General features: G+C 45.0%; 2 protein-coding genes across 5 annotated transcripts; both read right to left on the bottom strand.

Annotated features, from left to right (window-relative positions):
- Positions 1-9,190: 9,190 nt before the first annotated feature.
- Positions 9,191-28,468, bottom strand: RLIM (ring finger protein, LIM domain interacting). Of its 4 annotated transcripts, XM_041118899.1 has the most exons (5): positions 28,287-28,468; positions 25,793-25,870; positions 17,422-17,610; positions 16,477-16,560; positions 9,191-15,631 (listed from the first exon to the last, which is right to left on the bottom strand). In XM_041118899.1, exons 3-5 carry the CDS (start codon positions 17,588-17,590, stop codon positions 14,097-14,099), a joined length of 1,788 nt encoding a protein of 595 aa, XP_040974833.1. In that variant the 5' UTR covers positions 17,591-17,610; positions 25,793-25,870; positions 28,287-28,468; the 3' UTR covers positions 9,191-14,096. The 4 variants fall into 4 exon arrangements, with proteins under 4 accessions (XP_040974833.1, XP_029852299.1, XP_029852300.1 ...); XM_029996439.2 differs by lacking the exon at positions 25,793-25,870; XM_029996440.2 differs by lacking the exons at positions 25,793-25,870; positions 28,287-28,468 and adding an exon at positions 20,309-21,177.
- A 5,870-nt stretch (positions 28,469-34,338) lies between these two features.
- On the bottom strand, positions 34,339-38,616 carry LOC115333897 (uracil phosphoribosyltransferase homolog). Its single transcript, XM_029997470.1, is given in 4 exon segments — positions 34,339-34,790; positions 35,587-35,748; positions 36,517-36,671; positions 38,597-38,616. Coding segments are annotated over 4 exon segments (573 nt in total). The 3' UTR covers positions 34,339-34,554.
- Positions 38,617-53,934: the final 15,318 nt, after the last annotated feature.

The following is a 53,934-nucleotide window of genomic DNA, read 5'->3' as shown; positions in this document are numbered from 1 at the left end:
CGCGACAGCCAAGCTGGAAGGGCTCGGAGGGGCGATTGTGTTTTCAGCCTTTTGGGGCTGCCCCGGTGATGGGAAGGCTGGCAGGGCAGCGGCTGCGGGAGCTACCCGGGAAGTGCCATGATTCATGGCTTAGAGCTTTTTCGAGTTGTGAAACAAAGCTGGAACCATCTGCGGGAGTTGCTGCATTACAGCGTGCCCTGCCCTGAGGTCCTGTGGCCAGGGAAATACGCGTTTCTAAGTCGCACAGCTTAAATTTAACAAATTCTGGCCAGTCGTTGTCTGGGGTTGAGGTTTCCTAACATTTCCCTGCTGTGGGAGCTGTGGGAAGGCCACATCCTAATTGCCATCAAAGCTTGAGGGCTTTTGCAGGTCTGCTGCGGTACCGTGGGGTTTGGAGACCCCCAGTTTCAAGACGTTTTGGCTCTGCCTCCCACCATCGTGGTGCTTTGGGGCTGCCAGTTTGGCTACGCCAGCAGTCGAGGAGCTTCGTAACCCTCCGGGCTGCGCTGCCTGGTCCGGAGAATCCGGGAGAGGGAGGTGTCCTGCAGCTGGGCAAGGACATTCCTGCCCTTCCGTGCAGGACTGTGCCGCAGGAGCATTTTGCACGGCGATAGAGGGTCTCTTTTGGCGTCGGTACGTTGGTGCTAAGAGCGATTTGCTCTGAGCAGTCTGATTTGGTGCTGAGGATCTCGTCTATGCTTGCTCAGATCACTCCGGTTTAGCATCTCAGGAGGCTTAGGGTGAATTTTAACCCTGGCTGACATCTGCGTCTATATGTGGCTACACAGTCCTCAGAGTAACAACCTGCGTAAAGGTGAACTTGGACCAAATCCTCTGGACGCAGAGGAGGACAGATCCAGCTGAGAGCCTTGCCGTCCCTCCATCCTTCACTGCAAACTGTTACCCGGCTTTCACGTGCCTCTGTACTCAACAGTTTTGTTTGGGGGTTACCTTGGTTATTTTAGCTTCGATAATTTTCATGCTGGCGGAGTTTGCTTCTCCTTATCCAGCTGGAAGCAGAAAACTAGAACTACTTTGAAAGGCCTGGCTCCTTTGCCATGGGAAGCCGAGCTTGTTTAAGTCTCAGCCGCCCTCATAACCTTTGGGGAGAATGATGTGATTGACAAGCGCTCCTTAAATACTCCAACATCCTCTACGTAACACCGGTGGGGATGGAGCTGGCACCGTAGAGGGGCTCCATCGGCAAGCAACGAACCGAAAAAAAGCTATTTAGCTTCTTTTCGAGAGCCCTCGGAAGGAAAGCAGACACGGGGATGGATGGAGCTGCCAAGTGGGCTTTGCGGCTGAGCCCCAGGGACGGCTGCAGGGGTGACCCTCCCCATGGCCGGGGGGGGTGAGCATCGCTCCGGCAGCTTTATCAGCTTGGCACGGCGGCTCCGCGGACTTTAGTCTCGGTGACAGCGAGGTTATCGCCGGGCTTTGGCGGGCTCATCCTGCACAACAAGCCCTTTCAGGCGCTGTTTTGTTGTCTTAGTTTTGCGAATGTTGCAATGCCCTTCGTGCTCCCACCAAGGACGGAGGCGGCGAGTGCCCCCGCGTCTCCTCTTCCCACCGCGACCGTGTCACCGCGGCGGCAAAACGCCGGCACCGCCGATGGCAGGCGTGGGGCGAGGGTCCCCACTCCTGACAGAGGCAACGCAGCAGAGGAAAGACACAGTCCCTCCTGTTTTCTGCAAAACATGGCTTTGGAAGGAGGTTTTGGACCTCCAAAGTTTCTCCTCTTTTTTGTAACATACTTCCCAACGCTCACCCTACATCCACTTCTGACCGGCAAGGCAAGCGTAGCTCTTAACTGTAGCATTAGAGGCCAGATTTAGTGTCTATTTTACTAAGGAATGAAGCTTTTTTTTTTTTTGTACATTTTTAATCATGGCGTGTAAGACGAGTTGTTTACTGGAGCAGGTTTTTGCGTGGTGTCGACGCTCTGCTTCTGGTTGGTGATGGCCAGATTGCCTGAATGCAGTTGGGTTTTGGCTGCCGAGTGCATTCAATCAAAACATTTTGGGAAAGAACACGACTTCTCAAGGCCTGAACTTTCCCAGCATATCCTGTTTCAGCCATTTGAACCCATTAAAGCCGGAGACAGGACTTTTTGGGGGAGGCTGAGGTCAATTAGGAAATTACCCTGCTCTCCCTCCCCTGCCCTGAAATCCAGCAGGATGAAGCCAAATATTTGCTTTCAGATGGATGGATTTTGGAGCCAACTCCACGTAAGAGCACTGGGGCAGAGGCTAAAATTTTGGCCATTTTGGGTAATTCATGAGACAGCTTGTTTTTAAAGCAGGACCTCCAAGCCTGCTGCCATCACCCCCCGGTTAGTGGATCCCGATGCCGTGCCTTTCTCCAGCCCTGCTGCTGTCTGGAGCCGTTGCAGTCGGCGTTCCATGACTGTTGAAAAAAATCCTGCCCAGGCTTTTTGGGGGTGGGATGCATTGCTTTGCTCTGCAATGTGCTGGTAACGCTCGCCCTCGTGGTGTCTGTACCCACTAAAAGACTCAGTAAAAGGCTGCAAGCACCGTCGGTAGCTTTGCAATCCCATTTTTTTTTCCACTGTGCTCCCAGCACTGGCTCAGCAGGAGCCGTGCACGGCTCCGAACCAGGTCCTGTGAGGTGCCCGGGGCTGCTGGGCAAACCAGCAGCGCCAGTGGCCTGAAAGCAGCCACTCAATTCGATGCCGAAGTCCGACCTGAAGTCTAAAATTATTCTTTTTTTTTGACATCTGCTCCTTGTAAGCGGTTTATATTCCCTTAAAATTTTGTATCTGGAAGTAAAGTATTTGAATGTGTGTCTTAAAAGTATGACTATCCTTTCAAAATGTGAATTTCTGATTGTTGGTCTACAAAAAAAAAAAAAAAAAACAAACCTACTCCATATTAGCACATTTTTGTAATTAATGTTTTATGAATGTTGTTTAAAAAAATTGTGTAGAATAAAACCAGTTTAAAAAGAAAAAGGGTCCATGCCTGTGTCTTGCCAGGTTTCCTCTCCCCCGGCCGGTCGCGGGCATTGGTCCCCCAGCAGCTTTCCCGGCTGCTGCCGACTCTCCGCCCGGCACCTGCCCGGGTTATCAAAAGAAAAGGGGCTGGAGAGGTGGCAGTTTAACATGGGAATTATTTTTGTCAAGTCTTTCATATACCTGGAAGAAAAGCTGTGCTGAGGTCTTGGTACCTAATGGGGGAGAAGAGGGTCCTGATGCGATGCAGAAGGGTGGAAGCTGGAGGTGGTGTCGGTGGGTAGAGGATGGTCCTTGCCCCACCCGAGGCATCGAAAACTAAAAATAATAAAGAAAGAAATCCCTGAGAGCATCTTGGTGCCCACACTGGTGTCAGTGCTCAGGGTGAGCCCCCAGTGACCCAAATGGGTTTCCTCTGGGCACAGCTTTGGGTCTGGCTTCCATCAACCAGCATCTTCAGGGAGTTCTCGCACAGGGAAAGCATCAGCACCTTTTAAAAATTATTATTAGTAGTAGTATTTCTTCCTTTTGGCAGTGGCTTGGGGGCACGGTGAGGCCTCCCGGATATTAGCGCTGGTCATGGGAGAGCTAATCTTTTTTGTCAATAAGAGCAGTTATGGGAAGGTTGAGGGAGGGAAAGACCAAAGATGATTATTCACAAGTGAGGTTACAGTGGCTGTGAGACACTGAAAGCAAGGCTTTTATCAAGGGCTTTATATTAACGACTTGTTTATGCTAGGTGCTTTAATTGACATTAGATGAAAGCTGACATATGCGTTAGTTTTATATAGCTCAGGCTTTTTTTTTTTTTTTTTTAATGCGCATCTCAACCCTTTTTCAAGTCGGGGATATTTACTGCAAATAGCATTTTTAAAAAAAACCCACCAGGAGGTAAGTGATGGTAAATAGAGCTTCAAAGGGAATGAGACTACAGCAATGAGCTCTTCCGGAGGACTTCGTGTCGTGCATGCAGGGACAGAGCAAGGAGACGAAACGCTGCACCCCATTCGCTGTGTGAACACACGGAGCTGCACGGCGCTTCATTTACAGGTAGCAAAAACCCCAATGCTAGCCTAAAATTACGATGATCTTCTTGGGATGGCTGCAGATCGGGGGGGGGGGGGGGGGCTGGGGTGTTTGATAAAAGTGGGCTGCACGCTCATGGGTACACGCAGAGAGGCAACGGTGGGGGGGAGAGCCCCTGCCCGGCTGCTCCCAGCCCACCCCCAGGAGCATCGGCTCATCACAGCACATCTCCACAAGCTCCATATAAATAAATATATACGTGTATATCTATCTGTCTATCTCTGTAGGTGTGTTTGTGCACGTGCCCGCTGGGAATCCCCGCTGAGCCCCGCTGCTGGCTGAGCCCAGGGCACGGAGCAGCAGCCGCCTCCCCTGCTCTGCCAGGCTGCCGAATCTGGCCCTAAGACATGGAAAGTTGAAAAAGCGGGAGAAAAAGTATTTTGGATCAGAGCAGAACCCTGAGTTTTTCAACAGAAAGGCTGCAAACTAGAAAAGACCAAACAACAGAAAAGCCTGTTTTCATTACTATAACGCAGTAGGTGTTAAGTATTTATTTATTCATATATTAAAATTGAAATATCATGGATTGAAACAAGCTGATTATATATAATAGTTTATGTTTGTACTTACAAAATGCAAAATTTACACGTTTTCTATATTAAATATGAACCACATGTCAATGTTTTAATATTAGTTTAATAGTTATAAATTACATGTTTTAGAGATATATATATGCTAATGGCATATATGAGATCTATAGTTACATTTAGTGTATTTTTTTAAATTTATGCATGTATACACACACACATATATGTATATATGTGTGCAGTGTGTACACGCTGCCGTTGGGTGAGGCTGACCACCTGCAAGTGGTTACTGGGCCTTGGGAGGCCGCAGGCGCGTGCTGTGCCCAGCCACTCCTCCGCTCCTCTCCCCGTGGGCTCCGCGCTGGGCTTGTTTTCTTTCATTGTCTTCTTCTCCATCTGTTTTCTTTTTGCAGGACTTAAATATTATAATCCTTAAACAAAAAAAAAAAAAAAAACCCAACCCCTAAAAAACCCCATCTGCAAGTGCCTTTGAAGGACTTGAAGGATGCACCGATGAGTGGCAGGAGCTTTTTTTTTTTTTTTTTTAATCATCTCTGCCTCTAAATGCAAATCTTTCCTAGAGCTGTTGCTTTGCTGTCGTTATTTAAAGCAATAATTTGGAAAAGATCCCTTCCCAAGGTGTTCAGCCGCACCCACGCTCGGCTCCCGCTGTTGCTCCGGCAGCTGCAGGAGGGCATCGAGCCGGGGTGTCGTGGGACCCTCCGTCCCCGGAGCGGGGTGCCCAGCACCCGTGCCCGGGTACCGGGATGCGTCGCCCACGGGGAGAGGAGAACACGCAGAGTGCGGCTGGGATGGGGGTCAGCTCAGGATGCGCTCGCTTTCCTTCGGGTTGGGTTGTAGGGGCTTTTTTGTTAAATGCAATACGGGAAACCGCTTAATACTGGCAGCAGGGCAAAGCAAAGGAGAAAAAAAAAATATATATGCTTGCACCTAAAGCATACACAGCACAGGGGAGGGGGGGGGGAAAGAAGGAGGAGAGGGAAAAAAGAGAGCAAGAAGGTGTGTGTGGCTGGGAGGGAGGGGAGAGACGAGGTTCCCCGTGGTCCCGGTGGCGGGGAACGCAGCACCCCGCGGCGGGAGGGAGCCCGAGCCCACCCCACCGGTGCGGGAACAGAGAAAAACGTTGGGCTGCAAGAGGTGCTGATTGCTTTTGGACCCGTTCACTTGTGCATGCTTTATCCTGGCCGAGGCTTCGGGGTATGCTTTTTTTTAATCTCTTTTTTTTTTTTTTTTTTTTTTAATTTTTGGCACAAGAGCTGCACTAAACAAGTCTCTCCCAATCACCTGCAGCCCTGCTCGATCCCGCATTGGAAACACAAGGAGCGTTCGGGGGCTTTTTCGGCAGGGTTGTGTAAACAGCCCCTCCTGCGGCTGCGGGGTGGGGTGCGAGCGGGGCCCCGTGTGTGTCCCCCCCCCCCGCCCTCGCGGGCTCCAGCTATTGTTCTGGCATGCACCTCTTCCGCCCAGGATCGGGATTTTACGGTTATAAATTTGTTGCCGTCTCATCTGGAGCGTTGTTCAGGCTGGACCGGCCCCAGCGTACGTGGCCAACACCACATCACCCCCAGCAGTGCCTGCCGCCCTCCCGCTCAGCCCCCCAGGACCCCCGTCCCCAGGTTTCTTCTTCTGGACCTGCTCTGCGTCCTCACAACCAGACCCTGAGGATCCCCGCGGTTTTGCTCCCACCCGTATTCTTCTTCCACCTGTGTTGATGTTTTTACCAGTCCCACTCAGACGAGCACAGTTCAAAAGCCTTTTCTTTTTTTACCCTTCCTTGCTTTCCCTTCCCCTCCTCTGTCCTTCATCCCTTTCCCTCATTTCCCGCCCCTCGCCTTTCCCTCCTGGCCACGCCACGCGTGCAGGGAAGATGGACGAGCAGCACTGCGCGGACGCCAGCCGACAGCAATCAGCCTTCAGGGGCATTTCCCAGGCTCCCCCCTCTCCCCCAAGTATTTCAGTTTATTTAGATCCATTTTTACAAATTAAAGACAGATCATCCCAAAGGTGCCAGCAGCAAAGACCGAGTAATTTCCAAGTTTATTTAGGATTTATTTAATTTAGAAGTCAGCAGTACCTACAGAGATTAAACTCTTTCCTCCACTGCTTATTTTCCTGCCTTTCACCTGCCTGGAGCTGCCTTCCCCTCGGCCGGCAGCGAGCGGTGCTCAGGGCAGGCATGCAGCAGTCCCACCTCCGTTCATATCTTGGCATAGGTCCCTGCTCTGGGGTCAGGAGATGAACCCTCTGGCTCCTGAAATAGCTTCGTTTTAAGTGCTTTCACACCCATAACACCCTCCAGTACCAGCAAAACCACCCGCCAGCCTGCAGGCAAGGTCTGGCTTTGCAGACACAGGGCAAAACGTGGGGTTTCGGTCTGGGGTGGAAAGACTGGAGTGCGTATTACAGCCAAGAAACCAAGCCAGGCACTTTGTGCTTCATGGCATTTCGTACAGGACCCATGACCATGAGCAAAGCTGCTGCTCCAGAGCAAAAAACCACTGGCCTCAAACTTTCAGCCTGGAGAAATCACATTCTGCAAATCCACCCTGAGAAATCAAACCAGTGCAAAACTAATCATCTCTGCTGGCAACGAGGAGCCCGGCCGGCTCCTCTCCTAATGCTGCGCAAGGCATCGCTGTGCCGGCTGCCGGAGCCGTGGGGAACCCGCCGCAGCCCCTGTCCAGACTCCCGGGATGCTATCGCGAGGATGCTGCTTCGTAAGCTTTTTCCTTGAAAACCCAGGACCCTGCTGGCGCAGGGTGCCAAAACTCAAGAAACCCTCAGCAAATATGGGATGACTCCTATTTCATGAAGTCATTGTTGAGGGGACTTGACGCCTGGATTTTCACATGCTTGGCTTAACAGGGGATTTATTCAGAGGAACAGTTGGAGCATGCAGCATCAGCATCTCATTAGCGTCCGAGACAATGCCCCTCCAGTTTAAGACTAAAAAGTGGGTTTAGTTTTCCCTATATAACTTTATTGTAAGGGTTTAGGGAGCCACAACAGAGCTGAGTTTAGATTCATTATATTAAAAGCCCCGAAACAGGTTCAATCAAACTTGAAACAGCTGGGAAGGGCAAGCGAGCAGCAGCCAGCCTTTGCTTTTCTCCCCACTTCTGTATTTCCAAACTCTCAGGAGCGGTCAGAAGAGCCCTTTTGGAGGTGAGAAGCCCCCGAATGCATGGTTATTCCTGCACCCCCGTCGCTCTGGGATGGCCAGGTTTGCCAAACACAACCTTTCTCCTCCCACCCAGCAACAGGACCAGCAAAGCGGCCAAACACATTCCCCTGTGAAGGTCTGGATCTGCCACGGGAATAGACCCTGAAGGGAGGAGTAGGACAATGTAAAAGGTTACAGGGTTTAAGCACCAAGAGGGAGGAACAAGGTTATATAAAGTATTACAGGCCAGAACAAAGACCTTGAAAATATTAACGAAAACAAACATAGGGATGAAGTCAGCCACGCACGTGCTCCAAGGCCAGTTTGGACGATTTAAGCAATTTGGGGGTTGATTGACAGTTTTTAAGGAACAAATACAGGGCTACCCAAACCGAATGACTTCCTACAAGGAGATGCGGGGCTGGAGTCAGCAACCTGGCAAAGAGCTCCTGGTACAGAAAGCGTGGGAACCACTTCACCAATGAAGTCACTGAAATAAAAGTTCACGCCTATGTTAAAGACTCAATTTCAGGTTGAACTGTACGCTTGCAGAGCAAGACAGACCATGGAGTTCAAGACGAAGCATGTGAGAATGGGGAAAAAAACCCCACCCTTATCCAAGAGCTCTCCCCACGGAGAGTGAAGCTGGAGCAGAATCTCAACTCGGCGCACCCCCGGAGAAGCCCACGACTTTCCTCCTAACCCAACAAGAGCATCACTCACAGCGCTGTCAAGCATCAGCCCAGCCGCGATACTGCCGCCCACTGCCGTGGCACCCAAAACACTGGGTGCTGCGTGTTTTCGAGCTATACGTCACCGTCCTACCCCTTCTTTTGTTTCGACGTCAGCACACCCCTCTCGGGGAGCGGCTCCCGCTTCCTACTCGAGGAACGGAGTTGAGGTGAGGGGAAGCACTGATAATAAAGATAGCTTCCCACGCCCTAAAAAATTTCCTTCCCACTCAAGTATTTGCACGTACATCAGCTACTAATTTTAGGACGAAGCTTTTAGCCATATGTGAGAGCTTCTCACGAAAGCCGCTGAACACTGCAAAGCATATTTCTAGGGAGACTCAGCCCCGACCACTGGACCCTGGTACTGATGGGCACCCGTAAAAGTCACAGCTGCTACCTGAAAGACAACTTGCAGACACTGCTTTGGTACCCCACATTATGCACTGACAGATTTACAGAAGTCTGGGATGTAGTGAGATTTATTGCTTCAGTTTTATGTACTAAGGAGCAATAAATTCTTCCGAGAAGTTAACGCTATACCATTCCGGCTTTTTCCTTTCTGCCCAGCCTCAAGGGAAAAGGCGTACGGAGGAAATAAACTCCTACCACATCCACCATCATTTACTCCAGCGCATTCCCACTGTGCGAAGAATAAACCCAAGGAGTGATGATCAAGCACAAAATGAACACTTCATGCATTTTATTGAGTCTATTTAAATTTGCATTATGACATCTTACATAGGGAACAAACTCCTCCTAAATGTTAGCTATCAAATCTGGTCAAACTGTTGTCCAATGACCTCAGAGTACCATTTTGTATTAAACAAGTCCAGTATAAACAGATGTAAAGCACTGTACAAGAAAAAAAAAAAAAAAAAAAAAAAAAAGAAAACTGTTACATTCTCAGTTGAATTCAGGGCTTCCCAACCAACAGCCTTACTAGCAGATAGTGAAATTCAGGAAGGAGTCTCAGGTATTTTAGCTTAAGGGAACAAAACCAAATAAAACAATCAAAGCAAATTCAATGGTATGTTTCCCCCTAAGAAGAAAAAAAAAAAAAAAAAGAGAGAGATACCTCATATGAAAGAGGTTGGGAAGCCCTGGTATAACAGATGCAAACTTCTTTTTTAACACAGCACAATTGGGTAAGTTACCATTGATTCTGTCTCTTCACCCTTCTTCCTCCCTCCCTAGTAGGATAAACAAACAAAAAGCCTAGTGTACGTAAGGGTTGGAAATATTTCTGCATGTTATAAATTCCCTTAACGTGGCTCCAAGCCAACCCTCATCCAAAGCACCTCCTCCTGGAAGACGGCAGAGGAGCAGGGAGACATTTCCGTAACGACCGTGTACCTCATCAGCTCCACACTTGCTTACATACCCTTACTCAAGCAATGCGAGCCCCCGCGGTAGGAGCAAGGATGACCAGTGAGAAAACCGAGACGTCAGACAGTTACATGAACGTATATGTTAATGAAAAGCAACCCAAACTAAAAATAAGGCTGCGGCTAAGCCGACAGGATGAAGCTTTGTATTGCAGTGTGACAGTGAAGATCACACTGGGAGATTCAGAAAACCCCGCATCGCACTGCTGAAAGTCAGAGACCGATGGCCAGCCTCAACTGCGCTTCTTTTCTCACCTTCATATTAGACACTCATTATTACGAGACTACTGGGAATCTCCTCTTTGTGTAGGCAACCATTTCAAGATAAACATCGACTGCAGATATACCAGGGAAAGTGTCCTTTGGACTCTCTACATTTGCATAATCCAGACAAGTGACAGGAAACTGGAATGACAGTCATTATATGGTCCATTGTGCCAACTTCGGTGGGAAATCCATTCGTTTGTAAGTTGACACAATGGACAATTAGGGCTCCTTCAAAACTGGTACGGTATCATGTCAGTGCAGCTGCTGTGCCTGCACACCAATACCTCTTACAAAATGTCTTTAAACTTTTAATGAGTAATTTCTATGCATGCAGTACCTACACTAATCAAATAATTTTTAAAATGAGTCAATTAACTGCCTACAAGTTCTTTGCAAAAACCCATCTTGTTTGAAGAAATAAAAAAGTGCACGTGAAAGTGAAATCTAACAAACCCCAGGAATAACTCTTCACAGTCTTTTAATGGATAAAGCCCCCAATTAAAAAAAAAGAAAGTAAGCACCCACAACTCTGTATAGGTTCACAATCTGAGTTCAACTATCAAACACACTCTTAAACAAAAAAATACTGTGCGTTCTTCTAAGTTTTGGCCTTGTGACTGCTTTAATTGCTGTGTATGGAGGTCCTGTGGGTACAGGTCTGTCCTGCCAGAAAGGAATTAAGCTCACACACCAGGTTAAGATATTCACAGCAGGAGCCTGGATGGTTTGCAGTTTGAAAAAACCACCACGATAACTACTGAGGCAGGCGATAACAAGGAACCTCCTTCAAAAATAAAATAAAGCAAGAGCCTTCAATGCAAAAGAACGCACGCTGCTCCAAGCAAGGAGACAGACTTCTCCTGGCTCTGAAGGAAGGTGGAGAGAGGCTCCCACACGGTGGCACTGTGAACCAGGCAGCTGATGCAACAAGGCTGTCTCGGCCTCTTCAGACTCAGCATTTCTGCACTATCAGGCCTTGGAAAAGGACAAAACTAGCCATTTTAACCCTTCATATGGCTACAATCATGAGTTAAGTGTAATACCAAGTGTAATACATCCTGCAATACCAAAAAAGCATAAACTGAGGGAAGCAATAAGTACAAATGCTCAATACCAAAATGATTCATAAACTGTAAATTAGGCTAACTGTGAACCTTCTTAAATTAAGAGTGTCTTTCATATTTTGTTAGCAACTGAAGTGTTAATATTGGCTTTTCCTAACCCCAATCTAACTACAAAAGAATAGAAATTGAATTACCACAGCGGCTGACAGATGACTCAGCTACATAAAGAGGTCTTTGCTGTATCAGCAATTTAATTTCTGCCAACTCCTCCAGATGTCAGACAACAACCCCCCAGCACCTTTAGCATGCTCAGCATCAGGAAAGGCATATAAAACATTGAGAACATTCAAGGTCCCCTGAACTGATGTTAAATTATTTGTTCTTGGTACCATTTGGGAAACCTCCAACATTTTATTAGTTGCTATTGTTACAGAAAGACAAAATGTTAAGGCATGCCACTATTAAGCTATAACAAAACTGTAAAGTTGATTCTACCAATATGAACAGTTACTGGGAACTCAGAACATTAAAAGAAAGCTATGTTGAATGACACGTATCACAGCCGTGCTTCACATTAATCAGCACTAGTGGGCTCCTTTCTTTCTGGTCACCAGCTTTAGTCCTCAGAGATGTACATCAGACTTTTGAAATCTAACATGGTACTCACGCAGAGAGGGGGTTTTTCCTTCTAATTCTACGCTCCAGTAAGTCAGTAAAGCTACTGGAAGCTGCAACTGATAGTATGTATTTGCTATGTGAATGCTACTGGAAGAAATTCAGAAGTGTTATTTTGTTGAGGAAATTTCGGCATAGAGAGTCCAGCACCTGAAATTAATAGCTAACTTCCAATTTTACAGTGATGCATGTCAGAGGGAAAAATTTAAAAACATGAGCTTATTTACTCTTCTGTTCAGAAAGAATACACGTATTCTTCTGCCACAATGGTGCGTCCCACCAAGAGGAAAGCGAGCTCAATAGCCAGTCAGGGTTTCCCACTGAACCAAATGCCACAAAACGCACATGTAGAAAAAATTTGGAATTTTGGGACATTGCAGAATCCTTAACTAGCTGATGAGATGTTAAAATGGCTTAGAGCAGACTATAGTTTATGCAACCACCACTATAAAACACCAAAAATGTGTTTTAATTAGGAGAAAGAGATAGGCCAGCTTTGGTTTTGTCATCTGAGGAACAAGCAACATTGCCCATATAGCCAGCAAGAGCAGTTCATATCCCTTCATAACTACTGCCCTGGAGTTGAAATAAATATTGCTTTCCCTGTTGCACATGTAAGCTAGGAGGAGAAAAAAAAAAAAAAAAAAAATCAGAGAATAAAACAAAGAACAGGTCATTGAGGGGAGGGATGTCTTCCCCTGAAACTGATGAGAGTTGAGCTACATTCTCCAATTCTCAACTTTAATATGCCATGCACATAATTTTAGAAGTAAATTCAACTCATTTTAATCTGTCCAATAGGAGTACAAAGAATTTGTTGGGGTTTTTTAAACGTTATTCTTAGAATTGGCTACACATTTAAGTGTATAATCAATTATAATTTTAAATTTAACCTAACACTCTAATAATGTGTTACCCGGTTAATACTTAAGTTATTTTTCTGCGGCACTTCAGTCACAGGCTACCAACACTGGATATATCAGCAAGCTCACTCAACAGATCCAGAGGTTACTAATATAGCTGAAACTGGTAGGGAAGGAAAAAAAAAAAAACCCACTTGTCAATACTTATCTGCTGAATAGTAATAGTTTCACAGAGTTGCCTCAAAAATTGAAAGTAAAAACTGATAGAAAAATTGGGCATAAACCTCACTGAATGAACTGGTACATACCGCTTTGTATTATTACATATTAGCAACCACACCAAGAAATAACCAGCCATTAGAACAGTTTCTAATTTTTATCATCTCTTTTGGTGGCATTACTGAGCCAAAACACTGCAATTATAACATTTAATTTCCGTTTTTTTAATGCAATTAAGATGTCTAATTCAACTGTTTTTATATTACAGTAGCTGTTCACATAAATAGTACAGATATGCACTGCTCTTGACAGGTACACAGTTACAAAAGCAGCTCTCGTATTTAGTTTGCTCTCTGTGTGGTGGGTTTTGTATGAAAAGCATTCTTGATTTCTAAGCATGGTACAATTTTAATTCTTAATGCGTTAGTACAACAGTGCATTGGAAAAGTACTGAGCTTCTACAAAAAAGCTTTACAATTTTAAAACAGATTTTTTTTTTTATTTAAACAAGCATAGGCAATTCTTATATTTCCACAACAAGATAAATATCCCAATTAAGCTAACAGCTCATCCTACAGCGTGCCATAGTGATGGGGAAAGGGCTAACATTAGTGTTATTTACAGAGACATGTCCAATATTAACCCAGTATGAAAATTAAAAGTATGTTCAAGTGTGCAATTAAGTTCATATTTTTTCAGATAGTTGGATTTCTTGCAAAAATTCCTCTACGACTCATGTACATTTAGCTGGGATGACTTCTCAAAGAACTCCTCATAAGCACAATCTTGAGGACAAAATGGTTATTGGACTGGAATGGCAGGGGCTGGGTGGGGGAAAGAACTTAATACGCTTCACAAAGAAAAAAATATTTTTAAGTGGGTAGATGTCTTTGGACAAGTGAAATTTAACACCCAAACTGACTACATCTTGAAAGCCCTAATTAAAGAAATTTTCCAATTTTAAAAGCTTGAATTCAGAGAAAATGCTTTCATGAGGGAATATTCACTCCAAGTCATTACTATACATTGAGGTACCACTCAAAAAGTGGCCATAAAGGAAGTGACTTCTTTGCCCATCACTATCACACTAGCTGCTTGGCCATAAATTCAGATCTCATTTAGACAACACTCTCTCTGTTACCAGAAGCTAAGACTGCTCTGCGACAAATAGGACAAGTGGAATTTTCTGATAACCAGCGATCAATGCAGTGGACATGATACTCGTGCGAACAAGGCAATTTACGGAGCTTGTTGCCTTCTGTGTACTCTGTAATACACACACTACAGGTTTTCAGAGCATCGCTCTCACCAAAATTCCTCATTGCTAGGTTGTCAATTTGTTCTTTGGTGAGTCCTCTTGGTTGGTCATCGTCATCTTCATTTAGTAGGAAAAATTGTGCTAGGCTAAGGAATGGTAGAGAACCACTTTCTTCAAATGTGACCGATCCCCTCGTATTCCGACCTTCCCGTCTGGCACCAGATGTTGAACCACCTTCATTACCACCTTCATACACCTCCCCTGAGCTAGCATCTGTACTTTCATTGCTTGAAGTACCACCACCTCCGTTCTGTGGCTCAGAAGCATCCACGTTCTGATTTGGAGTTGGGCCACTAGGATCTGCATCACTATCACTATACATAAAGTAACTCAGCTCTCCGAAGCCTGTCATTATCTGCCTTAGCATAGTCTGAATAGCAACTGATGTAGTCTCACTCAAGCCTGTGTTTAAGATTCTACGGATAGGAATCCTAATGGTACTGACGTAAGTTCTCACTCCAGCCCGTTCTGAACGTGAAAACGTGCGCCTAAACCCTCCCCGTTCACTTTCATAAGTGACTGTGTTGTTAGGTGTCTGGGACCTGGACCGAGTTCTGTTGGCTATGCTGTCTCTTTGCCGATATTCCCCTGGACGAACTCTTCTCACCTGAAGATCAAGTACTATGGTAGGAGGCCTCTGCCCAGGAGTTGCGGACTCACTGGTGCCGTTAGTTTCTGAAGAACCTGCTGCTTGAGGAACAGGTCTTGCTTCAGGGGTCGAAAACAGAACTGCATTTTCACTTGGCATCTCAGTCCCCACTGTATGCTGCCTTAATGTCACATGCTGCCTAGTTCTAGAACTTCCCTCAGCTTCATTCACTGAGGAGTGGTCAAGTGTTTGAGATGATGTATTGAGATGAGACCTGCGAGGAGTCTCACTCACTGGATTAATAGGTGACCTACTTCTATCAGTCCTAGCCCGTGTTCTCCGCTGTTCTGGACTCCTACTTCTCGCTCTCCTCTGCCCTCTAGGAGGGGAAGCTTCCTCAGCTGTTAGCTCCTCGGAAGTGCTCCTTTCTGATCCAGGCTGCCTTACAGATGGTGATTCAGACCTTGGAATTTCAGAGTCACTTTGGCTGTTCTCCAAATCCTCCCCACTGGAAGGCTCTACAGATGGCTCATTCTCAGTTTCTGGATTTGTGTTCCCATTATTACGGTTGACATTTATTTCCAAACTGAACCTGAAGTCACCACTATTTGGGTTAGTCCGGCTCACCGCTCTCCAAGACTGGTTTCCTCGTTGCCCACTTCGTGTTGTATTTCCAGTCTGTCGGACTGAATTAAGCCAGTCTATTATAGAATCTCCATTTGAAACATCTTCTGCGGACTCTGCACCTGCGAAAAAGACAGGGAACTACCAAAATTAGAGTACTGAGCTAATTTTGGAGTGATCTTTTCCAAGAACATAATTGCTTAGTTTAACAAGTGACAATTTAGAAGTGCTTAATCCTATCAAGTGCTATTGTGGTTTCACACATAGCATCACAACTCATATCTACCAGAGCTCTTTTAAGGGAGCAGGAGTGGACATTTTTCTAAGATGTACAGATAGGCTGCAGCCATCACATAGAAAACAAGTCATCAAAATAACACATGCTGTTTATTATAAGTAAATGGAAAGTCACATTTCAGGTGTCATAACACATCAATATTCTGTGTTTTCCTTTCCAAACAATTAAGTGATCTATCGACTGCTAAATAGAGAACTAAGTTTGTCCTGACCCTTCACTTGAAGAATAGCTTTATAGCAAATCTGTCTCACTAAAGAATTAACCCTAGTGGTAAGGTCCAAGCATTCTCCACCAATCTCTATGGAAGGATGATAACAAAAGCAATACAGCATCTTCAGAAGGGAAGAACAGTGAATAAAAAAAGAAGGATTGCCAAAAAGCATCCCAGAAGGGAGCAGACAGGAAGGCAATCTTAAATTTAAAAAAAAAAAAAAAAAAAAAAAAAAGAACCCTAAATGAAACTTGATCTTGATGCAAGTAACAGATGCATTATGAGTGAAATCTGTCCCAAACTGACCTCTGCAGCAGATATCAGATATAACGCTCACTTAGTTTTGAAGCAAAGCTCACCTTGCACCTGCCTAGGCTTAACTTTGTTCCACTCCTGCACTCAAGTTAAGGTCCGTATGGGGTGCTAAAGTTAAGAGTTTTCACAAATACTGTATATACCTCTATTCTCATCACTGTTTTGCTGTGGCGGACCTTCTTTAACTTGGTGTAGCCTTCTCAGCAACTCTTCTTCAGTAATTTCACCTTAGAAAATAAGCAAAGTTTTCCAAAAATATTTCCAAATCATATGTATGGCAAGCATTATCAAAAGCTTCTAAAGAAGGTACAAGCCACTGCTTGTCTTTTTTTTTTTTCTAATTAAATCCTGCCATAACGAGACTGCCAAACAGGTTGCTAAAGGGAGGTTCAGATACTTCAGCACCATTCTAAGTTTTCCTGAAGCTGAAAGATCCAACAGTTTCAATGTATTCAAGGCAGATGTGCCTTCTGGTTCTGTAACCTCTACAACTTATCAGCAATTTTCATCATCCTATACCAATTAAATGGCTGTCCAGAGTAACATATTTAAGGTAACACCTTCACAAGCATGAAAAAAGGTTTAAATTAGTTTAAGTCATGTTTTAAATTAGAACTGGTTTGAATTAGGCATCATCCTATAAAGTGTCAATTTAAAGTAATAAGTCAATTGAAAACTGACATAAAAATGCCCATGCAGAATCTCACACCAGACTACTTACCCTAGTTACAAACTCTTAACCTCACCAGCACAAAATTTTCACACAGATGCTTAAGGGAGATTACTTTTTGATCAAAAAAGTCTAAGGGTCCATAACTGGACCAGGGTCAACTCTGGGTGTTGCCACCAAGTTGTGTAAACACTAGACTTTTGTATCTGATGGGTCCACCTCATCCTAACTACCTCTCCACTAGTCAGGGGACTGGTCAAATTTAAGTACGCACAATTTAGCAAGAAGCTACTTCCTACCATGGAACACAACTGCAGCACACAAACTAAATGGATGAAACAGTTTCAGGAGAACAGAAAATGACACAAATCACCTACAAGCAATTCTAGTAAGATGTACATACCCAAACATTACCTACCTGGTGTTCCTAGCAAATTGTTATCTCTCATAAGCCTGTAGTCCTCTTCACTCAGGTTGTTTACAAACTGGTAGAAAGCTTCTTCTCGATCTAATCGATCTAGCTGACTCTGACGTTGTGCTTCTGATTGATCAATATTTCCTTTATCACTAGAATCTGAGCTTTCCATCTTGATGAGTGGGAGAGTACCTAAAAAGGAGAAAACAAACCCTTCATCCAGCATAGTGAAGTATGGCATGAAATTTAGGCATGTTTAACCTGTACTACATTCTTCGTTGTTATCCTTAAATTGGGGGGGGAGAGGGGAGAGTTTGTGGGCAAGCAGGGAAGTAGTTTGCTAATGAAGCTTCAGTTAAGATGAGGTGCATAACCACAGGGATCAAAAGTGAAATCATTCTCAAAGCACAAACCTCTTCAAGAAGTTCAAACAAAATCTATGTCCATCATTATCAAATACTCAATAAAGCAGCAAGTATGAACACATGGAATATCATCAGCCATAACCCTTAGACCATCTTGACATTCACATAGTTGACTAGATGTCCATGACTATCTGTTTTTTAGCATAAAATATTCCTAATACTGCAACTGCCTCACAACGCATGACTTACAGTGCCATACAACAGTGCAGTACAAGGCATAAGCCATCCTTGATCATACTCTCTAACTCTAAAAGAGCATGGGATTATATGTTCATCACTTCTGCCTGCCTGCTACAAGAAACACCCTCTTCACCACCCAAGTGAATTTTAACAGAATGAAGGGGTTATGAAGAATTCAAATATAGAAGACTGAAGATGCTATGGAGCACTATGTGTGCAAAAAAAAAAAAAAAAAAAAAAGCAAGCTATTCATTTCCTCAAAACAGGAAAAGGGTTTGTGAAATCAACTTTATAGTTTTATGTCAAGAGAAGAATTTGCTTGCAAGTTTCAGCATTTACTGAATTACTGATGTTGATGACTAAAATTTCCAGGACAAAACTCCACAGTGTATACCAGGTATAACTTCTGCTATAAAGAGATGTCTTCTATATCGCATATTTTTTAAAATAATCTTCTCCTCATAGTTTTTCATTTGGATGCAATCCTTGACAATGTGTGTCTCAAAAAAATTATCGATGAATGCCATGTCCGTATCTGATAAATATTACAATAAAATACATGCAAATGCAGAAGACATTCTGGCACTAGTTGCGCCATGCAAATATATCAAATGAAGTTAAAATAATAACTAGTTTCCTTAATCACTATGCCTTGCTATTCACAACATCAAGAATTTTCCTGTACAACTGGTAGAATCTAGTTACTCAGAGGTGATTAGCAAGCTAATCCTCTGCATGCTAAAAAGCTCTGCAATAACATTCCCCATCAGAAAACATTCCTTTCATTTAAACCATACTTCATGTGACATGAAAATACTGGAAGAATAAAGCTTTTCTGCTTCTCACTGGAAAATTTCCAACACTTAGACATCTGTCTAGTGCAAAAAGCATCTTTTTTTGGTTTGTCAGCACAGCTGTCAAGTCAAGACTGCCCACAGTTTACATTAGTGCTTCTCCACAGAAGAGCAGCACTGCATGATCTCCAGCGGTAGTTTATTTCAGCTGCTATTGTGAAAATTAAAGTCCACTGACAACCTCAGTGTGTAACAGCAGAAAAACTCCACAGGATAGGACATCCCATTACTGCAGACTTGCAAATTATAAAATAGCTACTCCAACCCTCTTTGTCTTGAATTCTGACGCAGTAGAACTCGTTTTTAAGTTAGTCATATTAAGGCACAAATGACTTGCTGCCATTCAGTAATGCAGTATGCAAGGCTACTGGTATTATTTGGTTCTGTGAATTTCTGCCACTTTACCAAAGGAATTAGGCTTACTTTTCACCTATTTATCAGTAAGCAGCAGCAATCACTAAGGTTACTACCATCTCAAATGGAAGCCTATCAGCATTCTCTGCATTGCTAAATCTCTGGTGCAATCTAGAGACTGCATGGCCCATCTGAAGCCTGCATGTGACGTGCTGTCAAATACACCGCTAAATGAACCCATTCACAGTGAAAGTTGAGCAATGGTTTCAGCAGGTATGTTCAACTCTGACTGGGCTCAGTTATGAAATCTGTATGTCCTTCAAATCTTGGACACATATTTCTAATAAGAACATAGCTTGCTTGAAACTCAAACAACTTTTTTACAAGCTTTCTGTAGCAGAATTATGACTCCAAGTAACTTCACTTAAATACATATTCATTCTAGAGAAGATACCAGAAATACAAAGACAGCTACTTTTAAAAGAAAATTCTGAATAAAGCCTCAAGTAGAACGAGAGACTTGCATCCAAAATAAAACCTGGAAAGATGCATTAGTTCTCTGGGGATACACACCAAAACTCTAACCAGCACTCCCTTTTTTAGGACAACAATGAAACAAAGTTGACAATAAGATTAAGAAAATAAGGGAATGTAGTAAGATCCTAAGGGACAGGAGCAGCACAAAGTTTTGTAAAATATTTTCCCCAAAATGACTGCCAGATTGGTATTTACTGACTTTAAAACACATAGAATGTCTTCATAAAAATGCCAATATTAACATATCTGTAAGCATTAGACTAATTCTACAACAGCTTTTAAAAAAGGAAACCGCACTATGCACACAAAGCATGACATTTGTTTACTGCTTGTGCTTTGAAATTTTCCTTTTACCTGCAAATTCCAGTGCTTACAGGCACCTTAGCTATAAAATGCCTGTTTGATTCAACATTTGCCCATTCCATTTCAGAAGATGAAGGGGCACTATTCTTGGTCAGGGAAAAAGGGAGAGTCAGAACAAGTTGGGGGTGGGGGGGGGGGGGGGGAGCAGGGAGACGGACAGCAGAATCTCTTCTTTACCAACAGGCTGATGTACACTTCAGTAGGTGATCCTTTAGGAAATGCTCAGAATAAGTCAAAGTCAGTCTTACTTATTTCCAGGTTTTGCTCCTCTTTTCTCCTCCATCATCTCATATCTTCCCTCCTAAACCATAAAATCAGCTATTGGTCAAGACTGAAAAGAAGCTATTGCTAAGAAAAAAGCCTCAGAGGTGGGATCTTGAATTAAGAATTTAATTTACATTAGGGCTATTTCTACCAGTGACAAACTTGGCTGTATTGTCCAATTGCAAGCTACTGTAACAGATTACACTAGACCACTGTACCCCAGTTTCATGCTGTTTAGCTTCAATGTCCTAGAAATGCTATATACCTATATGGGATGTTTATATTGATGGAAATACAGATGGCAAAGAAACACATAAATGCACATCAACACATTCTCCCTACTTTACTCTTGACAGCAAATGGGACAATACTCTTCAAACTAGAGCTCTGATATTATAACCAGTAAATGGAAAATAGGATTTCTACCCCAAGGCTTCTGTTACTTTCTATCTCTTCACTGTCCACTCAGCTCATTGTCCACATCACCCATTTTAAGCTTCACCTCCCACACCACTGCAGAGCACTATGTTACCAGACTGAACTTACTAGAATATTTAGGCTACTACTGCCTCAGCACGACTCCATAGGTCCCATCAGGCTGTACAACAGGACTTCCATGCGTGGGTTTAACCCAGCCAGCAACTAAGCACCACACAGCTGTTCGCTCACTCCCCCGGGTTGGGATGGGGGAGAGAACCAGAAGGGTAAAAGCGAGAAAACTCATAGGTTGAGATGAAGACAGTTTAACAGGTAAAGCAAAAGCTGCATGCACGAGCAAAGCAAAACAAGGTATTCATTCACCACTTCCCATCGGCAGGCAGGGGTTCAGTCACCTCCAGGAAAGCAGGGCTCCATCACACCTGACGGTTACTTGGGAAGACAAAACGCTATCCCTCCGAACGTCTGCCCCTTCCTTCTTCTTCCCTCAGCTTTATACGCTGAGCGTGACGTCATGTGGCATGGAACATCCCTTTGGTCAGTTGGGGTCAGCTGTCCCGGCTGTGCCCCCCCCCCCAGCTTCTTGTGCCCCCCCAGCCTCCTCGCTTGGTGGGGTGGGGCAAGGAGCAGAAAAGCCCTTGGCTCTGCGTAAGCACTGCTCAGCAATAACTACAACATCTCTGCATTATCAACACTGTTTTCAGCACAAATCCAAAACATAGCCCCATACTAGCTACTATGAAGAAAATTAACTCTATCCCAGCCAAAAGCAGCACACCATGGTGGCAGTTACTATGTTACCTCGCTCCTATTTCAGGGTGGTAGAGTGTTGCAGAAATAACCTGAAAACCTGTCCCTCATTCAGGATTCTGCTCTCAGCTCATACACTGCAGAAGATTAATAATGGCTTAAGGAAGCTGACTACAGTAACATGGGGAAACCTGACAAGGGAAAACCAACAGGTATACTATTAAGTTACAACAAAATAACCAACATTTGATTATCTAATAAGCAGGTATGCTTCAACTCTGTTTCTCTTTCTTCCAGTGGTTTAGTTCAACTCAAAGTAAGAGTTTGTTCTTATCCAAGTTAAAAGGTCCAGAATTTCGTTCTTCAGTGTCCTCCCTTGTCACCACTGAGTTGACAAAGGGTGGGGAAGGTCACATCTATGAGCAGAAGTTCAGATCTCTTGATTATTGCCAACTTCAGCTGAGATATCCAGCAATGAAAATCTCTTTATGAGAAAACAGGGTGGGGGGAATCACCTAAAGGTTGCACAAAACAACAGAATCATAGCTAGAATACATTATTTTCCCTTTTAAAAAAAGAGAAAAGAAATTAAGGAAAATATTCTTCAGCAGCTGAATATCCAGACACATTAACTACAGTGGATTCTTAATTGGTGTTCCCATCCTTCCACAAGTCAGCAAAGTACCTTCCCTGCAGTTACACTTCAACAATCTCAGAGATTTCAGAGCACAAATGACTAGCTGTCTCTCCACTGCTGCTAGAGACTGCAGGAGCAAAAACAGTAAGCCCACAAAAGGTATTGTTTGTTACATTCTTTTATTCAAGAGAAAGTAATATTATGCTCTTTTGGATAGGAACAATTTAGGAGTACTAGATGTTCTTTCAATAATACAATGTTATCATTCTCACAGTGCAAGAAATATTTTACATCTTCTTTATGCCAAGTCGTATGTAAACTAAATCGCATCAGTCAGGAATTTACTGCTTAAAAACAATCTAGTGGGACAGCAAGCAGTGATAAAATACTTGTGTAGTCCATTTACCTTGAACAGTAACACTGTGTACCTCCATAATGCTTAGCACTTATGGACTACAGAACTCTTAGCCCGAAAGTACTAAGGGACTATAAGGCACAGTGATAAATCACTAGCTCTTCCTCTTTCAAAAATGTGTAATATTTCCAGACATTAGTTATCTGTATTGAATACCAAGAATACCACTACCTTAGCCTGCATTCCCCATTTTAAATTTTTTTTTTTAAAATTACATAAAACATGAGAACTCTCATTAAACTAGGTAAAACTTAGAAGATTTGACAAACTCAGGAATCACTCATTTGCAGGGTCAAATGAAAAAGCAATACCTTAAAGTTATGGGGCAAGTCTCAAATTTCAGCAGGAGAAAGGCACTGAATTAAACTGCAGAAACAACTCAGATGCTCAGAAGCTAGCTGTGCAACAAAGATTTCCTCTAAAATTCCCCCCATCTAGGTGTCACCCGTATTTCAACTTTACATGAGAATTTGTAGTGCCCTGTATGTTAGGAATGTTTCCTGAATTACCTCATGTCCCAGCAACATAATTAATACCTCTGTATAAACAAAAAAGATGATGGCAATATGAGTAAGTGTTTCATAGATGTGCTCAGCAGAAGGCTAATTTCTCATTTATGATTCATAACCTCATCTTAATTAGGTACTTCAACTGGTAGAGCACCTTGCTTACTTCCAGTCTGCAGAAATTATCAAACCCTTTGACTAAAAGAAGACACTCAGTAGTGGAAGCCAGAAATACTTATTTTCTGTTTTGCATTGTTACAGATTAACTACTTTTTCCTACCCTGCTTTCATTGAACATACCTCAAAGACATTTTAGCTCTACAGCAGAAGTACAACACAGCTGTCTGTTCAAAGCGCTTTCCATGAACTCTGACTTCAGCAGCTCTAACATACCATCCCGTTTGGCATGACCAGCCCCAGCCAGCAGTCTCTCCAATTCCATTTCTCAAATGACACAGGAACAGCAGCTAGAACAGGCAGTTCTGTTACCCTGGGTTCTTTAAGCGCAAACAGAACCAAATTCATGTGCACTATTCATTTGACCCACCACACCTCCCAACTACTAGATTTTCCTAGAAGAATTAAAAGTTGAAAAATAGTTTCCATGCCAGTCAGTATCCAATTTCTCAAAACTAGCAGAAAATAAGACATAACAGAAACTGCATTTTCATCTTAAATATTTCATCATTCAAGTCTGCAAGCTCAAAAGCATAAGCAAAACCTGTCGGTGAATCCTATCATTAAAGGAAAAAGATACCATAAAACAGTGAAATGAAACAGCTATCTATTTGCATTACACATGGAGCTTCATTATGCCAAGTTTTGTTGTTGCTTTTTTCTTGTGCAGGTTCACAAGTTTCCTCTTGTGATCACATCGAAGGCTTTGATAGCATAGGTACAATTCACTCATCTACATCTTAGAAATGGTAACAACCTTTTCTAGTTTTCGAAGTTGCATCATGAATTTTGGATAGACTCTTCCCCCAAACCCCCCCCCCCCCCCCCGCTATTCTTGCTTTCTATTGACACTCTGATGACAAACAGATCTACGCTCTTACTAGATTTCTACTAAACTTCCCACAAATTTTAAACACTCAAGAACTCCCCATGTCCTCTTTGCCTCAAAAAATATCATGGAACATGTACCACTTTTGGAAAGCTGGAAGAAAATTGTCTTCTATGAAGTGTTTTGTCTAAACTGCTGTAAAATTTAAATGCCAGCTTAACAAGGAGTGTTAAAGATCAATTCAGCTATTTCACTACCCCGGTATGTTTCAAAGCAAAGGCTGTAAAACGAGATGTCATTCTGAACATACATTTTAAACAACAGAAAGCAGATTAATACTTTTGCAGAACAGTTGCAGAAAATTCAACAGAATAAAAAAAGAGAGGAAAATACTTCAACAGAACTAACTGTTGAGATGAAGAGAAACACTCTTAGATGTACTATCAGCTCCTGAGAAGTCAGAAGTGAAAGAAGAAATCAGGGTACAGAATCCCAGCAGTCTCCAACAGTCCTACAGTATCTAAGGCAGTGTAGCCATCTTGCTGTAAAAATGCCCAACTCAAAGAGACCTAGTTAAAAAAGAAACAGTTTTCCAATGTTATCTTCCATATGAAAGGGTAGAGCTTAGCAATTCCAGGATACTGAGAGCATGTGGAACGAAGATGGAGCTCTGAAAATAAAATGCAGTAAGAACTGCCAAAACCCAGGGCTTCACATTTTATCATCTGTACTTACTAAAACAACACTTTTCACATACAAGTTGAAAATGAAATTAAGTTCTGCCTTTTGCCCTCAAATTCAGATGACATCACAGAAGAGAAAGCTTAGCATGTACAAGGTGTAACAAGTTTACAGCACTGGAGTCTCATGAAACGATGCTCCTTTCCCCCAGAAGTGAGCTTCCGGCTAGGTCAGCAAGCAGAAGGCCCACTCTGAAGCTCAAAGGAAGAAGTAATGCTGCACACAAGTCACCAGTGTTGACACTGGAAGACAGCAGTATAAGCAGGATTGACATCCAAGGAAGTCGTACCCACAAAACTACATTATGACCATCATGTAGTGTTTTGATTTCTGAAGACACAGAACTTCTGGTTAGTGAGAGCACTAAGCCAATCAGAACTCCCTGAATTTCAATTAAAAAAGAAAAACTTGTATTTAAATTTACTACCAAATCTCACTGTCTCCACAAAACTGCTGCTCATACAGCTACTACTGAAAGTAAAAGGCCAATAAAACAATGACAATCACTACAACCACAACCCACACAGAAATTCCGATACATGGATTTTTTGTTGCTGTTGATGTCTAGTGCCTAACAAATACAGAAGTGGAAAATTAAGTAAAATTTATGTGAATTTAAATAGGTATCAGTAAGACTAGAATTCCTTTTCTGATGTTACACCAAGGCAGGCAAGCTCAAGCATTTTAACAAGACTACATGCACATACGTCTTACATATTGAAATTAAGAGTGCTCCAAGCAAAATATTTTTAAGTTACTAAATTAAGAGAAAACGTATGCTTACTTTTCCTACATATTCAATTATCATTAGATGGTTTTATGACACCGTACAACCCTGCAGACCTCCTTGAGTAAAAAGCTGAGCTTCGACACTGCACATCAGCAAAAAGTTACTAACAAGTACCTCGTTAATATAAACCTGAACAGTTTGAAGGAGGCACAGGCTTCTGTGTTTCTTATGATCTTTACTGCAGCCAGCAACCTGTGCAAAAGCAAAACAGAGTCTCTGTTATGCTTCTGGCTATCGCTACTCACCACACAAAAGTCCTGACTAAGTTATTACACTGCTGGACTGTTTAGAAGTATTGTTTTTGGTTTTTGAGATGTGCAAGACCTTCACAAAAGTATCTCGAGGACGGAGATGTTCGCGTCTGGTTTTATCGCTTCGAGATTAATTTTTGCAAGCGCAAGAGCTGATAAGCTTTCGTCAAGACAGAGATTAAGTCACAAAAACTTGGATAAATACCAAATAATCTTGTTTGGATTCAAATGTTTTAATACGTGGAAACTGAGTTCTCTACAAAAAAATTCAGAACAGCCTAGTAATGTGTTAAGCTATATTAAACTGGACTTAAATGCAATCTTTACACTTAAGTATATGAAGTTGTAACATTATGTTATGGCTGAAAAAAAAAAGTACACCACCTCCACTGCAACTAGAAGCATTCTACTAAGATCAAGAAATTTATTTTGACACATTCCCAGAGGAAAAAGAGGAACAAGCTAAGCAGGTATATTAATATATAGGTGCTTTGAAAACATTTCCATTTAAGGATCACATTATCCATTCCCCTAAAAATACCACTACATGCACACACAAAAAAAGACATGTAGTAGAGACCAGACACTTGTAACACTGTTTTCCAGTACACCATGTCCATGAATTCAGTAATATGGAAAATAAATATGATACAGATGACAACCACTACATGCTTGAAAAATGCTGGTGTGGTTATTTCAGTGACAAACATTTATGTAGTCAGAATTGCTGATGAAGAGAACACTGCAGTTGTTATGCTTTAGTGGTCTAACATAACAAGAAGCCCTTAATTTTATAATGTGTGGTGTGTTCTTCCCTTGTCAGGAGCAGGCAAGACATAATTCCCAGCTATAATTCTTTTAATTCCAAAATGGTAAACCTGTAGAGGGTATACAGTCAGTTTAACTGCTAGCTGACCACTACAACAAAACTAAGTACCTGACTCTCAATTAAGATAATTAACCACACAAGAAGCAGCCAACTGTTTATTTTTTTAAAAAGACTCAACAAGTCACTGCAATTAAAATTCAGGGACAAATTGGTGTCAGAGCTTCTTTAGCATTTTGACAACGATTTCCAATCTGAAATTAACCAGTGTTGCCAATATGGACAGGGAAAATAAATCAGATGTCTGATGGTACTATTGGATACAATTGAGTCTGAATTCTTGTTTACAAGCTTCTCTGTATAAAGACTCTATCCTCCTGAAAAACGATTAAATAAACAAAACTATTATGAAAAAAAAAATCTGTATTTTTTGCTGTGAAACCTTTTGTCAGGCTCCTTCTACTACAAACTAAAATTAAGACACGTAACAAACCTTAATAACCACACTATATGCATATTACTATATACAATCTGATATTGCTCCTCCATTAAAGCAGATCACTGAAGGTAAAGTAATACATACATCTAGCTGTACTTGACCATGGTTTTGAAACACAGTAAACAGAAACCTTAAACGTCAACAAACAGTATTAAAAAGGGAAGGAAGAACTTGCACAGGAAACGATGGTGACAGAGCAAAGATGATGTGATTAACTGGAGAGAAACTAACAGCATAGGAACAGCAAACATCACAGGTTTTAACAAGTCACAGGCTGGTCAAGACCCTTAAAACAGACACGGGGAGAGTTCCTCTCACCTGTCTCCCACAACAGGGCTTCTTGTCTCAACTCACGGGACGAACAGACTGAAAACACGGCCCTGAAAAGCTACGATTCCTTAAGCAGGCACTAAACAGCAAGGCGAGGCCCAAGATAGCGGCTATAATTCACCCTCACACTCCACCCCTCCAAAAAGGGGCTAGTTTCAATTCCTCCTCCAGCCCAATCTAGAGAGTGAGGGGCCCTGCAGCCCTCCCTGAGAATGGGGGGGGGGGGACGGGGACGGGGACGGGGACGGACGCAAACCGTCCTCAGCTCCAAATGGAGGAACAGGTTCGCCCCGCTTCGGCAGGAGGCCCTGCCACACGCCCCGGGAGAAAGAGGTAAAAGTCCCCGGGGTGACAGAGCCCGGCCCATCCGGGGAGAGACGGGGGCCGAGGATCCCTCGCAGTGCCCCGGGCACACCCGCGCGCAGACCGCCATCACCGCCCCCAGCTCCAACACGGCACCCCGCTCCGCCTCTGCCGCGGGGCGGCTTCGGCCTCCCGAGCACCGCGGAGCCAGGAGCCGCCCTGCCCTTCCCGGGACCCCGCAGTCCGCACGGCGGGGACCCAGAGCAGGGGCAGAGGGGCCCCGCGGTCCCCCGGCCGCCCCCGGCCCCGGGCGGGGGCCGCAGCCGCCGCCTCCCCTGGGCCTGGGCCTCTCCCTTCTTCGGGCCATTTTGAGAGTTCGCCTCCCGCCTCGATACTCACCGCCCGCCGCCGCCGCCTCCCCAGCTCTCGGTCCTCTGCTCTCCCCGCTCCTCAGCGGGCTCGGTCCCGGCTCGCCTCGCTCCGTCCGTCCCCAAACAGCCGCAGCGTCTCCCTCCCTCCCCTCTCAGGCGGCCATTTTCTGCTCCATTGTTACCAAGGAACGGGGGGCCCGGAAGCGGCCGCCGACAAACGGAAGTGAAGGCGCAGGCGCCTCTGCGCAGGCGCCGCCACCCCCTCTCCGGGGTGGGGACGGGGGGAGCGCTGCCCGAGGAGAGGAGCGTGGAGGACCGGGCGGCTAGAGCGGCCCCAGCGCCGAGGGGGCGCCGCCATTTTGAAGAGGGGCAAAGGCCGGGGGTCTGTGGCCGGGTGGCATGGAGGCGAGGTGGCTGCCGGCGGCTTTCACGGCCGCCCCTCAGCCCACAGCCTCCCGCTGTCCCCGGGGGGAGGCGGAGGGTCCCGGGGCTCAGCAGTGCCCGGCTGTGGTGCCGTTAGGGTGCAGCAGCTGTAGGGCCCGTGTCCCTGCGAGAGCTAGGCCTGTCAGTGTGGGGGCCGCTTAATGTCGCCTCACGGTGTGTGCCGGGCAGAGGTGCCAGGGCTCAAGGCCGACGGTGGGCAACGTTTCCAAAAGCCACGTTGAAAACTGGCAGTGAGTACTGGTGGCTGTCAGTGGGGACATTCACTCCCCTCATCTTCTAACCGTGGCAGGGTTTCCCCTCTCACACCGGGTTTTCTCTGCTGCCTAACCAGGTGTTGTGTATTAAAGACAACTGTCACGCTATATAAAAGCCAAGGTATTCCTGTTTTCCAGTATGAGCCGTAATTAGTTGAACGCCGGCGTTCCCATGTTCTGTGAGGCCTGTTCGTAGGTTATATTTTTCTGCAGTTTTTCCCCTCTCACCACTGCAGCTATAAATGACAGCTGCGTTACTTCCAGGGTCAGTCCATCTCCCTCGTGGCATTCTGGCACAGAGGTGAAATCAGGCATCAGTAAGACATAGTGGAAAGGAAACTGGCTGAAAAGAAATAGTTAGGAGAGAAAAAACTACAGTCTCAGTTTTGAACCCAAGGGGGGTTGTGCCATACTGAGTATCCCTGCTAGATTAAGGAGAGCGAAAGGTTAAGCCTCTGCAGACTTGTCTCCCGGAAGGGATTCCCACAAAGTTTTGAAAGATCGCATTTTAATGCAAGAAAAGGCTATCTTGCAAAGAACTTGCAAGGAATTCATCTTCATTTTCAAGCAAGATTCCGTACATAGAGAAAAAAAACATATCTCTGAGGATTTACATGGTTTCAGGAAGTGCGCAAGACACCTTTGTTTCTCCTTTAGGCAGTTTGATACAATAATAGTGAGACTACTGTCAAGTTTAGGGGTGAGTTGCATTTAAAGGTTGTTGAAACTTAAATGTGTAGAAAGATATAAGCCCAACCTCTAATGTAAATGAAGTGGTTTTATGTATTCACAGTTTAAATTCCCCCCTTCAGACTTGAGAACTCAAAGGCAGCTACGGTGTTCATGCTAGAGAGAATGGAGGGCTCAGGTACAGGGCATATTTCTCATCAGTTTTACTTGCCACAGCATGGGACCAGAAAAGGAAGTGGGTTAGAAACTCACTGAACTGAAGGCCGTGATGCTAAAATCATTAGTAATGGAGAGCAGCAGCAGTCCCAATTTTTTTGGAGCAGATGTAGGTTCCCAACTATATTTTTGTTGAAATAACCAGAACATAAAGCACAGAAGTTTATTCCAGCTGCAGAAGGACAGATGATATGGCATATAGTTGGAGTGACAGAGAGGTGATACCTAATCCAGCATAAAACTTTCTTGCAGAAGGTTAACCTGTAATGTTTTTAAAAGCAAATTGGAGTTGGGAGAGTGACTTTAAATCAGATCAGCCCTTTGCATCATTGCTGCAATATAGATCCTGCATTACAGCTGGATTTACAATAGGGTCAAACCATGACCTAACTGCTGTGGTTTGACTATGTGAGTAAAATTTTAAAAAAGAAAAATTAGGAAGAGTAAATTTAGTGTCACAAAGCAATTTTGCAGTTCTAATGAGCCACAATATTTGTCATTGGGAAAAGTTGCCTTGTTCCAGATCCAGACAAATGGATTTTTATGTAGACAGTGCTCCTACCTCTGACAGATTCCGGTAGTTGGAGAAACTGTATCCTCCAAAGAGAGAAATCCTGTGGCTGAGTGTGCATGTACACTTTCATTTTTGGCACACATTTCTGAAGCAGGCAGAAAATTCATTCCTTTGTCAAACATCGATAATTCAGGGAGCAGATGATCAGCACATAATTGATCCACTTTATCATGGAAAGCCGTGTGCCGACAATTGATAAGCCACCGCGTGTGAATATTGGCAATTAGTAAATCAGCAGGATGTCCATCAGAGTGCTCCAATGGTAGACCTCAAAGAACTGAAGAAACAGGAGGCGATGTGACTGCGACAGAGCGATTTATGCATGAGAGTGAATCCTGTCTTTTCTCCCTTCCTTTTCTGAATTCCAGGCAAGGTCAGAGCAGGATAAAAGTGGCTTTGTTATACACCAGTAACCTAAGCAGCAAAATATTAGGAATTATTGAGCAAATGGGAGGTGGAGCATATTCTACTATTTGAACAGAGGGATAAGATGATGGTTTATGCTCCTGGAACAGCCTCTCGGTATTTCATGCCATCTGACAAGTAATTTTGTTTGTTTGTTTGTCTCTTTCTTTCCCCTCAATAAAATACTTTAAATTGATTAATCTTACCAAAAGTCTTGAAGATCATCAAATGGCAAGCAACAGAGGAATAAAACATGTTATTTTTTACCTCTGTGGATGAGTTCAGACTCTTCAGGTAGATATTTGCCAGTTTGCTGGGAGATGAATGTCCAGTGATGTAGAGAGGTGGCAGCTGGGTTCTGCTGATTCATGCCTGCCTTCAGTGGTAAAAACTTGTAGCTGAGGTCCAGGGCAGACAGCTAAGGAAAAGTACCTCCCTCGGTGTGATTTGGTGGAGTTTATTTGCAAATGCCCTCACAGGGTTGATCAGGTGCAGAATAAGCGCTGATTTTTCAAAACCACTTAGTGGATTTCAGTATCCAGTTGACATTAATAACAATTAATGGCCTGTGCACACATATCTCCTTAACAGCTTTGAAAAAATCAGGATCAGTGTAGCAGTGTATTTCAAAGAGCTTGTAGGGGAAAATATATTTGCATACAGAACTTTGCAGTATAGGGATAAAATCCAAAATCTGTAGCAAAAGCATGGTGTAATTCATACTTAAGTGTTTTCAGTTTGCTAAGGTATGTATAGCGAAGGAGAATTACAACACTTTTCCATGGTAAGTTTAATGTCGTTTCCTTCAATGAGGGTAAATAAATTTGCTTTAAATCCCCCAGGGTCTTAAAATCTGGTTATTTGGTGTGCAGTGATAGATTAGAAAAATGTTGGTGTGTTTTCTTCTAAAAAGATATTAAAATAATTTATTCACAATATAGATAAGTAATAATCCAAAAGCAGTGAGGTGAGAAAAATCTGACTCTCTGGGGAGCTTCTAAACCTGAAGAAAAAAAATAAAAAAGGACCCGCCAAACTCAAATCCTTATATACTCAAAGTATCAGCAGAGCCAGGTAGTGAGCAGGCAAATGAAGCCAATTTACACTAATGTACCAGCCCAGAACAAACTCGAGAGGAAACCTGAGAATATAACAATTCCTAACAGTCGTAAGTTTGCTCTTTTCTCCATCTGAGTACTCTGCCTATGTTGCTGTACCATGATGGCGACAGTCCCTCTCCTTCGTTAGGCAGGTGGATGGAGGGTCCCTTCTCTTCTGGTGGGGAGAGAAGCCCATCTTTATGTCTTACACAACAAAGCATTTTCCATTCAAACATTACCTCAGGAGGTTATCCCAGCTGGTTATTTTTAAATCAGCAGGTCTGGCATGCTAGAGTTTTAAAGAGCTGGAGAAGAATTTTGTGCCTTCAAGAGCCATCTTTAATAGTGTTCAGTAATATGCTAAATTCTGATCTTGGTCTGGTTTGTCTGGCAGGGCTGTGCTCTCGGGGGTACTTACATACTCAGGTACCATCCCTCCGCATCGGAGCTTTTAAATTCCCAGCCTGTTTGGGAAGCCGGCAGAATCATAGAATCATTTAGGTTGGAAAAGGCCTTTAAGATCCAGTCCAACCATTAACCTACCACTGCCAAGTCCCACTAAACCATGTCCCTAAGTGCCATGTCTACACGTCTTTTAAACACCTCCAGGGATGGTGACTCCACCACTTCCCTGGGCAGCCTGTTCCAGTGCTTGATAACCCTTTCGGTGAAGAAATTTTTCCTAACATCCAATCTAAACAACCCCAGGAACAACTTGAGGTTGTTTCCTCTTGTCCTATCGTTTGTTACTTGGGAGAAGAGACCGACCCCCACCTCGGTACACCCTCCTTTCAGGTAGTTGTAGAGAGCGATAAGGTCTCCCCTCAGCCTCCTTTTCTCCAGGCTGAACAACCCCAGTTCCCTCAGCCGCTCCTCACAGGACTTGTGCTCCAGACCCTTCACCAGCTTCGTTGCTCTTCCCTGAACACACTCCAGCACCTCAGTCCTATCAATCTAAACCCGCATTTCTGATGTAAATCTCATGGTGGGCCTTAAGCTGTGTTTGATGAAAGATGGCAGTAGAATTAATCACCTCATTTCTGGCAAAATCTGTTCTGGAAGGGGGATCTTGAGAGGAAGATGGCGGCTAAACACAATAGGAAATGTATAGGAATTTAGCACCAACAGAGGTGCTATTGGTGCCTTTTGAAACTCTAAATTCCTTGTATATAAAAACAGGAGGATGATGTGGTGACTTTCTGTTTCGTTCTGTCAGCTGAAGAGAGGATACCTATTAAGACAGGAGTATCAGAGCTGTGTCTGAAGCCGTGTGGATTTACAGGAGTTTTCTGAGCAGGTTCTTGTATCCTTTCTGGATTTGGTTCTGTTTCCAGCCATGTCATCCTTCCAGTGTCGTTTCTCTGCCAAGCAGCAGCAGCAGCAGCAGAGCTGCCTACAAGATCTGCAGGCAGGATCCCTGCCTGCTGTCTAGCTGCAGCACTGTTCGTTAGGTAGATATTGTCTTCTAATTATTACTTAAACAGATATCTTTACGATAATGCAGCTATCCAGCTCAGGTTTAGAAACAGCTTTTAAAGGCTGTTTTTCAGTAACTTTTCCTGTAATTAGGTATGGCCGATTTTTCCCTTTCCTTAAAAGCAGGTCAGCCTCACTTGGTTATAACAAACTCTTGTCCGGGTAGAAACAATAAATAGTCTGATAGCTTTGGAAGCACTTCAAATCAATATTCACATGTCATATTTTTGAAAGCTTCAGAACGAAACGTGAAAGAAATACAAAAGCTGTGTAAAAATGAGGCAGAACAAAATGTGGAAAAACCCCGTGTCTGAGTGACTGAACAAGCTCCATTTTGTTCTCCTCTGCTTACTTAAGGGAGATATCCTTACGCTGCGCCTGCACTGGTACGGTTCATGCTGCATTCCAGTGCCACGGAATAGTCGGGCAGGTTCCTCTGCATCCCAGGATTAAAGCTGAGTGCAGAAAGCTGCAGTGGAAGGTGGGTGTCCAGGAGTACGGCGTCAGCGCGGCGTTTGCTGAAGACTTTATGTGCCCGTGTTCTTCAAGGCAGCATGTAAATGAACAGTCAGATCCCTGTGGGGAAACTTAGTGTTTCTCAAAATACTGCTGCTGAGACCTTTTTGCTCAGTGCATTATTGCAGCTGATGCCACAAACATAATTGCAGATGGCCTACTAAGGAGGATACAGCTTTTCCAGTTAGTATTTTTGGCCTTTAAAAAGGCTGTTAACTAGAGAGCTGGGCAGCGTAAAAGCAGTAATTTGCGTGCACCCACTGCTACCTGTGGTTTTAAAGCTGGGCTGCTATTTGCTTTTTAAGTTGACTTTTTTTCCTTAGCTTCTGAAAGAAAGTTGCATACAAAGAACATGATAAATGCAGGATGCGTAAAGTTTTGTCAAATACGCTAGGTAAATGCACTGTAACAACCCAACATTGAGATGCTTGACTTTGTAACGACAGACTGCTTTGTTACTGTACCCGATTCGGTGTTCAGGCAGTAACTGACCAGATCTAATCTAAGTCAAGTATTTCCCCCTTTGGCCAAAAAGATTTTTAAACATGCCCTCAACCAACTCAACAATAATAAAATGTAGAAAAAAACCTCATACAGTCATATCCGTTTGTTCCAAGTGTGTCAGTCTGTTCCAAAATACTTCTGTCCAAAGTGTGTTGGTGCAACAGGATGAACTTCTGTAGTTAAAATGGTGATCTCTGGGAATTCCTGGATGATCGATTTGGCACCTTTTGAGAGAGGGCAAAGGCTTCAACTTACGTGCGGTGTGGAGAATAGGCTTAGCAGGATAATGATACTTGGTTGTACGCCATGTTCTACAAGAACTTTGACAGCCTCAATGACAGTATTACCAGTACCTAAAAGGGGAAAAAGTGAGATTTTTTTTTTTTTTTTCTTTTCCCCTGGTTGAAGAACTTGCCCTAGGCCATCCAAGACTATCTGTGTTAACATTGGTGTGTGACTGAATGATGAGACTGTCCTTTCCCACTGGAAAACTATCACCTCTGCATGGATTAATTGTAGAAAACTCTAGTCTCCTGATGAAGGAACTTCAACTCTACTCTGAAACAGCCAACTCTGCCAGGTTTTAAGCACTGGAGTCGGTGGATTTTATTAAAGCCCTGAGGCAAAAAAAGCTCATCTAAAATAGTAAAATGGCAATCGAGCTCCATGTCTAGAACCAGAATTAAATCTTAGACTGGAAAAGTTACTTCATCCTGACAAATTCCTTACAACGCTTACCAGATTATAAATTTTTTTTTTTTTGGTAGTATTAACTGTATTTGAAGTAATTTACTTCTAGGATTATAATATTAATCCAAAAAATGTCTTTTAATAGCATGAAAAAATTACTGTTTGAGTATTTTCTCATGGAAAATTTTTAAAAATTGAATTTATATCAAGTCTTAATGCTTCAACCTTTCTCACAAACACAGGCATGCCCAAATGATTTGCTCTGCATTCATGCTGGTGCAGGCTGACTAATATGTATGCTGGCACATTCCCTATGTAGGCTGGTAAATTCCCTACTATGTCACCTAAACTAAGGAAAAAAACTAATCAAAGCCCCTGAAATCTGGAAATTTTCCTTTAAATTCAGCGCACTCACTGTCCAGATGAGTCTAACTGTACATGATGATGAAAGGCACTTACTTAGTATTGGGTACATAAGAAGAACTTTTCTCCTGTAAATGTCTGGTGGAAACTTAGCATAGTACGCTTTCGCTCTTTGAGTCTCCTCGTTGCTCTGTATCAGGATTTTTCCTATGCGGATTGATCTACAGCAGTCTTGTAAACCTTGTTCCATTGCCTCGCCTCAAAAGGAGCAGTGAAAAAACCAACAACAAATTGTTACACGCTAAGAAATGGCACAATTGCAAGATGCTACAATTAAATAGACAGTCCCAATACTGTATTGGTGGAGAGTTCTAAAAAGAAGATTTTTTTTTTTCTCAGTTCTAAGTGTTAAAAACACTTGAAGCTATTTTCCTTTTTTCTCCGTTTAGACAGAAAAACGAGTCTACTTGGTGTTACTTAGCTCCTGGGTATTAGTGTTGCCACACACCAGTGCTAATCTCTTGAAGGCAAGAGCTGGAAATGTCAAAACAGACGTATGGGGTTGGGAGAACATCTTTGAGCTCTGCCCAGAGACACCACGGTACAAAACGTAGTGCGGGAAGCTGTGGAGCCACGGGACTTTACATCACAGATACAAAGCTTTCTGCAGCACTGGGCAAAATAAGAGCGACTCTACCACTGCTGAGCGGGGTTTATTTGGAGACCTGCCTCTGAGCAGAAGTAGTTAGCGGCAAACAAGGACGGACAGTTGGCCTGGCCCCTCTCTGTTAACAGCTGCTAGAGAAGAGGCCAGATGAAATCTGTTGCAGCTATGTGTCTCCTAAGAAGTTAATGAAACATTACTTGACATTCTGTGATCAAGGATACCTAAGAAGGAATAACAGCTGGCAGGTTTGGGTAAAACTTTGCCATAGAGAAGTGCTGTTGCACATTTTTGAAAGGAAGTTGCTTACAGGTTTCCAAAACGTTTAATTCATACTCGTTCAACAACCAGAAACTGCCTACCGCTTCTCATTATGCTGACTCCGCAGTTTCCCTTTTCAAATCTCACTCCTTCATACTTGTGCCCTGTTGTAGTGGTCACAAACAAGCACAAGCCTGCCTGCAAAACTGATGGTAGGGATATCGCATTTTGCAACGAAGCAGGGCCCTGCAAAAGACTCAGTTAAAGGCTGAGCCCATTTGGGGATGGGGGAAGTATGGCCTTTACTGGAGCAAATGTGGTGCATCTCTGTCACGCTGACAGCAATGCCAAGCAAAATAATGAAGAGTAATGTAGGTAAGAGGCCTCGCTAATAAATAATTTCAAGAACATACTGTAACATTATGAAAAGTAGGCTTTGTCAAGTTAACCAGATACTTTCCTTAATGTCATGGTTTAAAGTAGTAGCGCTGATAGAATAAACCTGCAGTTAGTAACACATCTGATCTTCTCTTTCACAATATTTTGATTAAGAGGAATGATGTAAGTCAATATGACAAATATTAATTGAACTGAAAACTAACTGAAAGGTCTCCAAGTGTAACTGTAAGCAGAAGCATCACTGAACCAGGCACAGCTCCCTTCCTACCAGTTCTTGACCCCACACCGCTTAATGTGTGATCAGTGACCCACAAGAAAATAGGAAATCATTACTGGTGATCTGCAGGTGCACAGAAGTTAGGGGCAGGTCGCTGATACCAAACCTAATCTGGATCACTTAATGAGCTGAGCTTAAGTAAACAACATGTTTTTCAGTGCCACCAGATGTAAAGTCATCAGGCTAAGAGTAGAGCAGCAGCTGGACTACAGGGTGGGTGACAAAGTCATAGAAAACAGTGATTCAGAAGAGGAATAATCAGCTGAATATGAGCTCCTAATGAGATACTCTGCCAAGAGGAGCTAATGCTTGCATAGAACCAAAAAGGGAGACACCAAGGAAGACAAGGGAGGTTTTATTACCTGTGTTGTGGGCTCCAGGAAGACTGCCCTGAGGGCTGGAAAACACACCTTCAATGAGAAAACACCCAAGGAACACAGTTTATCAAGAAATAAAAGGTTAAGGAAGATTTTAAATGCAGTCTCTAGGAAGGCATGTGGCAGATTTAACATTAAAGGGTTCTTTATCTGGCAAAGTGGTGTTTGGTAGCTTACCATCAGAATAGGTCGCTGTCTATTTTTAGCAGTGGGGAAAGTTGTCCACTGAAACGGTCCACCCACAATTTGCCGACTATGGCAGAGTGCCTGTCACTGAAGAATCACTGGAAATACTTAATGAGATTTTTTTTTTTTTTTTCCAAAGGAAACACTGTAGTTTGAACAAGACTTAATTCAGAGGAATCCGTCAGCCTTTATTAGGCTGGAATTGGGAGCAGGTTATTAGAACAGCTCCTGCTAGATTTCTTCTGAGTAAATACAGAAACACTATGACTGCAGGCAGGGGCAAAGGGAAGAGGTGAAGCAGGCAGGCACAGGCAGCCTTAACTGCAATACGCGAGTGCTCCCAGTTAGGTGAAAAGGCCATTTTGAGTCATCTCTCCTCCCTTTTCAGGTTTAGGCCATATCTGTAACGAGCTACAGCTTTCCAACCCTTACTTTCACCTGCGTAACTTAATCAGTGTGAGCCAGAGCTGCCCTGAGCAGCACAAGCCGCAGGGCAATCAGCGTTTGCAAAAAGACAGCTACCAAAACGTGCCTCTAACAGTTTTATTGCCATGCCTTTTGCTTTAACTCCGTGCTGTAAGAGCAGTATTAGCCACATGGAAACTTAAACATGTTACCCGGCAAGAATAACACCAAATAACATCAGCTTTATTGCTGTCCCTTGGCATTTTAAAGTATTGGATGCCCGCTGGGTTTTAGTTATTGTTTAGGGGAAGCAAGGACCCTGGGCAGGCTTTATCTTTTCATTCATTTGTGTTGAGAAACTAGAATGGAGGTTTTCTTTAAGCGTCAAAGTCCTTAAGAGAAAAATGGAGGAAAGAGAAAGTGGGAAACACAGGATGGGGTTGGAGGGAAGAGAAATCTGTCAAAGACATTTTCTGATTCAGTGTTGATAGTCACCCTCTTATTTACATCCAAAACACAGTTTTGATGGTCACTCACCAATCCTTATCTTCGGGCATGATTTCTAACATCTCATGTACAGCTTGAGCGTATGTCAGTGACTTTGGGTACTGCAGTCCGGTTAATCACAGGGCTAGCAGGGGGGACCCGGCGTGGGTTTCTGCCTATTCTTTTTTGCAGCTGTTTCAACAGCAAATGCTAATTCGTCTCTCAATGTTTTGCTCTTTCTGGGAATTTAAAAATAACTTGCCTAATGAAGCAGTGCTGAGCAGCTCATATGTCCAGACAGATAGGAGTGAAATGCTTCAGTTCAGAAAGCAAAGTCGTCCGTGGTGGCAGTGCCTTTGAACAAGTCCCCCAAGGCCCTTTTTCAAATAATCCCAGGACTGGCTGAAATTAATGCAGGAAGAAATTCAGAGAAAGGGGGGAGAATCACGTCAAAGGGGCTGAGACTTGGAAAGACATTTCTGGGTGAGCTGTAATCAGTCCTATCCTATGACATCCCTTTAGCAGTGCTGTTTAATTACTCCATTACGGGCAGGGTTTGATGTATGTGTTCTATAGCAGGGACATCCAGAACATGAAAGAAAGATGTGGTGCTTACTGAATGCTTTACAAAGATCAATGAAGCTCCTTGTCCCTTGTTAGAGCAATGAGAAGCTGAGCACAGAGTGACAAAACTGCCTGTCCAAGGGCAGCCACCAAAGCACAAGCAGAGATACTTACAGGCTACAGCAGTTTTCAGTTTCTCCCTCAAAACCACCTGGCTTTGTTACTCATCTTTGGTTTTCTATCCTCTGCACCCAGAGATCACCATCCCCATTTAAGTTTACCCTGCAATGAGCACATCTGCCTCAATAGGACAGGACGCGTGAGAAGTGCAAAGGGTGAACAGCTGTGTATTTCCAAGAGTAGCTGCAAGAGTGATTACAAAAGCAAGCTGGGAAGCAAAATTGCTGTGGAAAGGCAGGCATGGGGAGATACTTGGCTTCTTAACTTTGGGCCAAGACTGGAGTCAGAAACCCTTCCCCTGCCCACTTCTAGCCTTCTTAGCCTCTTGGATTGATTTGCAACATTATTGTTTTCTTGTTCTTTAGAATTAAATAATTTTTGGTGCAAGTCCTTGAGGTTTCAGACTTACCTCTGTGGGTGCCATAATGCTTATCAGAGAGTACATGTTACTCTTTCTAATATATCAGTGATAAAATCCTTTTTTTCCCCCCCAGCTAGATGAATGATTATTACATTCTTCAAATCAATTCTCATTTTTCTTTAATTGCTTCTGATGCCCTTGGCACTGTTGAGTGACAGGGTCTGCACTCCAGCCTTGGAGGCTACCGGGGTAACTCAGCAATCTCCTCACCTGCACAAGAGGAGATTATTGATCCTAAAAGGCTGGTGGTTTTGTTTGGGGCAGAGAGGATGAGGGAAGCATCTGTCAGAAGAGTTTGCCGGGCAGAGACTCATGCTACTACCTGTGTTAACCCTAAAAAGAATGTAAGATCTGTATCATATGCAGCATGCCCATATGTCTTTATTGAATTGTCCTTGGGAAATGCCAGCTCTAGAGTGCAATTCATCATTCCCTTGAATCTTGCATCAAATGTGCCATACTGCAAAAGGATGAAATGAAGCCAAAACAGAAAGATCATGTGTTACTTCGGCTCTGTACTTGTCTTGGGGAAATGGAGGACTTCCACCACTGGGATGCAACTGCTAAAAACCAGGAGCTTCTCTCCCTCTGTAACAGAATAATGAATTTCATTGCCATCCTTCATCTTCAACCAAGAACGTGGCCTGTGCAATGTCCGGAACAGTCCAGGCAATGGCACATTTCCTTTTTTGAACTGAAATCTTAGCCCAGTTCATAACCATAGCCCTAAAGTTAAATTGGTGATCACTCCCTGCTCAACAACACGGCAGCTGTTCTCCATAACCAACATGAGCTTCCATCTCAGCAGGTTTCCTGTGGGTTAGCAGACTTTACAGACTTGGCAATAATTGAGAGATTTGTACCTTTCTGTTCTCAAATCCTAACCCTAACTTCAAGCAACCTTGACCAAAGCTGTACAGTGACTGTCTCACTTGCACCAGGAGCTCCCTGAGCTCACTGGGCCTTTCAGATTCGATAATAAAGCTTATTCTTCAACTCTCGATTTCAATAATCCTGGCATCATAACCCTGAGACTGGAATTTCCCACCCTTCAGGAGAGAAACTGTCCTCCACTCTACACCCAAAAGCCCCTGTGAGTGTTAAGCCTGTTCATAGAGAGCGTCTATACTAGTGCAACCCATCCCCGTTGCATCAGGGCGCATTGCAGAGGGGTCATGCCAAGCACCCACCTACAAACAAGCCAGGGCCAAATCCAGATCCAGAACCCACCTTGTAGCCAGGGGCAGACCATGTCCTCGAGGGACTCGGGTCGATGCTAAATCCCTGACGCAGCTCCGGGCACTGCCGGACAGACTCCTCTTACTGAACACCGTGCCAGGGGCTCCTTTCAAAAAGAAAGATCTTAAATAATCTCCACAGCCAATGCCAGCATTTTGCAGCATTATCCGATGGAGATGAAGGAGGGATAAATTCCTTAAAAATAATCCTCATGGTGTTAAATAATGTGATTAGGCAGGCTGCCTGATTCTCCTCCTTGGTAGTATACTGTCCTGTTTATCACTGGTTTCAGCTCTGCCCCCCTCACTGCCCTGTCCCGTGCACTCTTCTCTGCTGCAGCGCAGGGCTGACTTGACATACCACCGCTTTAGCAGCTGCCTGCCATAAAAATGTGCCCTTATCTCTCAGTCTGCAGTTTATGCTCAGTCTCTTTATTTTCCTTCCTGTAATCATCAGACATTTCTGCATTTCGTCGTGATAAATACCAGACTGTTGAATCTCTGGGGCTGCCAAGAAATGCATCTCGGCGTAGCACAAATAAAGCTGCTATTTTTTTTTATTCCTTCCTTTAGTTTAACATTTATTCCTGCTATTGTTGTCCTTAGAAGGATAAATAGGGCTGCATCCTGCTAGCAGGTTGCTCCAAATACATTAGATGAAAGAATAAATAACATGATGCACCAAAGGCTATGAAGACTAAACATATTATATTGAGATAGTCAAGCAAAGGATGTGATAATGTGCTATTCATTATACAGGTGCACCAGTGCTCACTACAGGATAAAATTAGATTGACTCATCTGTAGGTCAGGTACCTTATACGGCTTAGAATTGGCAGAGATTTTCTTCTGTCTATACCGGTAGTGCATTGAAACAGGAGCATGTCAATCACAGCCCTGCACTCCAAATAAAGGTTTCCATGATCTCACTGTATTGCACAGTGTAAGGCACGAAGGATCCTGGTCCTCACAGCTTTTGTACCACATCTGAAGACATCTTTACCATTTCCACTTTTTAAATGCTGTATATTTCTCTTTTCCCTCCTCTCAAAGAAGATGATAGAACATGTGCATTGTGCAAAAAGATAAGAAACACATGGCGTCTGATAGGCAGGTTGGCATGGCAGGCATTACCCAGGTTATTTGCTCTAGATCATCATCTGAAGGTACGTTCAGCGATGCTGATTGACTCTCTGAAGTGGTGATACTCTGATAGGCAAAACCGACTCGCACAAACGATCACTATTTGCTGCTGCAGTAACTTGTGCTGTGTTTTCAGACAGCAGGACAGAGTGAGCACTCAGTGTGGCTCTGAGTTTCCTATTTTCCTTGATACTTGCATACCCACTTTGCCAGCTTACAGCCACCATTCTTAAGACACTTCTGCCACACAACTTAGCTATAAAATGTCTTGCACCCCAGAGAACACATCTCTCAAGTACTTTTCTCTTTGCAAGTGGATTTTCTGTCTGAAGTTGCCTTTAGAGCCACCTACCCCTATTGTTATCTTCATTAAAAGGCTGGAAGCCTAATCTTGCATAATCATGCAGTCTAGAAGATCTCTAAATGAATTCTGATGGTAAAGAAAAAAAAGGTGCAGGTATAGACAAGAGGTAGAAGTCTCTCTTACGCTTCGTGTGGGAAACAAAGAGATGCAAGATGCACTATTCCACGGACACTCACTTGTGTTTGTTTAAGTCCTTCCGTCCCCCAGAGGCAGGGATCAATAAGAGCCTGCGATGTCATTTTGGCTGCCTGGGTTATCTCTCTGGATGGCTTGTCTGCAGGAGAGGCTCTTGAGTGGGTGCCCGCTAGGTATGTCTGCTGGCTGGTCCCTTTCCAGATGACAATTGCTTCCCCTTCTGCATTTTAAGATGGCTCAATATATAAACTTTAAAAGAAAAATATGGTCAGGGCTTGTGATACTTTGTGGTATCACACAAAAAGACTTTGATTTTAGCACTGTCCAGCTTTTAGCAGGCCAAGGGCAGACCTGAGTGTCACTTGGTGACTCAGACTTTGCCTTTCCAGGGCAGCCCGCAGCGTTGGTAAAAGCCGAAGCCGGGGCTCCGAGGGCTGCCTGAGCCGCTTGCAGGATGGCAGCACACCGGCTCTTCCCCTGAACTGGGCTCACTCGCTGCAGGGCAGAAAGCCCAAGGGCGAAGGCAAAGCACTAATGAAGAGCTGGATTTAAGCTTTTCTTGTGAACATGTTGGGGTCCCCTCAAGAACACCATTACAACCCAGAGGAGAAGAACCTTCCTGTTTCCCACCAGTTTTTATGAGATTAGTTCTTACCCAGTGCCCCATCTCCCATTCTTGAGCTATTTCTAAGTAAGTGTCACGTTCAGCCCCTGCGCTGAGTGTTGCTGCAGCTCATTGTGGTCACTGCAGCTAATTATGGGCTGACCATGAAGCCCTGCCATCCCATCCCAGCAGGACCAGTTGGCCAGAGCACACCACGATCATTTCCGTGGCAGGCTGTGCTCTCCATCTCGGGTACCTTCGCACAGCCAGAGCCATCTTTTCCTCTGTCCATAAGCAGCAGCTATGGGCAACATACATCTTCTTGGCTTGTTTGTTGACTGCTGCCAGCAAAAAGACATCGCTGTTGCTGTATGAAGACTCCATATGGCACACAACCCCCTCCATGTCCTTAAACACAGAGGTGGCTGCAGAGCAGATAAGAGGGGCTTAGGAGAGCAGCGTTACTGCGTCATGGACACCGGTCCTGTCATACGGCGCCCAGTGGGATGCCTCTAGAGTAGGAGTGAAACGAGACAGAGCAGAAAAGACATTTTAAGGGATGCTGCAGAATAAACGTCTTTTGCATGGCTTGGATTAGTTGCCCCGAACAGCCAGGAGCCCAACTAGAAGATGCGAGAGGAGGCTGGAAGTGCAGAGGGACTGGGCAAGAGGATGAGCCAAGATGGGAGCCAATGTGGGGAGGCGCGGGGAGCCCCGGGTGCACGGATGGTGGGCAGGGATGGATGGGACCGACGTCCCGGTCCTCTCACAGCTGGGAGCAGTGCCCTGAAAAAAAAAAAATTTGACGATAACGACAAGAAGGGCAAGTGGAAAAGGTGAGCTCGTATGGCAAGGAACGAGGCGAAGGTGGGAAGCGATGAAAACCTTGAGGTAGTGATAGGCAGGTGGAGATACAGATCCAAAGGGAGGAGGGCAAATAGTTGGCTCAAGGCAATTTCTAAATTTTGGGGTCAATCAGCAGAGGAATCACTTTTTCAGACACAGAGAAGGGCCAGTGTCACAGTGGGAGGGATCTGGGCTCTTTATCCTCTCCACAAGATAGCTTCCCCAGCACAGTAAGGCCATCAATGCCAGGGCAAAGCACACAGTCATTGTTTGTATTAGCATGTTCCCAAGCTCAGCAAAATAAAGAGATAAGCAGTGCAGCCAACAAACTCCGTGACCCGCAGAGAAGCTTGCCCCTTAATAACTACGATAGCTATAGCATGCTTAGTACAAAACTGTTGTTGTCTCGTGTCCCGCGTTGGGTGCCAAAAAGGCCCGTGGTGGGTTGACCTTGTCTGGGTGCCAGGTGCCCATCAAGCTGTTCTATATCACCCCCCCCCTTCTCAGCAGGACAGGCGGGAGAAAATACGATGGCAAAAAACATGTGGGTCAAGATAAAGGCAGTTTGATAAACCAGAAGCAAAGGCTGCACACAGAAGCAAAGGAAAACAAAAGATTTATTCTCTACTCCCCATCAGCAGGTGATGTCCAGCCACTTCGCGGGATGTAGGGCTTCAGTACGTGTAGTGGTTGCTCTGGCAGACAAATGTCATAATAATGAATGCCTCCCCTCCCTTAGCTTTTATTGCTGAGCCGATGTCATATGGTATGGAATATCCTTTCGGCCAGTTTGGGTCAGCTCTCCTGGCTGCGTCCCCTTCCCAGGATCCTGCCCCCCCCAGCCTACTGGCCTTGGGGGGCGAGGGAGGGGGGAATGTTGGAGAGGCAGCCTTGGTGCTGTGCCAGCACTGCTCAGCAGTAGCCAAAATACTGCTGGGTTATCAACACCTTTCTAGCTACCAATACGCTGCACAGCACTATGAAGGCTGCTATGGGGAAAATTAACTGCATCTCAGCCAGACCCAATACACATATGTTGTTCCTTTTCTCTTGGAAGAAATCAGAAAGATGCTTTGCAGACACAGAAGTCCAGGCAGAAGGAGGGGAGTGCTTGAGAAATAAGGTTTTAGATGGTATGAAGGTGGTGAGGATTGAGGCGGGGTGGGGGGGGATTCAATGAAATGGGAAAAATGGAAATTTTGCATCTTGAAAGATAATGAAACCAAAAAAGAAGAGGAAGAATCTGACCATCCCAGTTACTTCTTTACAACCAGGACCCGGCACCATACAGATGTAACAACTCTTACTGTTTTGGGAGACGTAGTGAGGAGTACCACGAAACACTGATAAACAGCCTTTCTCACATTGCTAGGATTTAGGCTCATTCCTTTTTCTTAATTTCCTCCAACCCTTCTGAGTCTCAGCTCCTCCTCTTGCATTTGCATGTGTTTATCCCTTGCAAATACTTGTAGACAGCTACTGTGTCTTGCCTCGCATCGCTGATGACGTAACTTTAACTAGGGACGGTAAAATGACAAAAAACCTCAGCAAACAAAAAGGCAACGAAATGACAAGAGCATTTTGCTGCCTTTAGCAGTAAAGCACAGTGACTCCTGTACTTCTGAGTGGTATCACGACTGTGTATTTAAATCATACATGCTTTCCAGGTGTGCAATAAAATAAACATCCTAACAAATAATTCAGATAAATTTGCAGACCCGGATGTCTTCTGAGCGCGTGTGAGCTTCAGAGCATCGTAAGACATCAGGGGAGTAGGAAATGCAGGAACAAAGGTTCAGTCCCACGGCAAGGTGGGCCCCATCCATCTTCAAATATCAGCAGCAGTCCCACCTCTGTCCCAGTACTGGGACAGAGAAAGCTCTCCAGTGACAGCAAATGCTACTGGAGAAACAGAAAACCAGTCACTTGTTTGCATTAACTTTGTTGGAGCTTGGTATCTTTGAAATCCCTTTTCTTTTTTTTTTTTTTCCCCTCAATTAGGTGAAATTTGTCACAGAGTTCAAAAATTATGGAAATTGTCCAAAAGACAGGCTGATGATACAATTGCAGAAGCTCTGTTTCCTTAGGAAATCAGTTTAGAACCCCTAATGATTGGAGAAATGGCCCCACAGCCCGTTATTTGGTGGCTGTTTACATTTTAAGGTCCCTGTCTCCAATGAGAGAGAGAGGATATCTGGATCCTTCCTTTCTCATAGTTAAAGCTTATGACCTGGAGGCTCATTTTTAAGGTGCCCCTTGCTGTTGATCTGTAATGCCACTTTGCAGGCTATAACTAACATTAGATGTTAATCAACTCAGATTTGGGCATGGATGTTACTTTCAGCTAGAGGAATCAAGTTAACTGCCTCTTGCCTTTCTCCTCTTTATATTTTAACTGCATTGTGCGAGAATAATGTAGCATCTTCATTCAGACAGAATTAGTCATTTACTTTATGTAGAAATCTTCAGCATGTAGTAATCTCACCCATATTCAGCCAAGCAGGTAAGCACATACTGAAGTCTACAATTAAAAATCCTTAATTAAATCCTTAAATTAAGCATATACTTAAATGCTTTGCTAAAGAGGGATATAATCTCCAACATGCTTAAGATAAAGTGTGTGTTTAAGTGCTTTATTGAGCCAGTGCTTTCGCTGCAACGCAAAGTGTATTTGCGAAGCAAAAGCTGCTATAGGTGTAATCCCACAAAAAACCAGCAATTTGATGGGGGAAGCCTGTGTGCATTTATCAACATAAAGCACACATCACCCGTTCTGACTGTTTGTACCTGGAATTTTACGAGGTGTAAAAAAAAACGCGTGAGGGTGATGTTGCCAGGCCAGTGGAACGCGATGAGCTGTGCCGGGACGGTGGCAGCCCAAGCAGCACCGTTCACGGCTCGGCTGCAGGTTGGAGAAAGGACGGTCCCAGTTTGGCTGCCTGGCTGGGTTTTGCATGACTTGCTGGGCTGGAGAGGTGGCACTTTGAGTCAAGATTTGGGGCGGGTTTGGTGTCTGTGTTGACTTTGGGACCAGAGTGCGAGGGTGGGAGACAGAAAGAAGACCTCCTCCACTCCACCAAGCACTGGAGCCGGCACGCTGCGGTGGAAAGGCGTATTTATGGGACAGGAGAAGAGACGGGCTTTGGAGATGGCTTCAGGGCTGGGAGGGAAGGGTTGAGCTTTCTGCCAGGGTTTCTGAATGGGGCGAGCTGAAGAGGTTAATTGCTGAATCTGCAAAGGCTCACAGGGTGAAGGTGACGGTTGATTTCGGTATGAAATGGCTCTTGTTTCAGGGCAGGGATCTGTCAGCTGGCTGCTGTTAAAGCTAAGTGAGGTTGGGTTTAAAGCTGAGCTTTAATAAGTTCAGGGTTGAGTATCTTTGCTTGGTCACTGGGGCCAGGATGAGACCTGCTGCCCCTGAACCTCCTCCTCCCCACCAGAAAAATCTGCCAATAACCCCCGTGCCAGTAGCTTGGGTCTGCTCCAAGAGGAGTCCAAGGAGATGGGACATTTGGCCCGGGGGCACTGCCAGAGCTACGGCGGGACACTAGCCAGGCAGGTCTGGCTCTTCTCCTGGCACCACAGCGGCTAGGCAGCAGCTGAAAGCAGAAAGAGAAAGCAAAATGAGGAAAAGCAGGTTTGGTTTTCAGAGGATAAGGAAAAAGGGGCTGGATCCCCCAAATCTCCTCACCTCGACTGTCTTCAGTCCACAGGCGGGTCTGGCACTTACCCAGCTCCAGGCTGGCAGCATCCAGTCGGACGGGAGCAGCCCGGGCAAGCTCGGTCCTGGGCCAAAAAGGAGACAGACACATCATCAGGCCACAGTCAAGTCCTTTCCCTGCAGACTGGGCTTTGCTAGACCTGGCCTGCAGTCAAACACACCAGCAAGACTCTGCAAATATCCCTCATTCGTGCCAGAGACGGTATTAAAAGAATATTATGAGTTGCAATTACCATGGCATGCACTATTCCTGCTTCAGGTCCCAGCGTTATTTAGTGCCCAGAATGGATGGTGCCCAGCTGATGCGCAGCTATTTGGTATTTTGTTTTAATCTCATGGCCGGTGTGTGACTTTGGGCTTTATTTACTGCCTGCTATCCAAACCCAGCTCCAGAGACAAGGTTATTTGTTTCATCACGTACTCTCCTACTGGCCTTCATCACTCCAGTACCCAGGAGCAACACACATATTAATGAATTTAGCGTTATGGAAGGGCGGGGGAAGGATTATTTCCATGTTTTAAATTTAGAGCTTCACTGTGCTCATTTGGAACAACCTCTCATTTTGGATCCATGACTTGCAATGGCCAAGACTTTGTTTTTATTTCATTTGCTGCAAACATACGATACTATAGAATAGCAAACCATCATAAAAATCAGAAAAGCCTGACTCTGTAGCGTATGGGTGTTAGCACCAGAGCATCCCAAATCCTTATGGGAAACGATCGCTCCAGTGGGCAGAGCTTGGAAGTGTAACACATTTAACACAGAATAAATCTGTAAAATTTGAGTTTATGAATCCTAACCCCAATTCCCGCTTTGGATGGTGTAATGCCACCTGCGTACGGCATAAGGCATTGTCTGCAGTTTGGCTGTGACTTTGGGGAGGTGAAATGGGAGCCTCGCGCTGCATCCGTTCGGGCATCGGCACACGGCTGGCTGTGTTTGCATTGTGTGCTGCTGATTAGGGAGTGCTGCAAAGCCCGCAGACGCTCTCACGGCACTGCAACAGGCCTCCTAATTTGTTGTTCCCAGAAACACTGTCATTTCCAAGTTTGAAATATATTTAAGAGAAGCACTTACAAATATCTGACACAAAGCAATTCCCAGGTTTTTTGTATCGACTTACTTGCACGAAGACAGAAAAATACATCCACAATTTAAACTCATTACCTGACACCCTCTAGAGGCCTCCAGCCTGCAAACACTTCAGCACGAGCTAATTTTATGAGAATATTCCCACCTTGTGCTAACTCGTTTCAGCTAATGAACCCAGGAGGGCCAGCGGCACGCGTGCCCCGGGCTGGTGGCCGGGCTGTGCCGGGGCTGGCGGCGCAGCAGGGAAGGTTTCATTAGCGAGACAGACACCAGCCCATAGGCTCAGGCTTGGGAAAAAAAAAGGTTTCAAGTCCTCGAGATGCGACGTTACCGACTCGGGGAAAGGCTCAGCAGAGAGAACAAATGGTGCCGCAGCCCACCCAGCCTTTTTTCTTTTGGAAGCGGCAGGTAAGAAATCCAACCAAGGTGCTGGCACGGCACACGAACTGAAATGCTCGGCAGAGCTGGGGCTGCAGCATCTCTCTCTGATGTTTACATGCCCGTCCCTCTGCGCAAGACCCTTCGGACTGGATCTACACCATCCCCAAACACTACGTAAAGTGTTTTTGCAAAGAACGCTAGGCAGTTAAACCAAGTTTAGGTGCTGTTGGATTATTTTTCCTGTCGCTGCTTCTCTCACACTCCAGCTTCTTAGGTTTTAGCGTATCACAAATCTTCCCCCAGCATGCTCCGCAGCAAGAGATGGATTGTATTAAAGCAAAAACCAAGCAAGAAAAGTAGAGTGAAAGCTCAGCTTCCACATGTAATTCAATCCACGCCATTCCCCAGTGCGTGAGGATCCACGGGCCACGATCCGGTGCATTGCCTGTAGTGCGGCTTCACAGCATGGGGTGAAAGCAGTCTGAGCCTCGCAGCTACTCGTTGCTTTTCATGAGAGATGTCTTGATGGTATTGACAGGCTTCAACGCAGTTTGCATGTTTACAGAGAGATAATCCAGTAGTTTAGTTACTGGTTAGAAACACAGGAGATGGAGGAACAAACCTCCCTTCCATCACACTTTTACCATCTAGTTCAAGGTAAGTCAAAGATGTCCTGAAGTGTCCAAGGACTTTAGCAGGGCCACAGTAGAATTTACCTGCCTCCATCCCAATGTGTCACCGTCAGAAAATTCATGCCTAACCCGGTGGGCACCATATTTCTAGACGTGCCTGAGGCGATTTGGTGCTGAGCAGTTCAGCCATATCTGAGATCTCATTATCGCTGAGGTTCCCAGGTCAGGCGTTTCTCAGATTAATCCCTCTGAGGGCTCAGCCCATACTGAACTGCAGCTCACAGCATCAGGGTCCACCTAGAGCCCGGGAACAACCAACACGTCCCCGCTGGTGGCATCTCACCCTTTCTGTGTGGCCACCTGGGAACAGGGAGACCCCAGTGAGTCCCTCATGGGCACGAGGGCTCATCCACCCTCAGCCAAGGCAGGTACTCCAGCAACTGGAAAATGGCACAGCTGCGGTTCCCCAAATGTGCGTAACCACATCTAATGCACCCTTCTAGTCCCAAACCCATGCAAACGGCACCCAAAGAATCTCCGACCCCTCTCGGTATACCCCCTGGATAATAATACATTAAACCGTACTGACCCTACCCTTCAAAATAAAAGACCCTCTAAGCTTTGGCAATACAAAAAGAAAAAAAAAAAAAAAAAACAACCACCAACTTCATCGGATAACTGATCAGCTTCTCCCGTTTCCGTGCTCTGATCAGGCAAAACCCACCACAATCCCAGCCGGCTGAAGCAAAACTGGACGTCTCCCCTCGCTGGGTTGGCGGCCGCAGGGTCTCTGCGCAGCCGAGCCGCCCGTCCTCGGCAGCGGGGGGATGCCGAGGGACCCTGAACCCCAGGAACGCTTCCCAGATGCCGCTCCGGGAAACTCGCGCCCCAGCCCGCAGGATCGACCTACGGCATCTTTAAAGGGGGTGAGAAAGACAGACGGACCACCGGGCTATCAACCCATCGAAGCGGCTCGATGCCGTTGGTCGGGCCGCTCCAGCGATCCGGGATGCCGCCTGTGAATTCCCACCTGGATTTGGATGCGCTTCGTGAGCGTGCCCTGCTGAAACACGGGGGTTTGCTGCGACCGTTCGGGGACGCGGGCAGGCCCGCGCCCCGCCGGCATCTCCGTTCCTCTCCTTTCCCTGCTCCCAGCAGCCGCGCATCGCGTCGCTGCTGGCTGCAGGAGCGGCAGAGAAAGCAAGGAAAAAGCAATTTAATGCAGCCCATTTCGCAAGCATTTAAACGCCTGGATTCTCCGCAGAAAGCAGCGCGTGGAGGGGCACGGTTTCTCGCGTCCCAGCTGCTGGGGTGATTAGGATGGGTATTAAGGTGGCTTTGAGTCAAGGTACAGCAGAGTAGCCTGTAAGCAGAGGTAAGCTCATAATGGAAGATGCTATAGGAAATAGATTCTAAATCTAATTCTTCCCGGGATACATGCAGGAGGGCTGCTTGGCGGTGCGGCATTATTTGCCTCCTGACCTCCTCGCTGTTGCTCCTTCCATTAAGCAGACGAAGCAATTAAATAGGTTGAAAAGCCGCTGTGCAAAATCCTCCTGAGCGCAGGTGAAGGCAAAATCCTCCTGAGCGCAGGTGAAGGTGTTTGAAGCCATCCTACGGAACCACTTGCAAAATGAGATTACTGCTTCAGGACTCGGTGAAGGCAGTTAGACCAAACCAAGAACCACCGAGGAAAGGCTGGTACTACCCAGGACGGGTTCGTCCCCAGCCTGCCTTCGCCAGCCGGAGACAGCAGCTCCTGCCGGCAAGATGGAGAAGACGGTGATATGAAATTACATCCTAATTAAAATCTGACTCTGCTTTCATTCACAAGGAAAAGTCACTGGGCCACACGCGTAGATGGATGATGGTTCATCCAGAAGTTATGAGCGTTTTAATTATGTGTGCTTATAATATAAATGTGTTAGATAAACACAAAGCCACTTTAATAGGGCCCTTTCTGTAGCATTTCTCAGGTATATGAAGGCTCTGCTGCTTAATTAAATGTCTTTTATTTGGGTAAAAGATGGAGACTTTATACAGTTAACAGCTGCCTTATTTTATAGGGTAGTTTTCACTCTATTTTACATTTTTTAAATGTGGGAATTTATCCCTTTAAAGGAGCACTGCCGTGATAAAACCTCTGCCTTTAAAATGCTACAAAGATAAGACCGTGCAATTCAAGTGGAGGGTAATTTTAACTCTAATTTACCCTTCCCGGCTGGACTGTTTGTCTTCTTTTTAGTACTTTGCTTTGCCAAGGCAATGACATTTAGGTTATACTCCTCCGCTCTGGTTAGCTTTGGTCCCACTTGAATGCTGTAGCAGGGGCTGCTACATTTATCCTGCTCAAACTTCAGAGGAATCTGCACATCAAAAATAGCTCCCCTGGGATTTGAGAAGCAAATATTAAAACATCTGTATTGATGGGCTTTCCCGCAAAGGTACAGCTGGAACCGAAATTACTTGAGTCCCTCTTTTCAATAGAGCCGCATTTTTTTATGCAAACAACGTCGGAAGACGGGGGTTTATTGGAAATTAGGAGTCCTTGCGCAATGCTCTCCTACAGAACGGCAGCGCACGAGCTCCCTGAGCTGGGGCTTGTCTGGAAAACCCAGGTGAAAAATTTCGCCTCTGGCTGCCGAGCAGAAGCTCGGGGCAGCTCACCCGACGGGTGTCTGCGGACCTCCACGGCAATGCTCAGCTCTGCGATAAACCCCCACCCGGGGAAGCCCCCGGGTCGGAGCACTTCCCAGTGCAGCCCTGTGACCGTCCCTTCCATCAAGCCACGCCTGGGATCGTCAGCTCTAATTACCAAAGTGAAGCAGGCAAATGGCCAAACTAAAAACACGGGGGTCACTGGAACAGCAACATCAACCCGTACAAGCTGGTTTGGGCTTTGCCGAGGGGAAATGCCTCGGGTGGCTCCAGAAATACTGCTGGAGCTCAGCAGTCAAGCATCGATTTCTGTTCCACGGGTCTGGATGCCGGGCAGCGAGATCTGCCGTGGCTTGGCACAAGCATCCAGCACTCGTAGGTACCAGGCTGAATTTTCAATCTGTCCATGGCAGGAGGCTCCTGAAGCTTTTGGGATCTCTTAGTTTGAATGGCTCGGGGGATCTGGTGCAAGCCTTCTTCAGGGACCTGCTTTTAAGTTTATCAAATCAGTGGGCTGGTAAATACACTAAACCTTTGGTTTATACCGGGTATTTATTCACCGAGTTAAGGTTTTGGAGGCAGGGTAGCTGGAAACAAGCTGCAAAAGCCCATTTTCTTTACTGCAGCTGGATGTAAAACCAGTCGCTAACACGCATTTTTTGTCACTCCTCTGCTCCCAGGCTGATCCCTCTTCCAGCCGCATCGCCACTCCTCACGTACGTTCACCCCAGCCCCACGCCCACGCTAAAACTCTGGCTGGTCCCCACGCCGGGGCAGCACCGCTCGCACAGCCGTTAAATGCTAGATTGCAGTAAAAAATCGGGAATGTGAACAGGCTGCTCTATCCCATTTCCAGCAACTTCTGCATCCATAGGGAAATTCAGAGGGCGGGATGCTGCAGCAAGGGAAAAACCAGTCTCTATGGAAGCAGCCGCCACCTGTGACAGCAGCAGAGGAGCCCGGGGTGGTACAGTCCCTTTGAAGAACAGCCGAGGTTTTGTCAACTACAGCTCGAACCGTGGATGGGAGATCAGTGGGACGACAGGCACTGCCCGCGCCACGCAGGAGCGATTGCAGCCGGAGAAGCCGCTGAGCTCGGGGCTTTGGCGCTGAGCTTTGTTTCCGAGTGGGAAGGGCGCTGGCGGCTGTGCCAGCGGGTAGCCTGCAAGCCAGCTATGAAAGAGCCCAAGAAATTGGGCATTTCCCAAGAAATACCCATCTCCTTGGGGCCTAGGCGGTCAGAAACTGAAAGAACAACTTTTGTCCTCCAACCGTGGTTGTCCTCCCTGGGCCAGGGAGGACACACCAGCGCATCTTCCCATCCCAAATTTTGGCACCACTTATGCCGAACACGTACCTGCCGGCACCGCAGCCCGGCGGCTGGGCTGGCCGCGGGGTTGTGTCGG

The sequence above is a fragment of the Aquila chrysaetos genome, chromosome 21 (genome assembly GCF_900496995.4).
Source record: "Aquila chrysaetos chrysaetos chromosome 21, bAquChr1.4, whole genome shotgun sequence".
Lineage (NCBI taxonomy): Eukaryota > Metazoa > Chordata > Aves > Accipitriformes > Accipitridae > Aquila > Aquila chrysaetos.
This window is presented reverse-complemented; position numbering and strand designations above follow the sequence as displayed.

Coding starts and splice junctions, on each gene's coding strand:
- RLIM (XM_041118899.1), bottom strand. CDS start 17,590: ATGGAAAGCTCAGATTCTAGTGATAAAGGAAATATTGATCAATCAGAA. Junction 16,561..17,421: donor CAATTTGCTAGGAACACCAG/GTAGGTAATGTT, acceptor TTATTTTCTAAG/GTGAAATTACTGAAGAAGAG. Junction 15,632..16,476: donor AAACAGTGATGAGAATAGAG/GTATATACAGTA, acceptor TCTTTTTCGCAG/GTGCAGAGTCCGCAGAAGAT.